General features: G+C 49.9%; 3 protein-coding genes across 5 annotated transcripts; all 3 read left to right on the forward strand.

The window, feature by feature from the left end:
* The first annotated feature begins 2,134 nt into the window (after positions 1-2,134).
* On the forward strand, positions 2,135-14,836 carry C14H19orf85 (chromosome 14 C19orf85 homolog). The gene is made up of 4 exons (XM_045133328.1): positions 2,135-2,307; positions 9,791-10,090; positions 10,176-10,243; positions 14,787-14,836. Exons 1-4 carry the CDS (start codon positions 2,135-2,137, stop codon positions 14,834-14,836), a joined length of 591 nt encoding a protein of 196 aa, XP_044989263.1.
* A 134-nt stretch (positions 14,837-14,970) lies between these two features.
* Isoc2 (isochorismatase domain containing 2) lies at positions 14,971-33,161 on the forward strand. Its single transcript, XM_045134090.1, has 6 exons — positions 14,971-15,089; positions 26,802-26,942; positions 27,335-27,544; positions 28,720-28,790; positions 28,892-29,009; positions 32,769-33,161. The coding sequence occupies exons 2-6, from the start codon at positions 26,805-26,807 to the stop codon at positions 32,859-32,861; spliced, it is 630 nt and encodes a 209-aa protein (XP_044990025.1). The 5' UTR covers positions 14,971-15,089; positions 26,802-26,804; the 3' UTR covers positions 32,862-33,161.
* Positions 33,162-33,423: 262 nt separating this feature from the next.
* Positions 33,424-59,729, forward strand: Shisa7 (shisa family member 7). Of its 3 annotated transcripts, none has more exons than XM_045134246.1 (7): positions 33,424-33,538; positions 41,009-41,099; positions 45,306-46,054; positions 47,247-47,401; positions 50,272-50,322; positions 51,482-51,631; positions 54,348-59,729. In XM_045134246.1, exons 3-7 carry the CDS (start codon positions 45,348-45,350, stop codon positions 54,986-54,988), a joined length of 1,704 nt encoding a protein of 567 aa, XP_044990181.1. In that variant the 5' UTR covers positions 33,424-33,538; positions 41,009-41,099; positions 45,306-45,347; the 3' UTR covers positions 54,989-59,729. The 3 variants fall into 3 exon arrangements, with proteins under 3 accessions (XP_044990181.1, XP_044990183.1, XP_044990182.1); XM_045134247.1 differs by lacking the exon at positions 33,424-33,538 and adding an exon at positions 35,235-35,358; XM_045134248.1 differs by lacking the exon at positions 50,272-50,322.
* The last annotated feature ends 9,637 nt before the right edge of the window (positions 59,730-69,366 follow it).

Consider the following 69,366-nt stretch of genomic DNA (forward strand, 5'->3'; position numbering starts at 1 on the left):
TGGATGCCTATCATGGTCGGTCCATTAGCTATCTTCCACCAACACTAGGGTCCAGGGCCCTCTGTGGGAGCTGGTGGTGTAGCTCAGTAGGTAGAGTGCTTATCCAGCATGCACAAAGCCCTGGGTTTGATATCCATCCAGCACCGCATGAAACAGGCATGAATCCAGTTGTGGTGGCGCACACCTTTAATCACAGCACTCGGGAGGCAGAGGCAGGTGGATCGCTATGAGTTCGAGGCCACCTGAGACTACATAGCGAATCCCAGGTCAGCATGGACTAGAGTGAAAACCCTACCTCGAAACAAACAAACAAAAACAACAACAACAACAAAAATAAATAAATAAAAGGAAGGAAGAAAGAAAAGAGGACTGGAGAGATAGCTAAGTGGTTAAAGTACTTTCCTGAAAAGCCGAAGGACACCAGTTCAATTACCCAGGACCCACATAAGCCAGATTCACAAGGTGGAGCACGTGTCTGGAGTTCTCTGCTGAGGCTAGAGGCCCAGGTGCGCCCAATTCTTTCTTTCTATCTGCCTCTTTCTCTCTCTCACTCTTGTTTGTTTGTTTGTTTGAGAATGACAGATACAGAGAGAAAGGCAGAGAGAGAGGGAGAAAATGGGCATGCTGCAAATGAACTCCAGACACATGCGCCCCTTGTGCATCTGGCTAATGTGGGTCCTGGGGAACCCAGCCTCAAACCAGGGTCCTTAGGCTTCACAGGCAAGTGCTTAACTGCAAAGCCATCTCTCCAGCCCTCTCTCTCACTCTTAATAAATAAATAAATTAATTAATTTTAAAAAAAGAAAATGCAAGCAAGCCATGCATGGAGGCACACTCCTTTAATCCCAGCACTTGGGAGGCCAAGGTAGGAGGATCGCCCTGAGTTCAAGGCCACCCTGAGACTACATAGTGAATTCCAGGTCAGCCTGAGATAGTGAGACTTTACCTTAAAAAAAGAAAAAAGAAAAAGAAAAAAAAAGAGAAATTGCATACATGTGCTATATATATGCAAAAATAAATATTTTAAGAAAGAAAACATACACTTGACTTCAGTGGCACTCAACAAATCAAACAAACAAAAACAGGCATGGTGGCACATACCTGCAATCCCAGGAGGATTAAAATTCAAGGTCATCCTCAGCTACACAGCAAGTTCAAGGCCAGACTGGGCTACACAAGACCCTGTCCCAAAACGATTTTAGAGGGCTGGAGAGACGGCTTAGCCGTTAAGGAGCATACCTGTGAAGCATAAGGATCCAGGTTTGATTCTCTAGGTCCCACTTAAGCCAGACACACACGGTGGCGCCTGTGTCTGGTGTCCATTTACAGTGGCTGGAAGCCCTGGCATGCCCATTCTCTCTCTCCCTCCCTCTCTCTCTTTCTCGCTAATAAATAAATAAGAATTTTAAAATATCTTAGAAAGAAAAGGATAAGCAACCAAAACTACTTTGGAGGAAAAGCCCAGCTAGTATTTTCTCCTCCTTGCCTCCCCAAACCCTTAACCTTTTCTCTAGCCCCTGCTCATTCCCGTGTATGAACCTCAGGATCCCACGGCTGGCCTCAGTTTCCCCTAAGATGCTGGACCTAGAACAGAAAGAAAGAGACACAGGAGAGGGGTGTTAGCCCCGGGGATGAGTGCGCTTATGTGGACTGCTTTCGCCACACCCCAAGCGCTGGCACCCCTCATGAGAGCTGGACCCCTCTTCTCCCAGACACCACGGGCCGCCCCCCTCCCCACGACTCCAGTTAAAGGCCCTTAACACTAATCGCTGCTGGTTGACTCCGTGCCTGGCCTCGCTTCCCTAAAGAGGCTTTTGTCCCCTTAATTGGCTATCTCCAGGCGCTTTTCTCGGTCCCCCCACCCACGCGCCCCGGCTCTATATCCCAGGTCCAACTATGTGCTAATTGGGCCCGCAGGAGTCGTTCAGAATGCCCCTCCCCTCTCTGCCCTTTGCGTTCCTATATCAGCCCCTCACCTGCCGTCCCTCAAGCCCCAAGATCCAGCAGCCCTGAGACAGAAGGGAGGCTGCATCCTAATTCCCAGGTAGCTCCCATCTAGCCCTCTGGTCAAACGGCCTCCCCACGGATTTAGAGGTCCTTCCGGATCAATACTGGAACTCCAGAGCACCTAGCTATGCACCCTGGGGCCCCTGCAACCCCTGGGGTCCCTGAACCTGGACCCCGAGAGCTGTGTGCCTTTGTGAGTGGGGCTGCTGCTCACATGCTGCGGGCCCTGCAGCCCAGGCGCACCCGGCCCCCCAAGAGGAGGCCGAACCACCGGAGGTTCCTGCATAACCAGATCTGCAGGTGAGAGGTGGGGGAGGGGATGCACGCGTGGAACAGGAAGTTCAGCTCAGCGCGCATGTGTTACACACCTACTGTGTGCTGGGGCTGTGTCAAAACCCATTACGGAGCAAAACCAGTGACATCCTCTACTTTCAGGGAGTGTGGCTCCCCGTGGGGTGGCAGAAGGGAAGGGATGGTTTTAAGTAAATACAGCAGAGCATGATGATGCACAATTGTAATCCAAGCTGAGGCAGGAGAATTGTTAACTCGAGGTCAGCTTGTACTGCATAGCAAGATAAGGTTTAAAAAAAAAAAGGAAGCTGGGCGTTGGTGGTGCACACCTTTAATCCCCAGTACTTGGGAGGTAGAGGTAGGAGAATTACCATGAGTTCAAGGCCACCCTGAGACTTCATAGTGAATTCTAAATTAGCCTGGACTAGATGGAGACCCTACCTCGAAAAACATAAAACAAACAAACAAACAAGAAAGGCTAATAATAGGGCTGGGCTCAGGTTGTAGCTCAGCAGGAGAGCACTTAGCATTCAAGATGATCTAGGTTCTGGGAAAGAGCTAAATAGGGGTTAAATCACTTGCCTCTGAAGACTAAGGACCCAGGTTCAATAGACACCCTGTAAGCCAGAGGCACAAGATGGCACACGCATCTGGAGTTCATTTACAGTGGCTGAAGTCTCTTTCTCTCTCTCTAAAATAAATAAAATAACAGGGCACACACACACACCTTTAATCCCAGGACACAGGAGGCAGAGGTAGGAGAATCACCATGAGTTCGAGGCCACCTTGAGACTACATAGTGAATTCCAAGTCAGCTTGGGCCAGAATGAAACCCTACCTCAGAAAAAACAATACCAAAACTAAAAACCAAAAATTCTCCATGGATGTATGGTTAAGGAAGGCTCTTGCCTGCAAAGCTTAGGGACCCATGTTTGACTCTCCAGGTCCCACATAAGCCATACACATAAGGTTGTACATGCGCACAAAGGGGGTGCATGCATCTGGAGTTTGAGGGTAGTGGTGAGTTCTACTGCGGTGGCTAGAGGTCCTGGTGTACCCATTCTCTCTTTTTCTCTCATAAAAGACATTTAAGAACAACCTCTCCATGGTAAGTTCTGTCTCTCCCTTTATCAAAGACAATGAGGCTCACAGAGGTTCAATGACTTGGCCAAGGCTACATGACTAGTTAGTGAATACAAGCCCTGGCCCATTCTCTTTTACCACCCAGTTCTGAACCAGGCTTCCCCAGCACCTTGATAATGTTGCGGATAATGATGGTGATGAAGGTGAATGATGATGATGGTGGTACTGCTGGTGATGGTGGTGGTGGTAAGAGTGAAGGTGATGGTGAGGGTGATAATGACATGATCGTGGCAGTGCTGTTGCTGCTGATGGTGGTGGTGATGACCGTGATGATCTGGGGGTGGTGATTGTTATCGTGATGAAGGTGATGGTGATGAAGGTGATGGTGATGATCTGATGATGGAGGTGGGATTTTTATTTATTTAGGGTTTTTTGAGGTAAGGTCTCACTCATGGCAATCTTAACCACTAAGCCATCTCTCCAGCCCTTTTTTTTAATTTTTACTTTTTTTGGTTTTTCGAGGTAGTGTCTCACTCTAGCCCAGGTTGACCTGGAATTCACTATGGAGTCTCAGGGTGGCCTCGAACTCACAGCGATCCTCCTACCTCAGCCTCCCAACTTCTGGGATTAAAGGCGTGCGCCACCACACTCATGGCAATCTTTCTACCTCTGCCTCCCAAGTGCTGGGATTAAAGTCCTGTGTCACCACGCCCAGCTATTATTATTATTGAGAGAGAGAGGCAGAAAGAGAGCATGGGTGTGCCAGGGCCTTCAGCCTCTGCAAACGAACTCTAGACGCATGCGCCCCCTTGTGGTGCATGTGCAACATCGCACACTTGCATCACTGTGTGGCTGACTACATGGGACCTGAAGATTTGAGCATGGGTTCTTAGGCTTTGCAAATAAGCACCTTAACTGCTAAGCCATCTCTCCAGCCTGAGGGTGGTTTTCTTTGAGGCAGGTTCTCATTCTAGCCCAGGCTGACCTGAAATTCACTCTGTAGTTCTACACTGGTCTTGAACTCACAGTGATCCTCCTACCCTCTGCCAACCAAGTGCTGGGACTATAGGCATGCACCACCATGCCCAGCGTGGGTGTTTGTTTTTTTGATATAGAGTCTCATGTATCCTAAGTGGTCCAGGAGCTCACTATGAAGCTGAGAATAGCTGTTCACTCCTCCTGGTCCTTGGTTTATCTGGTGCTGGGAATCAAATCCAGGCCTTCATGCATGCCAGCAAAGCACTCTACCAACTGCAGAGTGCTTAAGGAATAGATATTCCTCCCATTTACATTATTGGAGGAAAGTGATTGGAGGGGGCTGCCACAGAGTCTCACACAGCCTGGCTGTATACAGGCTGGCCTTCAACTCATGGCAATACTCCAGCTTCTGCTGCTGGAGGACTGGGATTACAGGGGTGAGTCACCAGGCCTAGATCCTCCATTCTTATCATGTTTTTAGGTGTGCCATAGTTCTTTTCACTTTCCAGCTTCTCTAGGTTGCAAAACGAAATTTTCTCCTTATGGCAGAGGTTTCTGACATTGTCTAGGGAGTGGGAACCTCTGCTGACTACATAGTGCTCTCAGAGGTTGTGGATGTGGCTCAGTGGGTAGTATGCTTGCCTAGCATGTGCAGAGCCCTGGGTTCAATCCCAGTACTGTATCACAAAGCAGGCACAATGGATGCACACCTGTAACTTCAGCAGTTGGGAGGTGGAGGCAGGGGGATCAGGAGTTCAAGGTCAGCCTTGCCTATATAGTGAGTTTGAAGACAGCCTGGGATACCTGAGACCTTGTTTCAATAGAAAGAAAGAAAGAAAGAAAGAAAGAAAGAAAGAGAGAGAGAGAGAGAGAGAGAGAGAGAGAGAGAGAGAGGGAGGGAGAAAGAAAGAGAGAGAGAGAGAGAGAGAGAGAGAGGGAGGGAGAAAGAAAGAAAGAGAGAGAGAGAGAAAGAGAGAGAGAGAGAAAGATAGATGGGAGATATGGCTTAGTGGTTAAGGCATTTGCCTGCAAAGCCAAAGGAGCCAGGTTTGATTCCCCAGGACCCACGTTAGCCAGATGCACAAGGGGGTGCATGCGTCTGGAGTTCATTTGCACTGCGTCCACTCTCTCTCTCTTCCCACACCTTTCATTGTCAAATAAATAAAAATAATTTTAAAAAGAAAGAAGGAAAGAGAGGGAGGTAAGGAGGGAAATAAATAAGTGAAAGAAGGAAAAAGGGGGCTGGAGAGATGGTTTAATGGCTAAGACACATACCTGCGAAGCCTAAGGACCCAGGTTTGATTCTCCAGATCCCACGTAAGCAAGCTACAGATGGTGGGCCCTGGCATGCCCATTCTCTCTCTCTCTCTCCCTTTCTCTGTCTGTAATAAATAAATAAAAATAAAATCTTTTAAAAAAAAAAAAAAAGAAGGAAAAAGGAAGAAAGTGAGCCTGGAGGGATGGCATAGCTTTTAAAATGTACTGTCTGGCAAAGCCTGCTAGCTTAGGTTCAATTCCCCAGCCACCCACATAAAATTGGAGGGACATTTATTCTCAGTGGCAAGAAACACTGGCACATCTATGCACACGCATGTGTGCACAAATAAATACTTTTTTTTGAAATTTTTATTTATTTATCTGCAAGCAAAGAGAAAGAGAGCTATGTGTGTATAGGAGAGAGAGAGAGAAAGTATGGGCACACCTGGGCTTCTTGCTGCTGCCAATGAACTCCAATGCCTGCACCACCTTATGCATCTAGCTTTATATGGGTACCAGGGAATTGAACCTGGGCCATCAGGCTTTGCAGGCAAGCACGTTCAACCACTGAGCCTACTTTATTGTTCTTATAAAAATAAATATTAGGCCCAGGTTCAATTCCCCAGAACCCATATAAAGCCAGATGCACAAAATGGCACAGACATCTGGAATTCGTTTGCAGTGGCAAGAGGTCCTGGTGTGCCAATAATCTCTCTCTCTCCAAAATAAATGAACAAAATATGTTTAAAAAGAGTGGTAAAAAAAGAAAAATAGACGGGTGTGGCAGCACACACCTTTAATCCCAGTGCTTGGGAGGCAGAGGTAGGAAGATCACCATGAGTTCAAGGCCACTCTGAGACTCCATAGTGAATTCCAGGTCAGCCTGGAGTAGAGTGAAACCCTACCTCAAAAAAAAGAAAAGAAAGGAAGGAAGGAAAGAAAAAAAGAAAGAGGCTGGAGAGATGGCTTAGCAGTTAAGGCATTTGCCTGCAAAGTTAAAGGACCTCAGTTTGATTCCCCAGCACCCACATAAGCCAGATGCACAAGATGGTGCATGCATCTTGAGTTCATCTGTAGTGGTTGGAGGACATAGCTCTCTCTCTACCTCTTTCTCACTCTCAAATAAATAAAAAATATTTTTTAAAAAAGAAGGAAAAGAAAAATAAAAGAAAGGAGCTGAGGAGCTGTTTCGGTGGGTAAAGGGCTTCTTGTGTAAGCATGAGGACCTGAGTTTGGATCCCCAGCTCCCGTGTAAAAGCCAAGCATGAAGCATGGCATCACTCACCTTTCATCCCAGAGCTGGGGAGGCAGGGACAGAAGGAGCCTTGAAACTTGCTGGCCAGTTAATTTAGCCTATTTTTTTTTTTTTTTCCTGAGGTGGGGTCTCACTCTGGCCCAGGCTGACCTGGAATTCACTATGGAGTCTCAGGGTGGCCTCAAACTCATGGCGATCCTCCTACCTCTGCCTCTCAAGTGCTGGGATTAAAGGCATGCGCCACCACACCTGGCTCAATTTAGCTTAATTGATGAGTTCTAGGCTCAATAAGAAACTATCTCAAAAAAAATAAAGGTGGAGAATGATTAAGATGACATCATATGTCAAACTCTGGTCTCCACATGCACATGTGTGCACCATAAACATATAAACACACAGGCATGCATACCACACACCCAACACATGCCCCCCCAAAAAAACAGATTTTATAGCTGGGTGTGGTGGCGAACACCTTTAATCCTAGAATTTGTGAGGTAGAGGTGGGAGGATGGACGTAAGTTCAAGGCCATCCTGAGAAATTAAATTCCAGGTCAGCCTGGACTACAGTGAAACCTTACCTCAAAAAGCAAAAAAAAAAAGTTATCAGCAGGCCATTTATCAAGATGTGACTGACCATCAACCATGTTATTTGTGTCAGAGAATGTCAGCATGTTGGTATCCATATGTCAAAACAGCAGGTAACTGCTATGTCAGAAAGGGCGTTAACAGTCAGAGGACGCTGACATAGGGATATTTAAGTTTCCAGTGAGTTGAGCCAGGCGTGGAGGCAGAGGCAAAAGGATCTCTGTGAGTTCCAGGCCAGCCTGAAACTACATAGTGTATTTTAGGTCAGCCTGGGCTATAGAGAGACCCTACCTCAAAAAAAAAAGTCTCGCCAGGCGTGGTGGCGCACGCCTTTAATCCCAGCACTGGGGAGGCAGAGGTAGGAAGATAATCCTGAGCTAGAGGCCACCCTGAGACTACATACTGAATTCCAGGTCAGCCTGGGCTAGAGTGAGACCCTACCTAGAAAAAAATAAAAGTCTCCAATAGTGTTTGGGAGCAGCTGGCTATGGAAGGCCCTTTTTATTCCCCTTCTCCCTCTCTGCCCTAAGATCCCAAGATTGCCCACCCCATGCAGGGTCTGCCCCCTAATTCTCCAGGGCCCCAGGCCGCCCACAACAAGAGCCTCAAGGCAGCCCAAGTAGCCCAAAACACTTTCTCCTGGGCTCAGCCTGACAAAATCCAGGTCAGATAGCTGTAGCCAGCATCTCCTCACCCACTCTTTTCTCCTTCCCTGGAGGTTCCCGTAGGCCCTGGTCCCCTAGGGATCTCCCCCCACCTGTGCTGTGGATTGTTGACATTTTGCTGGAAAAATTTCAAAGGAGGCTGGAGAGATGGCTTAGCAGTTAAGGTGCTTGCCTGTGAAGCTTAAGGACCCAAGTTCCATCTCTCTCCCAGTCCCACATAAGACAGATGCACAGAGGTGAGGCAAGCACAAGGTCACACATGTCCACTGGATGGCACAAGCGTCTGCAGTTCCAATGCACTGGCTGAGGCCCTGGTGTGCCAATTCTCTTTCTCCTCTCCCTCTGTCTCTAAAATAAAATTTAAAAAAAGAAATTAAAAAAACTTTCAAACTTACAGAAAGGGAAAAATCATTGTGTGTTTCAGTGCGTCTCAAAATAAGGTCTGAGAATTAGATATGATGGATCCTGCCCATTCCCCACACTCAGGAGGGAGAGGCAGAAACAGGAGGATTGAGTAAGTTGTAAGTGTTCCTCAGCTACATAGTGAGTTAAAAGGCAATCTCAACTACATGTGACCCTGTCTAGGAAAAAAAGATCATCCCAGACCATCAGCAGTAACTCCATCTTGGCCTCATCTGGAAACTTGTCAGGAATGCAAGTTCTCAAACCCTATCCCAAACCTGCAGAGAAACGGGGGTGTCAGTTAGGAACCCATATATTTTAAAATATTTTTATTTATTTATCTGAGAGAGGGAAAGAAGCAGAGAGAGAGAGAGAGAATAGGTGTGCCAGGGCTCCCAGCCATTGCAAACAAACTCCAGATGCATGCGCCACCTTGTGCATGTGGCTTACGTGGGTCCTGGGAAATCAAACCGAGGTTCTTTGGCTTTGCAAGCAAGTGCCTTAACCACAAAGCCATCTCTCCAACCCAGAATCCATATATCTTTTTTCTTCTTTGAGGTAGGGTCTTCTCTAGTCCAGGAGTGGTGGGGCACACCTTTAATCCAAAGTTAGGAAGATTGCTGTGAATTCAAGGCCAGTATTGGACTACGGAGTGAATTCCCAATCAGCCTGGTCTAGAGTGAGACCCTGCCTTGAAAAGAACAAAAATAAATAAATAAACAAATGAAAAAAATGGTGCTGGGGCAGGGGGACTGGAGAGATGGCTTAGTGGTTAAGGTGTTTGCCTGAAAAGCCAAAGGACCCAGGTTCAGTTCCCCAGTAACCATGTAAAGCAGGATGCACAAGGTGGTACATGTGTCTGCAGTTTGTTTATAGTGGCTAGAGACCATGGTGCGCTCAATTCTATCTCTATCTGCCAATCTCTCTCTCTCATAATAATAATAAATAAATGGGGGAAAGGCACATGTTTGCAAAACGGCTAGTTGGGGCTTTGATTCCCCAGTATCCAAGTAAAGCCAGATACACAAAATGGCACATGCATCTGGACTCATTTTCAGTGGCAAGAAGCCCTGACATGACCTTCTCTTTCTCTGTTTCTCTCCCTCTCTCCTTCTCTCCCTCTTTCTCTCTCTGCTTGCAAATAAATACATTAGAACTAAAAAGGAAAAAGAAAAGTGCGGTGAGATGAAAGGACATATCCCTTGAGGTGCGCGTCAGAAAGGGGATCTTTTTCAGCCACCTGCCTAACACCTGTTTCTGTCTACAGGCAGTTTGCCAAGATAGAAGCTGCCACTCAGCGCCTGGCTCTATCCATTTTATCCCAAGAGGCACCTCCCCACAGACCTGCACCCCGAAGGCCGCCCCCACCACCTCCATCTCCCTTCCTGGGGGTGGCCTGTGCTGAGGCCCCCAGGGAGGAGCCCCACGCCGGCCCCAGCCTGAGCCTTGCTGCGCTGGACACCTCCACCCCTGACCTCTTCGATGACATCGTACTCACTCCAGAGTGTCCCTCCGTGACTTCTGAACCATTCCCGCAGACTCTGACCACGGACATCCCCCAGCTGACGTGGGATCACCCCTGTACTGCTCTGGGACAGGGCGAGCTGAGGCAGCCCAGCCTGGCGCTGGCTCCATGTTTCTCTGATTCTCAGCTCCCTTCCCAACATGTCCCGGAGGCAGCGGCTGAACCAGGGGCTCTCAGATGGGCTTGGGTGGACAGGTGGGAGGCATCTTGTGCTTGGGGTTCTCAAGGGATTCTTGACTGGGGGATCCTGTGAAACCTAATCACAACCCAGGCTGGGCTCCAGAACAAACCAAAAGCCTCTCCCCAGAGACCCCCAACCCATCCGCTCCCCTCCTCACTGACCCTGGGAAAATAAACCAAGCCCAAACTCACACCTTTCACCACAGCTCTAGAGCATTCTCTCCAGGGTTCACCTTCACCCTTCAAGCTGCCCATTGGCACCCCTCCTTTCTTCTTCCTTCCTCCCTCTTTCCCTTCAGCCGCCTTTCCTTCCTTTTAAAATATTTTTACATATTTATTTGCAGAAGGGGAGCGAAAAAGAGAATGGGCTCCACTGCAAATGAACTCCAGACCCATATGCTATTTTGTGCATTTGCATTTTAAAAATATTTTTATTTTACATTTCATTTTATTTATTTATTTGACAGAGAAAGAGGGAGAGAGAGTGAGAGAACGGGCACACCAGGGCCTCCAGCCACTGCAAACAAACTCCAGATGCATGAGCCCCCTTGTGCATCTGGCTTATGTGGGTCCTGGGGAATCGAACATGGGTCCCTTGGCTCTGCAGGTCTTTAGTGCTAAACCATCCCTCCAGCCCCTGCATTTGGATTTTATTTTATTTTATTTTATTTATTTTATTTTTTTTTGGTGTTTCAAGGTAGGGTCTCATTCTAGTTCAGGCTGACCTGGAATTCTCTATGGAATCTCAGGGTGGCCTCAAACTCATGGCGATCCTCCTACCTCTGCCTCTCAAGTGCTGGGATTAAACGTGTGTGCCCCCACACCCGGCCTTGCATTTGGATTTTTATGGGTACTGGGGAATGGAACCTGGGCCATCAAGCTTTGCAAGCTAGAGCCTTTAACTACCGAGCTGCCTCTCCAGTTCCTTTCTTTTTAAATATATTATTTCATTATTGGAGAGAGAGAGAGAGAGAGAGAGAAAGAGAGGGAAGGAGAGAATGGGCACACCAGGGCCTCCAGCCACTGCAAACAAACCCCAGATGCACGGGCCACCTTGTGCATCTGGCTTATGTGGGTATGGGGAATGGAACCTGGAAGCACCGTAACCACTAAGCCATCTCTTCAGCCCCCTTTCTGTCTTGATATAGGGTCTCATGTAGTCCAGGCTGGCTTGGAGCTAACTAAACAGCCGAAGATAACCTTGAACTTCTGACTGTGCTGTCTCCACCTCCTGAATGCTGGGTTCCAGGCATTAGCTGCCACCATGATTTAGGGGTGCTGCCGCTTTGGGTGTGCAAGGCCAGCACTCTACCACCTGAGCTGCATTCCCAGCCCGACCCCAGGCTTTCTCCCTTCTTTCCCATAATCATCTCAACAGCCCTTTCTCCCTCTCACCTTATTTTCTGGCTAATGACTGCTCTGTCCTTACTGTTCCGCCAAATTCACTGGGCCCAGGGCTAGCTGTTACGACTCACTGCTGTACAAACAGACAAGCTCCCACCTCATGGAGCTCCTGCCTGTGTGTGTGTGTCTGTGTGCGTGTGCGTGTGTGCATGTGTGTGTGTGCGTGTGTGCGTGCGCTTGGGCAGGGCAGGGGTGGGTCTGCCAGTATGTGAATACCTGGAGAGAACTGCAACAAGCAAGATACATTTCCAATTTCAGATTGGAATTAATAACATGATGACCTCGGTTTGTGGACCCCCACTCTCTCTTATATTCCTCAATAAAATGTAACATTTAAAAAATAATAAGGTCCCACGTTAGCCAGATGCACAAGGGGGCGCACGCGTCTGGAGTTCGTTTGCAGAGGCTGGAAGCCCTGGCGCGCCCATTCTCTCTCTCTCCCTCTATCTGTCTTTCTCTCTGTGTCTGTCGCTCTCAAATAAATACATTAAAAAAAATAATAATAATAATGTGAGCAAAATAAATGATCTGATTTGAGTGCCTACTTGACATCATGTGGTCAGAGAAGGCCTTGAATATCAAGCAGCAGCAGCCCCATGAGGAAGTTCAGGAATAAGAACAGCACTTAGCCAAGGCCCTGAGGGGGGGTGCTGGGGACTGCAAGGAAGGCCAGAGGGGATGCAGGGCAGTGAGCGCGGGCTGGTGGTAAGAGCCCAACATGAACTGGAAAGAAACTGGATTGTTTTTGCTTTGTTTTTGTTTTTCAAGGTAGGGACTCACTCTAGCCCAGGATGACCTGGAATTCACCATGTAGTCTCAGGCTGGCCTCAAACTCATGGCAATCCTCCTACCTCTGCCTCCCGAGTGCTGGGATTAAAGGTGTGTGCCACCATGCCTGGCTGGATTTTTTAAAATTTAATTTTGTGTTTTCTTGTTTTATTTTGAAACAGGCTCCAATATAGCCCAGGCTAGCCTCCAACTCTAGCCTCCTGTGTCCACCTCTCAAGTGCTGGGATTATAGGTATGCACCACCACACTGGTCTATGTAGCGTTGACTGAACCAGGATACATGATAGGCAAGCCTCTACCACCTGGGCTACATTATGAGCATGACTGTGTGCGTGCGTGCGTGCGTGCATGTGGTTTCTTTTGAGTCAGGGTCTTGAACTGCCCATGATTTTTTTTACCTCAGCCTCCTGAATGCCAGATTACAGGTGTGAGTCACCACACGTGGTTTGGGTGTTTGGATTTTGTTCCAAGAAAGGTAAGAAATTCAGCCAGAAGAGGATTGCCCTCAGTTTGAGGCAGCCTGGATTACATGTACTTAATGGCAGGTCAGCCTGGGCTACAGTGAGACCCTGCCTTGAACAAAATGAAGAGGGCCAGGTGTGGTGATGCCCAACTTTAATCCCAGCACTCGGGAGGCAGAGATAGAAGGACTGCTGTCAGTTCAAGGCCAGCCTAAGACTACAAAGTGAATTCCAAGTCAGCCAGCCTGAGCTACAGTGAGACCCTACCTCTGAGAAAAAGGAAGAAGAATGTTCAACTTTCATCAGCCCTTAGTGAATTTCAGGTTACCCTGGACTGGAGTGAAACTTTACCTCAAAAAAAAAAAAAAAAAAAGGTGGGGGAAGGAAGGGCTGGAAAGATGGCTTAGCAGTTAAGGCGCTTGCCTGTGAAGCCTAAAGACCCAGGTTCAATTCTCCAGGTCCCACATAAGCCAGATGCATATGGTGGTGCATGCATCTGGAGTTAGTTTGCAGTGGCTAGAGGCCCTGGATTGGAGGGCCCATTCTCACTCACTCTCTCTGTCTCAAATAAGTAAATAAATAAATAAATAAATTTGTAAAAAGGAAGAGGAGGAGAGGAAGGAAGGAAGGAAGAAAGGAAAGAAGAAGAGAGAGAGGAGAGAGAAAGGAAGGAAGGAGAAACAGAGAAATGGGATGTTTGGGGCTGGAGAGATGGCTTAGCAGTTAAGGTGCTTGCCTGCAAAGTCTAAGGAGCCAGGTTTGATCCCCCAGAACCCATGTAAGCCAGCTGCACAAGGTGGTGCATGTGTCTAGAGCCCATTTGCAGTGGATAAAGGCCCTGGCACATCTATTCTCTCACTGTCTATATTCCTCTTTCTCTCTCTTGTGCGTGCTCTCTAGTAAATTAATACATAAATAAAATATCTTAAAAAATAAAATAAAAGCTGGGTGTGGTGGCACATGCCTTTAATCCCAGCACTTGGGAGGCTTGCCGTGAGTTCGAGGCCACTCTGAGACTCCATAGTGAATTCCAGGTCAGCCTGGGCTGGAGTAAGACCCTACCTCGAAAAACCAAAAAAAAAATTAAAAATAAAATAAAATGGGATGTTTCTTGCTTCTTCAAACTTCCATTTCCACATGCAGAATCTAAATATTCCAAAGACTACCCAAGGAGGCAGGTGTTGTTCAGATGTAAGAAAAAAAAAAAAGAGAGAGAGATTGCCAGGTGTGGTGGCACACACCTTTAATCCCAGCACCCGTTGGCATAGGTAGGAGAATCACTGTGAGTTTGAGGCCACGCTGAGACTACATAGTGAATTCCAGGTCAACCTGGGCTACAGTGAGACCCTACCTCGAACCCGCCCCCCCCCCCGCAAAAAGAGAGAGAGAGAGAGAGCGAAAACAAAAAGGGTAATAAACAAAGGTTCAAATTCTTCATTTCATAACACCCCTGTTTCCTGGAAAATCCTTGGGTGTCTTTGCAGGTCTGGTTTTCATTTTATTATTTTATTTTAAAATACTTTATTTATTTGTTTGAGGGGGGGGCATATAGAGAGAAAATGGGCGCACTAGGGTCTCCAGCCACTGCAAAAGAATTCCAGACGCATGCGTCACCTTGTGCAGCTGGCTAACGTGGGACCTGGGGAGTCAAACCTGGGTCCTTAGGCTTTGCAGGCAAGCGCCTTAACCGCTAAGCCATCTCTCCAGTCCCCTGGTTTCATTTTGTTTTATGACAGGGTCTGAATATGTAACCCAGACGGCCCTTGAATCCGCAATCCTCCTGCCTCAGCCTCGGGGGCGCAGGGTTTACACGCTGAGCACCATCTGTCAGCCACCAACTCAGCTGGTCCGAAACTGATCCGGTGCCCGCCACTCAAGCCCTTTCACGGCTTACTATTGGTCAGATCCTTCACCCCGCCCCTCCGCGCGCCTCTACCGTCCAGTCAAAATCTAGAGACTGCCGCTCGCCCCGCCCCGCAGATGGGCGGTGCACTGCAAGGCGAGAGCCGATTGGATATCTCGGCCTTGGGGGGCGGGCACCAGACGCCAGGGGCGTGGACCACGTGTCCGGACAGGTTAAGGAAAAAAAAAAAAAACAAGCAAAAAAGCAGTGACCGACCCCTGAACCGGGGCGGAGTCCTGTGGTGGAAATCCTTCGGCTTCAACTGTTGGAGGGGCCGGTCGGGCTCGAACCTGGCATCTTCCGGGTAAGTCCCCCTGGCTGCGCGCACTGCTCCGACACTGACCTTCCCAGAGGCTTGCTGATGGGGAAACGAACGCGTCCTAGCCAGGGTGGGACTTCAGCTAGTCCTCAGGCCAGGGCGGGACTTCACTCTCTCCAGAGCCAAGTTTTGCATCAGCACCCCCTGTGCGTAGGTAGTTTTTTCATCTTCCTGTCGCCCAAACGGGTAACTGAGGCCTAGGTAGAGAGTGACTTGTCCCCCAGTTCACACACCTTGGAAGTCCGGGCTTCAGGACTGGGTAACATCGCACCTGGAGAAGCAAACACAGCCCCATCTCCAGTTCCCGCCTGGCCAAAGCTGCCTCTCATTTCAGGCTCTGAAAGCTCCACCCCACCTGGGTCTTGTCCCTGAACCTTCTCAAGACGCACCAGCACCCCCAAATCTGTCTCCAGCCTAGACCTGTACCTCCTGTCTCACTTTTTTCCTGTTTTGAGGCAGGGTCTTTCTGGAGCCCACGTTGACCTGGAACTCACTCTGTACCCCAGACTGGTCTTGGAACGCAACCTCTAGTCATGAACCACTATGCCCGGTGCCTCACCTTTTATTTCCAATACACACAGTCCCCCAAATTGGTCATTTTCTCGCCCAAACAAGTTCCTCTCACCTCAGGTCCCAATTAATGTTTTAGGTTGTACCCCACACTAATCTGGCTTTATGTGGGTACTGGGGAATTGAACCCAGTAGTTAGGCTTTGCAGGCAAGCTCCTCAAAACCACTGAGCCATCTCTGTAGCCCTGTGCACTTTTTTCTTATTTTGAAAACCTAGAAAAATAAAATAATGGGGAGGGGATATGATGGAGAATGGAATTTCAAAGGGGAACGTTGGGGGGGGGAGGGTATTACCATGGGCTACTTTTTATAATCATGGAAAATGTTATTAAAAATTGAGAAAAAAAGAAAAATTAAATAAATGAAAACCTTTAATGGAAGTATGCAATAATTGGCAATGAGGCACAAATGCGAAGCTGGGCTAGCGTTTCACCAGGTGAACACTCAGGTGCAGATAGGTCTCAATCAAGAAGTGGAGTCGAGGGCTGGAGACATGGCTCAGCTGTTAAAAGGTGCTTGCTTGCAAAGCCCGATGTCTGGGTTCAGTTCCCCACTACCCACCTAAAGCCACATGTACAATGTGGCACGTGCATTTGGAGTTCAGTAGCAGTTGGCAGGATGTCCTAGCATTCCTATACACACTCACACAGTCAGTGTCTGTCTCTCTCTCGTTCTCAAATATCTTTTCAAAAAGTGGATTCTTAGGCTGGAGAGATGGCTTAGAGGTTAAGACAGATGGCTGCAGAGCTTAATGACCCTGGTTTGATTCCCCAGTACCCACATAAAGCCAGGTGCATGAAGAGGTGCATGCGTCTAGAGTTTATTTGCAGAGGCTAAAGGCCTCAGTGCACCTATTCTCTCTGTATGTCATCTCTTGGTCTGTCTGTCTCTGCTTGCAAATAAACTTTTTTTTAAAAATTTTATTTATTTATTTATTTATTTTATTTATTTATTTGAGAGTGACAGACACAGAGAGAAAGACAGATAGAGGGAGAGAGAGAGAGAATGGGCGCGCCAGGGCCTCCAGCCTCTGCAAACGAACTCCAGACGCGTGTGCCCCCTTGTGCATCTGGCTAACGTGGGACCTGGGGAACCGAGCCTCGAACCGGGGTCCTTAGGCTTCACAGGCAAGCGCTTAACCGCTAAGCCATCTCTCCAGCCCTAAGCTTTTTTTTTTTTTTAAGTGGGGCTGGAGAGATAGCTTAGCCGTTAAGGCACTTGCCTACAAAGCCAAAGAACTCAGGTTTGATTTCCCAGGATCCACGTAAGCCAGATGCACAGGTGGCACATGCATCTGGAGGTCATTTGCAGTGGCTGGAGGCCCTGGTGTGCCTATTCTCTCTGTCTGCCTGCCTCCCTCTCCCCATCCCTCTCTCATAAATAAGTAATTTGTAAAAAGAGGAGTCTCAACCCAGTTGAGGTGATCCCAGCACTTGGCGGGAGGAGGTGGAAGAATCAGGAGTTAAGCTTCAGCTGGGCGTGGTGGTGCACACCTTTAATCCCAGCACTAAAGATGCAGGGGTAGGACAGTGGTGAGTTCAAGGCCAGCCTAAGCTACTTGAGACCTTGCCTCAAAATAGAACTCCAGCAGAATAGGACACAGCCAAGGTCACGTCTCCTTCACAGTGTGTTTCCCAGAGACCAGTTTCTCAGCTAAGTGTAAGTCCTTCAGGTCTAAGCAGTGTGGACACAATCTCCGTGCTGTCTTGGCACAAGTGGGAGCATTCCGTATGTGATGTTGCCTTTTTAAAATTATTTATTTATTTATTTGACAGCAACAGAGAAAGAGGCAGATATATAGAGAGAATGGGCTGTGCCAGGGCCTCTAGCCACAGCAAAACAAACGCCAGATGTGCCCCCTTGTGCATCTGGCTAACATGGGGCCTGGGGAACTGAGCCTCAAACTAGGGTCCATAGGCTTCATAGGCAAGCGCTTAACTGCTAAACCATCTCTCCAGCCCTGTTTTTTATTTTATTTTTTATTTGAGAAAGAGAAGCAGATGAAATAGGCACACCAGGGCCTCTGGCCACTGCATACAAACTGCAGACACATGGACCACCTTGTGCATCTGGCTTACATGGGTACTGGGGAATCAAACCTGGGTCCTTAGCCTGCACAGGCAAGTGCCTTGACTGCTAAGCCGTCTCTCCAACTTAACCATTTTACTTCTCTTGAACACTTGCCCTCATTGCTGTGACCTTCTCTGTCGTTGTTTCCACCTTCAAAGAATTAGTGTCTGTCAGGCTTGTGTATCACAGCCATTCTGGAAGCAGAAGCAGGAAGATTGCAAATCCAAAGCCAGCCTAAGCAATTGAACAAGACTGGCTCAAAATTAAAAGTATTAAAGCCAGGCATAGTGGCTCACATCTATAATCCCAGCCCTTCGGAGGCAGAGGCAGTAATGGGAGGATCCAGAGTTCAGGATCAAGGGCTGGAGAAATGGCTTAGCGGTTAAGCGCTTGACTGTGAAGCCTAAGGACCCCAGTTCGAGGCTCAATTCCCCAGGACCCACGTCAGACAGATGCACAAGGAGACGCATACATCTGGAGTTTGTTTGCAGTGGCTGGAGGCCCTGGCACACCCATTCTCTCTCTCCCTATTTGACTCTTTCTCTGTCTGCCAGTCTCAAATAAATAAAAATAAAAAAGAGTTCAGGGTCAGTTTGGGCTATATGAAGCTATCTCAAAAATATAGATGTTGGGTGGGGGGAGGCTGGAGGATTGCCATGAGTTTTAGGCCACTCTGAGACTATGTAGTGAATTCCAGGTCAGCCTGAGCCACAGCAAGACCATACCTTAAAAAAAAAAAAACAAAAAAAAAAAAAAACACCAAACCAAAAGGGCAGCTGGAGAGATGGCTTAGCAGTTAAGGCACTTGCCTGCAAAGCCCAAGGACCCAAGTTTGATTCTCCAGTGTCCGCATAAGCACAAGGTGGCACATACATCTAGAGTTTGCAGGGCTAGAGGCCCTGTTCACCTATTCATTCTCTCTATAGCTGCCTCTTTCTCTCTGTCTCTCAAATAAATATTTTTTTAAATGTACATATGGGGGCTGGAGAGATGGCTCAGTGGTTAAAGGTAATTGCTTGCAAAAAAAAATGCTTGGGGCTGGAGAGATGGCTTAGTGATTATAGCTGTTGCCTGCAAAGCCAAAGGACCCAGCTTCTATTTTCCAGTACCTAGGTATCTGGTAAGTAAGATTGCACAAGGTGGTGCAGGCATCTGGAGTTCATTTGCAGTGGCTGGAGGCCCTGATGTGCCCATTCTCTCTGTGTGTCTGCCTCCTTCTCTCTTTCTGTCTCTCTCTCTGTCAAATAAATAAAATAAAAAATATATTTAAGAAAAGCTTGCTTGCAAAGCCAGCCAGTGAATGGGTTCAATTCTCAAGTACCTACATAAAGCGAGAGGCACAAAGTGTCACATCCATCTGGAGTTCCTGTGTAGTGGCAAGAGGACCCGGCATTCTCATCCTCCTCCCCTTCCTTGCGGGCGTGGTGGCCTATAATCCCAGCACTGGGGAGGCAGAGGTAGGAGGATTGCAGTGAGTTCAAGGCCACCCTGAGACTACATAGTGAATTCCAGGTCAGCCTGGGCTAGAGTGAAACCCTACCTTGAAAAGCCAAAAATTAAAAAGAAAAAGAAAAACTCATAATAATAATAAAATAGAAGCATTAGCTAGCCATGGGGACTCATACCTGTAATCCCAACACTTGAGAGGCTGTGGCTGGTGGATTGAATCCAAGGCCAGACAGGGCTTGTTTTTTTGGAGACCAGGTCTCCATGAAGACATGAAAACACTGTAGTATAGCCACAGCAAACCCACTTCCTAATTGAGGGTAAGGCATCCTGGATTATTAGGAGTTAAACTAGGCTCTTGTTAATGCTTATGTAAGCGATTGTGGGCTACCAAGGGACCAGGTGCTACGTTTTTTTCAGGATCCCATTGTTAAAGATTAGAAAGTTTTATTTGTGTGTGGGAGTGAGCCAGTGCATGTGGCTCAGCATGTCGAGGTCAAAGGTCAGAGTGTCTGAACTCCACCTTTTGTTTTTGTTTTGTTTTGTTTTCCAAATTTCGCTTATTTGAGAGAGAGAGAAAGAAAGCATGGGCATGCCAGGGCCTTTCTGCCACTGCAAACAAATTCTAAATGCATGCACCACCTTGTGCATCTGGCGTTTATGGAGGTACTAAGAAATTGAATCTGGGCCAGCAAGCTTTGCAAGCAAGTGCCTTTAACCACTGAACTATCTTCTTCCCAACCCTGCGGCACCTTCTTTGAGATAGGGTCTCTTGCTGCTGCAAACTACCAGACTACAAAAGAGCGTCATACCAGGGCTGGAGAGGTGGCTCAGCGGTTAAGGCACTTGCCTTCAAATCCTAGCAACCGGGGTTCAATCCCCCCAGGATCCACATAAAGCCAGATACACAAGGTGGTGCATGCATCTGGAGTTTGTTTGCAGTTGCTGGAGGCCCTGACTGTACCCATTCATTCTCTTTCTCTCCCTCTCCTTCCCTTCCCCCCCTCTATCTCCTGAAAATATTTAAATAAAATTAAAAAATAAGGGCTGGAGAGATGGCTTAGCGGTTAAGCGCTTGCCTGTGAAGCCTAAGGACCCCGGTTCGAGGCTCGGTTCCCCAGGTCCCACGTTAGCCAGATGCACAAGGGGGCGCACGCGTCTGGAGTTCGTTTGCAGTGGCTGGAAGCCCTGGCGCGCCCATTCTCTCTCTCTCCCTCTATCTGTCTTTCTCTCTGTGTCTGTTGCTGTTAAATAAATAATTAATTAAAAAGTAAATGTCAGACTAACTGGCCCACAAGCCACATATTCTCCTGGCTCTGCCTCCCATTGTCCTAGGTCACATGCCACTTTTTTTCCAGCTTTTTATGTAGATTCTGGGAAATTGAATCCTGGCCTACAGTCTTTGCAAGCAAGTGCCTTTAACCACTGAGCTGTTTCCTCAGCACAAAATTAAACAATTTTTGCTTTTTTAAAAGTTTGTTTTAGGCTGGAATGGTTTAAGTTTAGTGGTTAAGGCGCTTGCCTGAGAAGCCTAAGAACTCATGCTCAGATCTCCAGGTCCCACGTAAACTAGATGCACAGTGACGCCAGCTTGCATGTTGTACATGCACACAAGGGGTGCACGTGTCTGGAGTTTGCTTGCAGTGCATGAAGGCCCTGGTACACCCATTATCTCTCTGTCTCTCAAATAATTTGATTTGTGTGTATGTGTGTGGGTGTTTATAGATATAGGCATGCCAAGATCTCTTATTGCTGTAAATGAATGGCCCATCCAGCTTTACATGGATAGCTGGGGCATTGAACCCCAGCCCAGCAGACTTTGCAAGCAGGTGCCTTTAACCACTGAGCACTAGCCATCTTCCGGGCCTCTTTACTTTAATTTTTAATTTCTTTTTATATTTATTTATTTATTTATTTGACAGAGAGAGAGAGAATGAGAATATGGGCATCCCAGGGCTTCCGGCCACTGTAAATGAACTCCAGACTCATGTGCCCCCTTGTGCGTCTGGCTAACATGGGTCCTAGGGAATTGAACCTGGGTCCTTTAGCTTTGCAGGCAAATGCCTTAACCACTAAGCAATCCTTCCAGCCCTATTTTTAATTTTGTTGTTGTTGTTTTTTGAGATAGGGTCTCACTGTGGCCCAGGCTGCCCAGGAAGTCACTATGTAGTCTCAGGGTGGCCACAAACACTCTGGAATCCTCCTACTTCTGCCTCCTGAGTGCTGGGATTAAAGGCATGTGCAGCTGTATTTTTTGACCTTTTGCCTCTAGAGTCTATTCAGAGTCCTGTGCTGAGTATCCTGGCTGCTGCCAAATAAATACTTAGGAGCAAATTTCTGGGTCAAAGGGTGAGTGTCTTTTATCATTTTGAGGACTGTGGCATGTGACTCTCCCTTGGCTTGGTTACACTCCAGTCCACTCTCCTGCCAGCTTAATAGAGAACCCTGCCAGACACTTGTCAGGTTTTCTGATACTCCTTCCCTCTAGTCCTAACCCTCAGGGATTCCCTACTCTCCTCATCAGGCTTCCAGGGACTGGGTCTCCCCACCATTTAGCTCCCTAGTTTAGACATTCCCTCAGAAAATATGTCTCTTATTGTCCGCTGAGAGTGCTTGTCCTCAAAGTGGGAGTCAGAAGGATCTTCTGGGCTGGAGAGATGGCTTAGCATTTAAGGCACTTACCTGCGAAGCCGAAGGATCCAGGTTTGATTCTCCAGGTCCCATGTAAGCCAGATGCACAAGATGGCACATGCATCTGGAGTTCGTTTGCAGTGGCTACAGGCCCTGGCATGCTCATTTTCATTTTCTCCCTCCCTTCCTCCTTCCTTCTCTGTCTCTCTAATAAATAAAATAAATCTTTAAAAAAAAAAAAAAGAGTGTCTTCCAGCCTCACCAGGGCTCCATCTGAAACCACAGAGGAACTGGGGAAATGAGCAAGAGTGCTGCTTTCTTAGTGAACCTGGTATCAGCACAAGGATAGAGGAGATAGACATTGAGGACACTCAACTCCTACCAAACCAGAGATCCTGAGGCTCCTAAGAGCCCATCACTGAAGTGGGCTTAAAATGTACCCAACATGACTCAGAGAATTTTCTGGAAAAGAGGGCAGAAAGATTTTTTTAGAGCCCCAAGTTGGGACATTATGCACAAAGACATTGTCTCTTCTCCACAACTGATGGCTACCCCCACAATGTACGACCCACAATCCCCATGGGATTAACCGGCATCCCAAATGAGGAGGGTCCCTTTGGAGGGGGGACAGGGATGAGGCTGAGGATGGTACCAACATGTACTGTTTATATACTGAGTATGTCCATAACTAATAAAAAAAAATCTGAAAGCCAGGTGTGGCGGCACATGCCTTTAATCCCAGCACTCGGGAGGCAGCGGTAGGAGGATCACCGTGCTTTCAAGGCCACCCTGAGACTCCATAGTGAATCCCAGGTCAGCCTGGGCTACAGTGAGACCCTACCTCGAAAAAAAAAAAATCTGAAAACAAAGAGAAGGGTCTTCCAGGGCTGAGAGGACTACTCAATGTTTAGAGGTACTTGCTTGCAAAGCCTAATGTCCCAGATTCAATTCCCCAAGACCCACGTAATGCTAGATGCATAATGTGTGGTGCATGCATCTGGAGTTTGTTTGCCGTGGCAGGGTGCTCTAGCACACCCACACATGCTCTCTCTGCGTGTCTCTCTCTCTCTCCCAAATAAAATATTCTAAAAGGGGGGAGTTGGAGAAAAGGCCCAGCAGTTAAGGTGCTTGCCTATAAAGCCTAACAACCTGGGTTTGATTCCCTAGTACCCATGTAAAGCGAGATGCACAAAGTGGCACGTGCATCTGGAATCCATTTGCATCAGCTGGAGGCCCTGACGCCCCCATTCTCTCTCTGTCTTCTCTTCTCTCCCTCTGCTTGAAAAATAAATAAGCTGGGTGTAGTGATGTATGTCTTTAATCCCAGCACTCTGGAGGCAGAGGGAGGAGGATCACTGTGAGTTCAAGGCCAGCCTGTGACTACATAGTGAATCCCAGGAAAGCCTGGGCTGGAGTGAAACCCTACCTCAGAAAACAAGGAACAACAACAACAATAATAAAAGGGTCTTCCAGAAAAAGAGAACAGAGCCCTGGAGATGGAACTTAGCTGGGCTGAGGCTGGAGCCTTGTGTGGGTAGGGTTCCATATCTGACCTCAAGATGGAAAAGCCATGAGGCCAGGCTTTTTATGGCTGGGGAATAACTGCCAGGTGTATGTTTAGCAAAATCTGGTCACTTTGCTTGGTATAGTGGTGCATGCCTTGAATCCCAGTACTTAGGAGGCAGAGGTAAGAAGATCTCCATGAGTTCAAGGTCACCCTGAGACTACATAGTGAATTCCAGGTCAACCTGGGCTAGAGCAACACCCTACCTCAAAAAAAAAAAAAAAGTTTGGGCTGGAGAGATGGCTTAGCAGTTAAGCGCTTGCCTCTGAAGCCTAAGGACCCCAGTTCAAGGCTTGGTTCCCCAGGTCCCACGTTAGCCAGATGCACAAGGGGGCGCATGCGTCTGGAGTTCGTTTGCAGTGGCTGGAAGCCCTGGCGCGCCCATTCTCTCTCTCTCCCTCTATCTGTCTTTCTCCCTGTGTCTGTCGCTCTCAAATAAATAAATAAAAAATGAACAACAACAACAACAAAAAGTTCACTTTGAGGGCTGGTACAGTGCTTGCTTAGCATGCATGAAGCTCTGGATTTGATTCCCAGCACCTCATAAACCAGTGTGGTGGTGCACACGTGTAATCCCATCATGCACAGCTACATTTTAAAGTCAAAACCAGCATCTAGCATTCATTTGCAGAGACAAGAGACCCTGGCACACCCATACATATACACACATGTAAATAAATTTAAATATGTGTGTGTGTGTATGTGTATACGTCTCTCCACACACACACACATAGCTAAGTAGCCCAGGCTAGTATCCAACTAGCTTTGTAGCCAAGGAAGGTCTTCAACTCCTGAGCATCCTGTGTCCGCCTCCCAGCTGCTCAGCTTAGAGGCTGTGCTCCTCCTTGTACATACCACATAGCTTAAGAAAATAGTGTTTCTGGGCCAGAGAAATAGCAGCTAAGACACTTGCCTGCAAAGCGAAAGGACCTAGGTTCAATTCCCCCAGGCCCACGTAAGCCAGATGCACAAGGTGGCGCATGTTTCTGCAGTTCATTTGCAGTGGCTGAAGGCCATGGCATGCCCATTCTCATTCTCTCTCTCCCTCCCCCCACTCTCCCCCCTCTGTCTGTCTGTCTGTCTCTGAAGTGAATAAGAGAAAGACAGAGAGACAGCCAGGCTAATCACAGCACACAGAGGCAGAGGGAGAAGGATCGCCGTAAGTTTGAGGCCACCCTGAGACTACATAGTGACTTCTAGGTCAGCCTGGGCTAGAGCAAGACCCTACCTCGAAAAGCCAAATAAAAAAAAAAAAGAAAAGAAAAAGGGAGGGGAGAGGAGAGAGGGGAGGAAATACTGGTTCATTGCTTAATGCCACCGGCCACCTCCTTCAGCAAAGTGCCTTCTCCATTTCCTAAGTGAGTAATGAATGAGGACAAACAAGCCTGTGCACAATGGGGGAGAGGCCTACAGAGAAAAGCCCAGCCGGAACCTCCAGTTGTGCAGCCACTTGGGGATCCAGAAACAACACAAGCTTCCCAGGGACATGCCATGGCCAGTCCTGGGTATATAGAAGTCAGGCACATGGAAAATGTTAATAAAAATTGTGAAAAGAAAAAAAAAAAGAAGTCAGGCACCCTGTGGGGTCACACCAGGCTTTGAGCGGGTCAGCAACAGCATGCTGGGGTTATATAGATGCCCTTCACAGGCCCAGTTGTGTCCCCCACCCCTCATGGGGTCTGGGGATGGAACTCACGTTCCAGCTGGAGTGGCAAACACTTTATCCCATCTGTCCATTTGTTGTTGGTTTTTTACATTTTTTAATATATTTAAGAGAGAGGCAGAATGGGTGCACCAGGGCCTCCAGCTGCTACAAAAAAAAACTCCAGACACATGCGCTCCTCTCTGGCTTATGTGGGTCCTGGGGAATTGAACCTGGGTCCTTTGGTCTTTTAGGCAAGTGCCTTAACTGCTAAGCCATCTCCCCAGCCCCTGGTTTTGCTTTAACTTTATTTGCAAGCAGAGGGGGAGGGGATGTGGAATGGGTGCACCAGGCCACTGCAAATGAACTCCAGATGCATGTGCCACTTTGTGCATCTAGCTTTTACATGGGTACTGAGGAATCGAACCTGGGTCTTCAAGCTTTGTAAGCAAGCACCCTAACTACTGAGCCATCTCTCCAGCCCCATATACTCGTATGCCATTGGCCTAAACCTCACCAGTTAGACTAGACTAACTGGACAGCATTAGGATTACTGGTCAGGTGCATGCCACCACACATGGCATCTACATGGGTTCTGGGGGAGCGACTTGGGTCTTTATGCTTGGTAGACAAACACTTTATTAACTGAGCTCTCTCCCCAGCCCAGGTTTCATCAGTTTCTTTTTTTAAAAAAATATATATTTTTTGAGAGAGACAGAAAGAGGCAGATACAGAAAATGGCTGGGCCAGGGTCTCCAGGCACTGCAGATAAACTCTAGACACACGCACCACTTTGTACAACTGGTTTACCAGGGTCCTAGGAAATCGAACCTGAGTCGTTAGGCTTTGCAGGCAAGCACCTTAACCACTAACCCATCTCTCCAGCCCATTTCATTACTTTCTCTCTCCTTTTTTTTTTTTCCAAGGTAGGGTCATGCTCTAGCTCAGGCTAACCTGGAATTCACTGGGTAGTCTCAGGGTGGACTCGAACTCATAGTGATCCTCCTACTTCTGTCTCCCGAGTCCTGGGACTAAAAGCGAGCGCCACCATGCCTGGTCATCCATTTCATTACTTTCTATGACTGAGTGATATCCCATTGTGTGGATATTCCACCTCTAATATCTGAGACTTGAAAGGGAGTTCAGTAATAATGTTTTCCACGTATGTAAACTGAGGGTTGGAAAGAAGCCGTTCATTGGCCATGCTGGGGAAGCCAGACTTCAAGGATCCCAAAGAGCCCAGCATGGTGGATGTCATGCATCTGTAATCTCCGAACTCAAGAGGCTGAGACAGGGAGGATTGTTAAATTTGAGGCCAGTGTGAGTGACAGAGCAAGATCCTGTTTCTGTCAGAGAGAATGTGGCTCTTTTATACTCAGAGGTAATGTTCTAGCTCTGTATACCCTGGGCAGGTCACTTTACAGCTTATGACTCAGTTTCCCCCCAGGGGAGGCCTAACAGAGCTCCCTGTTAGAGGCAGGTGGAAACTGAGGTCACAGAACTGCTTGTTGAACTTGTATCGTCTTGGGGAGAGACACTGGAGCCAGGGTAAACGTGGCCCAAGAAGGCTTTCTGGGGAGGTACTCTCACAAAGGATCAGAAGAGGAACGGAACATAGTCCCGACCAAGCGACAGCAGGTGCCAAGGCCTAGAGGTGGGAGGCAAATACATAAGTTACATGAGCTGCAAACTTGAGGTTCCTGGACTGTGGACAAGGTCCTGAACCCACCTTATTCTCACCTGACCCTTCCCACCACCCTCTGCCCACCCACAGGAAATGGCAGCAGCCAGGACTAGCCTGGGCCGGGTTCACCCAGAATCCTCTATCCTGTTCCTGTGTGACATGCAGGAGAAGTTCCGCACCACCATCTCCTACTTCCCCCAGATCGTGTCCGTCGCTGCTCGAATGCTTAAGGTATGTGCCCGCTTCTCCTTCCCAAGACCCATGACCCAGGGTCCATATCTCATCCTTCCATCAGATCTAGGAGCCCAGGCCCCAGCCCTCCTCCCTCAGATCCAAGAGCCAGGCCCCAGCACTTCTCCCTCAGACACAAGAGTTCAAGCCCGAGCCTTCCTCTGTCAGACCCAGGAATCCAGGTTCTAGCCCACGTCCCTCAAACACTGGGGTCCAGACAATAATCCTTCTCTCTTATACCCCGTGGTCTAGCCTTCCTCTTTGATTCAGGGATCCACACCCCAGCCCTTCAGACTCAGGGGTTCAGGCCCTAATCTTCCTCCCTTAGGCCCTGGAATCCTGCCCCAGCCCTCTGTCCTCTCATTTAGGCTTTTGTTCCCCGCCCCATGCAGGTGGCCAGGCTGCTGAATGTCCCAGCTGTGCTGACAGAGCAGTACCCACAGGGCCTGGGCCCCACAGTGCCAGAGCTGGGGGCGGCAGGCCTTAAGCCACTGAGCAAGACCTGCTTCAGCATGGTGCCTGCTTTGCAGCAGGAATTGGACCGCCTGCCTCAGCTGCAGTCTGTGCTGCTCTGTGGCATTGAGACCCAAGCCTGCATCTTGGTGAGACCCTGTCTGGCTCCTGGGTCCCCTGGGCTCATCTGTTCACCCTCCACCCTGACCTCAGCTCTTTATCCTACTCTGGGACCCTGGCTGGGACCTGAGCCTTTCTTATCCCCATCTGAAGATCCAAGTTCTTTCTTTTTAAGATACTTTATATATTTCTTTGAAAGCAGAAAGAATGGGCACACCACGGCTCACTGCAAACAAACTCCAGCTAACGTGCCATCTTGTGCATCTCGCTTTATGTGGGTACCGGGGAATTGAACTTGAGTCCTTAGACTTTTTTTTTTTTTTTTTTTTGTAATTTAAAAAAAAATATTTATTTGAGAAAGAGAGAACGAGGCAGACATAGAGAGAATGGGTGCACCAGGGCCTTTAGCCGCCGCAAATGAACTCCAGATGTGTGCACCACCTTGTTTGTTTTTTTTTGTTGTTGTTTGAGGTAGGGTCTCACTCTAGCCCAGGCTGACCTGGAATTCACTCTGTAGTCTCATGGTGGCCTGGAATTCAAGGTGATCCTCCTACCTTGGCCTCACATGTACTGAGGTTAAAGGTGTGCACCACCACGGCTGGCTACACCTTGTACATCTGGCATATGTGGGTCCTGAGGTATCGAACCTGGGTCCTTTGGCTTTGCAAACAAGCACTTTAACCACTAAGCCATCCCTTTGGCCCTGTAATTTATATATATATTTTTTTTTAAAAGAGAGAGGGTGAGAATTGCCGTGCCAGGGCTTCCAGCCACTGCAATTGAATTAAAGATGTATGTGTCGCCTTGTACATATGTGTGACTTTGTGCATGTCACCTTGTGCATCTAGCTTACGTGGGACCTGGAGAGTTGAACATGGGACCTTAGGCTTCACAGGCAGGTATCTTTATTCAGCCCTTTAAAAAATTATTTATTGTTTGAGAGAGAGAGAGAATGGGCATGCCAGGGCCTCTGCCACTGAAGACGAACTCCAGATGCACGTGCCACTTTGTGCATCTGGTTTACATGGGTTCTGAGGGATTCTTAGGCTTTGTAGGCAAGCACCTTAACCCCTGAGATGTCTCTCCAGCCCTCAAGTTCCCAGTTCTGACCTGGGGTCCCCAATCCCTCACAGGAACCTCCTTTTCCTATTCTGGGTCTGGTTCTGATCTTCCCTCCTCCCCCTCCCCCCGCCCCCGCGTCTAGAACACGGCCCTGGACCTCCTGGACCGAGGGCTGCAGGTCCACGTGGTGGTGGATGCCTGCTCTTCTCGCAGGTGAGTGAGAAGGTCCCTGCGGTGGTGGGCGTGTGGGGGCAGCTGGGAGTCAGGCATGCTGCAGTGTGGACACTTGCCTTCCCTCTCTCCCTCTCCTGCAGCCAGGTGGACCGTCTTGTGGCTTTGGCCCGCATGCGCCAGAGTGGGGTCTTCCTCTCCACCAGCGAAGGACTCATTCTGCAGCTTGTGAGGGATGCCGCCCACCCGCAGTTCAAGGAGGTAAGTCAGGGGCCACTGGGTCCCACCATCTGGCCTCCCCTGCCTCCATGCATAGGAGAACTATCTTCCTCCTTTCTTCCTTCCTTTTCTCCCTTTCCCTCCCTTCTTCCTTCTCCCCCCTCCCTCGACCCCCCCTTTCTTTTTCTTCGAGGTGAGGTGTTGCTCTCGTCTAGGCTGACCTAGAATTCACTATGTAATCTCAGAGTAGTCTGGAACTCATGGCGATCCTCCTACTTCTGCCTCCTCAGTGCTGGGATTAAAGGAGTGCTACACCACTCCCGGCCTCTCCCTCTTCCCTTGACAGGGTTTCCTATAGCCTAAGCTGGCCTCAAACTTGCTTTGTAGCCAAGGATGGCCTTGAGCATCTGATCCCCTTCCCATTGTGTGTGGTGCTGGGGTCGGAACCCAGGGCTTAGCGCACGCTAGGCAAGCTCTCCACCTGGCTTCATCCCCAGCCTTGAGGGCTTTTTATCCCACATGCCATGCAAACTCCAGGGAGGTTGAGCCTGCCACTGTCCTGGATGTACCTCAGTGGCCAGCACAGAGCAGATGCCCAGTAAATGTTCAACAGCACTGAGTGAGGAGGAGGGGAGAGGATTAGGGACTGTAGTCCTGCTGTTTCTCCATCTCAAGGGCCAAGGGTTTGAGCAGGGTATACGTGGGATCTAGTCAGACCCTGGAACTAGAAAGACCACTCCAGAAATGGGCCTGGCGTCCGAAAGACGGCAGGAGCAGGCACCAGGACCTGATGGGGTAGAGGTCAGGTGGGCAGAGAGTTGCATAGAAGGAGTGTGAGAAGCCTTCAGCTTACTTTGTCTCCACTGGACTCTCCTCCCTTGCCTGTCTTGTTCTTCCTCCTTCACTTGGCTCTAAAGCTATCTTCTCCAGGAAGTCACTGAAACCATCCTAGGCAACCCCTCCTCTGCCTCCTGATGCCAGATCACCCCCACCCCAGGTCCATGGTCCTCTTCCCTCCTCTTCATTCAGTTCTGATGAGCATTACTGACCATCTACTCTGTACTAACCACTGTGGTACACCCGGGACAGTGCTCAGCCAGACCAGCCTCCCTGGGGTTTGCATCGCACTGTGGGGATAAAAATGTCAATACAGGGCTGGAGAGATGGCTTAGTGGTTAAGTGCTTGCCTGTGAAGCCTAAGGACCCCGGTTCGAGGCTCAATTCCCCAGGGCCTACGTTAGCCAGATGCACAAGGGGGCGCACACATCTGGAGTTCGTTTGCAGTGGCTGGAGGCCCTGGCGCACCCATTCTCTCTCTCTTTCTCTCTATCTGCCTCTTTCTCTCTCTGTCACTCTCAAATAAATAAAATAAACAAAAAAAAATTTTAAATGTCAATACAGACCAGAGTATGCATCTCAGTTGGCACAGTGCCTGCCTAACATGCACAGAGCCCTGAGTTTATTCCCAGCACCCACAAACAAGGCATGGTGGTACACACCAGTAATCAAAGCACTTGGTAAGTGGAGGCGGGAGGATTAGAAATTCAAGGTCATCCTCAGCTACAAAGAGAATTTGAGGCCAGCTTGAGCTATATAAGATCCTTTCTCAAAAAATAAAAATAAAAACAGAAGTGGGCATGATGGTACACACCTTTAATTCCAGCACTCAGGAGGCAGGATGATTGCTGTGAGTTGAAAGCCATCCTGAGACTAGAGAGTGAATTTCAGGTCAGCCAGGGCTAAAAAAGAAAAAAAGAAAAGAAAAGGAGAAAGAGAAAAAGAAAAAGAAAAAGGAAAAAAGAGGAGAAGAGATAAGAGAAAAGAAGGAAGAAAAAGCCAGCCCATGTCCAGTAAAACGCATGGGCCTGGAAAGGGAATGTGCACAGGGCGGTGACAAAAGTGACAAAAGTGAGGTAACGTTGAACCGGGACCTGGAGAGGACGGAACAGTCTTGTGCACAAAAGGGCCTGGCAGAAGGGACAGCTGGGGCAAAAACCAAGATCTTGGACTGAGCCTGCCTTATTCCAAGAGCTCTATGTAGCCAGGTGTGGTCAGTGCTAAGCAGGCTGAGGAGAAGAAGAGGCAAGCAGGAGCCAGAGCCACCTCTTAATAAAGATTTGGGGTTTTAGCAATGGGTCACCCACTGGGGTGCCCCAGGGCAGTGGCAGGCTCAGCTCTCCTGATGTTTGGGGGATGAAAAGCCACATGAGGAACATGAGCTACTGGGTAGAGCAAACAAGCACTTTCGACTGCTGAGCCATTTCCCCAGCCCAAGAGGCTTCTCAGAGAGGGGAGGGGACATATGCAATGTGAAATGAAGGGAAGATGAGCACCTGTGACCAAGCCTACTGCTATGTGACCCACCTGCTAAACTGCGTTGGTGAAGTGTGCCCTGGAATACCATCTCTCCACTCAGGGCTACAGGTGGTAGCTGGGCCTCATCCAAGGCCTAGGGCAGGAGGACTTATGTCACTTGAGGGAAGGGGAAGGGGAGGGACTGTCACAGGTGTGGAGAAAGACAAAGAGAGGCAGTTTGTATTTTATTTTATATAATAACAGGTTATACTTGTCTCCTTACTGTTGCCGTGGGGGGTTCATCCTAAGTGGAGTTATGGTATTTACTTTGGGGTCATGACAGTCTCACTCAGTCCCAATGGGATGGGGATACCATGAGAGGCAGCTTTAAAAATATATTTTTTTTAATTTGAGAGATAATGGGTGTGCCAAAGCCTCTTGCTGCTGCTGCTGCTATAAACTCCAGATCCATGTGCCACTTTGTGTATCTGGCCTAACGTGGGTCCTCAGGAATCAAACCTCAGGCCAGCAGACTTTGCTAGCAAGCTCCTTAAACCCTGTGCCATCTCTGCAGCCCCCCTTATTTAAAAAAAAATACATGTATGAACATGCATGATGCCATGATATACCTCAGTTTTACACGGATGCTATGGAATTGAACCTGGGTGCAGGCTTTGCAAACAAGTATCTGCAACTGCCAACCCCAAGAGGCAGCTTTCTTAAAATCTAACAGTTAACACGGGCATAGTGGCACACTCCTTTAATCCCAGCATTTGAGAGGCAGAGGTAGGAGGATCACCGTGAGTTGGAGGCCAGCCTGGGCTAGAGTGAGACCCTCTCTCAAAAAAAACAAAACAAATGGGCTGGAGACATGGCTTAGTGGTTAAGGCATTTGCCTGGAAAGCTAAAGGTTCAATTCCCCAAGGACCCCCCCGTTAGGCAGATATACAAGGGGGCTCTCCTCCTCTTTCTCTTGTCAAATAAACTGTTTTAAAAAGTTAAGTGGCATGTGGTGAGGATGCCACTTTCAGCTTCCAGGCTATCAGGACTTAGCCAGGGTAGAGGTAGGGAAGCTTCGGGCCCTGATTTTGTTTAGTTTTCTGGAGATAAATTTGGTGTGACTTTCTAATGGAGGAACTGTGGTTTGTTACCCCTGTTCAGCAAAGTGCACAAGGGAGTCGGGAGTTCAGAGACCAGTTCAGGCCAGGTCTGGGGAGCTGGGGGCCAAAAGGCGTGGTGGGAAAGATGAGTCTACTGAGGAGGAAGGTGGTAGGCGAAATAGCCCTTCTTCCCTAGTGGTCCAAGGCACCAAGAGCAAGATGGCGGCCCCGGAGCTAAGCCGACAGGTGTGCTGAGAGGCAGGCAGGCCCCGGGAAAGCTCTGGAAAGTGGATAGCCTGGAGAGAACCGCTGCCGCGAGGATCAGGGAAATGATTTATTCCTCAACTTTCTCATCATGGGGAATCTTGACTTTTCCTGACCCAGCACCCACCCCCTCCACCTACAGATCCAGAAGATCATTAAGGACCCCGTTCCAGACAGCGGGCTGCTGGGCCTCTTCCAAGGCCAGAACCCTCTCTTGCTGAACTCCACACCCTGATTTGATAGACCCTCCCTTCTCATCCCCACGTTGGTGGCTTGAAGCACTTTCCCTGGATCCCAAGAGTGGTGCGGTCCACCAGGAGTACCGCCCCCGTGGGAGGAGAGGCATGGTTCTGTTCTCCCATTGGGCAGATGCTCCCGGAAATGCAAATGAGGCTCCTGGGTGCTGGGCGGGAATTGGCTGAGGGTGAGGTGGAGGCGGGGTTCGGCCCCGGGCCACTTTACAGGGCGGGCTGGGGAGGGGGAAGAAGTGTCACCAACAGACCCTCCCCCTCAAGAGAATAAACACTGATGTGGCTGTGGAGCGAACCATTATTGGGTTTGGAGGGCAGGGTATTCTGGGGGGCTACTGGGGCCCGCGGGGCTGGAGAAACGGGGGTCTCCTGCAGGTGGGGAGGGGGAGGTGCCGCCGCCTCCTACCAGCTCCAAGGCAGCGGGAGACACGAGCGAAGGCTGGCCGCGGGCACATCTGCATCGGAGCCGGTGCGCAGCTGCACGAGAGAGCTGCCGGCCGGGGTCGCTGCCACGCCGCCCCCCCTTTCTCTCCCTCCCCCCCCATCGGCGCGCGCACGCCCAGCCCCGCCGGCTTTCGCAGACGCGCTGGCGCTGCCTCCCCCGGCTGGCCCCCACGCCGCCACCCCCGATTCCCCGAGGGTCCCGCATCCGGAAAGCGAGGTGAGCGCATCTGCACCCACTGTGGAGAGGGAAACTGAGTCACGGGTCAAACCGATGAAGGGGATGGATGGGAAGGAAAGGACAGGTATGTGGATGGATGGATGGACGGACGGATGGATGGATGGACAGACGGAAGGAAGAACCGACGGTTACAGCTCAGTGGTCCATACTCCCCTTTAAACGCAGTAGTCTAAGGACCCACGCTGGGAGGTCCTCGAATTCCGCAGCCCCTTTGGAGGTCCAAGGATTGGAACTCTACAGGCGACCCCTGCTCCACCCCGGCCTTGCGGGGAGGGCGGGATGAGAAGAAGGCATCCTCTGAATCCCCTGAGGATGCAGGCACCAGCCCGCCCCTCCATGAGGCAATCAAAGCCCCCTCCCCACCCATTCTGGCAGCCCAGACCCCTCCCAGAAGGCGCGGCTCTCCCGTGTCACACAGCTCCGCACACCCTCTCCAGGGACCTAGGAGTCCCAGCAGTCCTCCGGAGCCCCCCGGGGACACAGGCGACGGCGCCCCAGCCCCCGCCTTCCGGATCCAGGTGTCCCCTCCGCACACCCAACCCGAAGCCTGCGTCTCGAGTCCGCGCTCGCGTCACCATGGCAACGGGAATCTATTTTGCGCTGGGAACACACCGCTCCCGCCGCAGCAACCCCCCCCCCCGCAATCACCACCACCCCACCTGCTTGAGGGGAGTGAGGGGCCGGAGGGACGGGGGTCCAGTGGAGTGGGGGGGAGAAGGCAGACCCTCAGAGGAGGCAGAGCCCTGGGACAGATGAGCAGGCACTGGGACCCCGAGGTAGAGGAGAGCGCACAGCAGCAGCAAGGCGGGGAAGGCCAGAGATGAAAACTGGTGCCCGGACAGACCAAGCAGGCGCAGAGATGCGAAGAAACAGACCGAGACCCTTCAGCCAATCCCGTTAGAGACACGGAGCAGGCTGTGCGGGGTGGGATGCAGGCGGGGGTCCCCGCAGGAGAATGGATGGGTTGTTCTGCGGGAGATGCGGAGGTCCCAGCCACGGAAGAGTGTCTGCTGCGCGTTGGTGCTTGAGAGTGCCGACTCCGATCCCGGCATCAGCCCCGGGGACCTCCCGACCCCAGCCCCTCCTTCTCATACCGGTCCCCACTTCAAACCGCCCCTCCAACCCCAGAAGTTCTGGGAGCCTCCACTCTGCCCTCCAAACCCCCGCCCTGCTCTATTCACTCCCAGCCACCACCCCCAGCCCCCCAATAGTCCACTCCGGCTGTTTAGGAGGCCCTAACCCAGCCTATTGTCTGGGCTCCTGTCCCTCCCTCACCCCCCATAATACTCCTCCTCCTCACTGTCCCCCTCTAAGAGGCCCCTCTGTTCCTCTCTCTAGATCTCCCACTCTCTCTGTCTGTCTACCTCCCACCACTCACCCACCCCTTCCTGTTCCACCTTCTGCGGGTTTCTGTCTCTTCCCTGGGTGTCTCTCTGTCTCTCACTCCTCCCTCCCCTTCTCCGGATCTCGCTGTATCTCTGTCTCTCTAGACCCCAGAGCACCCTCACTGTGCCTCCAGCAGGATCTTCTTCTGAAGGCAGCTTGCCCTGACCCTGCCAATCCTGGAGAAGATCTTCCCCCTCCGCCCCAAAGCTGGCACAGTTGCAACAGCTCCCTCCTCCACCCCCGGGGAGGGGGTTCCTCTCCCCAGCATGCCCCCCGCCCCCGCCATGCACCCTGTGTCTCTCAAGTCCTGAGCTGGGTTGAGGAGCTGACAGGGTGCAGGGAACGAAGAACCGAGGTTCTGGGTCTTCCCTCACCCTCCCCCCAGCTGTGGAGGAGGACATCATCTCGCCTGTGTGCGTGAGAGTGAGAGGTCGGGGGAGGTGTGGGGGCGGGGCGGGGCAGGGGCGTCACATGCCTGTTGCAGATTCTGGGCTCTATGAAGAATCTGAGGTGTTGCGGGGAGGGAGGTAGATGGTTGCTCCTCTGAGTGGAGTGCGCTGGGTCTTGAGACTTGTGATAGTCCCTCTGTGCCTTAGCATCTCCGTCTTGGGCACTAAGAGTCAAAATATATGGAAATGCACACGTTTGTGCGCAGAGCTACAAGTGTTTCCCCAGACCAACTCTGGGTGTCCGCGTGGCTGCGCCTGGGTACTGTCTAGGCGTCCGGTGGTCTGTGTCAGCGTGTACCAGTTCTGTTGTCGTCTAAGCAGAGTCCCCCGGGAAGACAAGCCCCCTGTCTCCCACGACTGCAAGTGGTGTCCTTGGTCCGCTCGCCTGTAGATGCTGCCCTCGCCGACAGGTCTAGAGGGAGGCGGTGACTATGGGGATGCTGGGTGTGAGCGGAACGTGCCGCTGGTTCTCCATGTTCCTTGCTGAAGTTGGCCCTGGTGTGCAATTGTGTCTCCCTGTAGCCCCTACCCCAGCCCCTCACTCTCATACTGGTGCCCGCTTCAAACCCCCTGTGAGGAGTGGGAGAGGCGGAAACCAGAGATGTGTCTGTATGGGTGAGGTAGGAGGTGTGTCTACAGGGTCCCTCCAGGGGCCTGGTACCCATCGGGAAGTGAGCAGTCCACTGTCAGCCTTTGCACGGGAAGCAGAGGTGCTTGCGTCCCGCCAGCCTCTGTAGAGACCAGCTGGATTTCAGCCTCTCAGAGCCCTTCTTGCATTGCACAGCCTGCTCAGTTGTACATAGCAGTCCTAGATGAATGAATTCATAAGACCGTGTGTGTGTGTGTGTGTGTGTGTGTGTGTGTCCGTGTGCGCGTGCTACTTCCAGAATAGGAGGCTCTGTATGTCTCATTGTGCACCGTGGGGCTCTGGCAACTGAAAGAACTCACCTCTTATACTTGCTTCAACATTTTCCAGGCGATAAATATTTACCGAGCATCTGCCAGGCACTGGTTCTCAGTGCGGCGGAGAGACAGTGGAGAGGTAGACAAAACCATCTGCCTTCAAGGCAACTCTAGTCTGGAGAAGGAAGACACAAGGCAAAATGTGCATCATGGCAAGTGCCTACCGGGTAGGGGACAGGAGGGACCTGGGGCTGCTGCCGAGACTGGCGGAGATGATAGGTGAACTAACTGAACAGAGCTGTAGGGAAGGGGGTCCCAGATGAAAGGAACAGCAAATGCAAAGGGTAGGAAAGGGGACCTCATGGACATGACCCTGGAAAAGGGTGGCTCAGTGCACAGTGGGGATTTACCGTGAGAAAGGAAGCCAAGCTCAGACTGGACAGAAATGTTGATGTCATCTGCTCACTTTGTTGCTGCCTTGTGGGTTTTATTAAATTTATTTAATTTATTTATTTGAGGGGGAGGGGAGAAAAAATAGGCAGGTAGAGAGGGAGAGAATGGGCACTGCCAGGGCCTCCAACTACTGCAAATGAACTCCAGATGCATGTGCCCCCTTGTGCATCTGGCTTACGTGGGTCCTGGCGAACTGAACCTGAGTCCTTTGGCTTTTCAGGCAAGCGCCTTAACTGTTAACCCATCTCTCCAGCCCTGCTTTTAGTTTTTTATTTATTCATTTAAGAGAGAGGAGAGATGAGAGAGAGAGAGAGAGGAGCGTATGCATGCATCTGCATGCCAGGGCGACTTGCTACTGCCAACAAACTCCAGATGCATGAGCCACCTTGTGCATCTGGCTTTACGTGGGTACTGGGGAACCAAACTCAAGCTGTCAGGCTTTGCAAGCAAGCCTTTAACTGCTGAGTCCTCTTCGCAGCCCCTTGTATTTTGGGGCTGGTGTGCCCATTCTCTCTCCCCTCCAAATAAATAACTAAAATATACAAGTGTATGTTTGCAAGGGTGTGCATGTGTGGTGTGACTGTGTGTGCACGTTTGTATGTTTGGGGGCACACCGTGTGCTGAGGCATGTGCACATGTGTGTGTGTGTGTGCATCTGGAGGCCAGAAGTCAACATCCATGTCTTCCTCAGTCACTCTCCATTTAATTATTTATTTTGTTTATTTTTTGTTGTTTTCAAGGTAGGGTTTCACTCTGGCTCAGGCTGACCTGGAATTCACCATGTAGTCTCAGGGTGGCCTCAAACTCATGGCGATCCTCCTACTTCTGCCTCACGAGTGCTGGAATTTAAAGGCGTGCGTCACCATGCCCGGCTCCATTTATTTTTTTTTTAATATTTTTATGGGCTGGAGAGTTGACTTAGCAGTTAAGGCACTTGCCTGCGAAGCCTAGGACCCAGGTTGTACCAATCTGGATTTCGTTTGGAGTGGCTAGAGACCCTGGCATACCCATTCTATCTCTCTCTGCCTCTTTCTCTCAAATAAATAAAATAAATTTTAAAATATTTTCATTTATTTATGTGTAGAGAGAGATAGAAGAGAGACAGAATGGGCACAGCAGGACGAATAGGATCCAGATGCATGTGCCACTTTATGCATCTGGCTTTACATGGGTACTGGGGAATTGAACTCAGGTCTTTAGGCTTTGCAAGCAGTTGCCTTAACCACTAAGCCATTTCTCCAACCCTCCATTTATTTATTATTTTTTTCTTTGGTTTTTCAAGGTAGAGTCTCACTCTAGCCCAGGCTGACCTAGAATTCACTGTGTAGTCTCAGTGTGGCCTCAAACTCACTGTGATCCTCCTACCTCTGCCTTCCAAGTGCTGGGATTAAAGGCATGCACAACCACATCAGGTTCCTTCATTTATTTATTTATTTTAATGTTTTTATTTATGAGAGAATGGACATGCCAGGGCCTCTAGCCATTGCAAATGGATTCCAGACATATGTGCCACCTTGTGCATCTGGCTTATGTGGGACCTGTAGAATTGAAACCTGGGTCCTTTGGCTTCGCAGGCAAAGCCTTAACCACTAAGCCCTTTCTCCAGCCCTCCTCCATATATTTTTTGAGACAAGGTCTCTCTCTGAACCTGGAGCTCAGCAGTTCAGCCAGACTAGCTGTATACTGAGTCCCAGGGATTCCATCTCTGTCACCCAACTCTAGGATTACAGGAGCAAGCATACCACCATGCCTTGTGGGTGTTGAGGATCTGCATGTTTTGTGGGGTTTTTAAAGATTTATTTTTATTTATTTTTCAAGTGCTAGAAACACAAGCATGTGCCACCACACCTAGCTCCATTTTTTGAAATTGTAGTAAAATAAAAGATTTCTATTTTAGCCATTATAAGATGTACAATTCACTGATGTCTGCATATTCATTAGGTTGTATGACCATGTCTACTGTCTACTATCAGGACATTGTTGTCACCTCAAAAGGAAGCTGTGGTCTGGAGAGAGGGGTCAGCAGTTAAGGAGCTTGCTTGAAAAGCTTGACAGCCCCAATACTCATGTAAAACCTAGCATACATCTGGGGTTCATTTGCAGTGGCAGGAAGTTCTAGCATGCCCATTCTCTCTCCCTCTCTCTCTCCTTTTCTCCCTCCTTGCAAATAAATAAATTTTTTTTTTCAAAAAAGTAAGCCCAGGCTGGAGTGAGGGCTTAGTGCTTAAAGTGCTTGCCTGCAAAGCCAAAGGACCAGGTTCGATTCCTCAGTACCCACATAAGCCAGATGCACAGAGTGGCACATGCATCTGGAGTTTGTTGCCGTGGCTGGAGACCCTGGAGTGCCCATTACCTATTTCTCATAAATAAATAAATAAAACCACCTGGTGTGATGTTGCACGCCTTTAATCCCAGCACTTGGGAGGCAGAGGTAGGAGGATCGCCAAGAGTTCAAGGCCACCCTGAGGCTATATAGTGAATTCCAGGTCAGCCTGAGCCAGAGTGAGACACTACCTTGAAAAATCACCAAAAAAAAAAAAAAAAAAATTAAAAAGGGGGCCTGGAGAGATGGCTGAGCAGTTAAGGCATTTGCCTGCGAAGCCTAATGACCCAGATTTGGTTCTCCAGTACCCACATAAAGCCAGATGCATAAAGTGGTCATTTGTAGTGGCTGGAGGCCCTGGTGTGCCCATTCTCTCTGTCTGTTCTATCTCTCTTTGCTTGTAAATCAATTTAAAAATTTTGGGCCAGGCGTGATGGCACACGCCTTTAATCCCAGCACTTGGGAGGCAGAGGTAGGAGGATCGCCAAGAGTTCAAGACCACCCTGAGACTATATAGTGAATTCCAGCCAGAGTGAGACTGTATCTTGAAAACAAAATTAATTTTCCCCCGAGGTAGGGTCTCACTCTGGCTCTCACTCTGGAATTCACTATGTAGTCTCAGGGTGGCCTCGAATTTATGGCGATCCTCCTACCTCCAACTCCTGAGTGCTGGGATTAAAGGTGTTCACCACCATGCCTGGCAGTTTAAAAAAATTTTTAAAGGAAGCCCTACACCCGTGAAGCAATCAGTCCCTTCCAGCTCTAAGCTATTAAACTATTACTAATGAAGAGAGCATCTGTCTTCTGCATAGGTTTGACTCTTGTGGGCATTTTATACAAATGAAATAATACAGTGGGCAACCTTTTCTGTCTGGCTGCCTTTACTTAACAGTTCTCTCAAGGTTCATCCATGTTGTAGCATGTCTCAGTAACTGTCCCTTTTTTAGGTTGGATGGACATTTTGTTTATCCATTCATCATTCCTGGACACAAGTAATTTTCACTGTTTGGCTAATATGCAAAGTGCTACTGTGAATATTCATGCAGACATTTTTTTTTTTTTCTATGTAGGGTTTCACTCTGACTCAGGCTGATCTGGAAATTCACTATGTAGTCTCAGGGTGGCCTTGAACTCATGGCAATGCTCCTACCTCTGCCTCCCAAGTGCTGGGATTAAGGGCATGCGTCATCACGCCCTGCTTCTCAGCCACTGCAGTCAAACTCCAGACACATGTGCCATCTTGTGCACACGTGTGACTTTGCATGCTTGTGTCACCTTGTGCATCTGGTTTATATGGGACCTGGAGAGGCATACATGGGTCCTCAGGCTTGGCAGGCAAGTGATTTAAGTACTAAGATATTCCTCTAGCCCCAGACTTTTATTTTATTTTTTTATTTATTAGTTTATTTATTTGACGGAGAAAGAGGGAGAGAGAGAGAGAGAGAGAGAGAATGGGCACACCAGGGCCTTCAGCCACCGCAAATGAACTCCAGATGCATGTGCACCCTTGTGCATCTGGCTAATGTGGGTCCGGGGGAATCAAACCTGGGTCCTTTGGCTTTGCAGGCAAATGCCTTAACCACTAAGCCATCCCTCCAGCCCTTTATTTTATTATTTATTTACTCCCAGACTTCAAAAAAATATTGTATTTATTTATTTGCAAGCAGAGAGAGAGAAAGAATGGGCATGCCAGGGCCTCCAGCCACTGCAATCGAACTAAAGATACATGTGCCAGTTTATGCATCTTGCTTTACATGGATACTCCAGCCCCATGCATGCATTTTTTGTTCATGTGTACGTGTGCATGGGATGCATTCCGTGCATGTGTGTTTGTAGGTGTGTGGGTACAAGTGTAAGGACACGTACACGTGCACAGGTGTGGAGGTCAGTGTTGGTGTTTTACTCATTTCGACTCCGTGTCATTTATTGAGACAGGGTCTCACACTGAACCAAGAGCTCACCAGTCCAGCTAGCCAGCCGGCCCAGAAACCTGCCTGTGTCCACCTCACGAGCACTGGGATTACAGGTGTGTGCTGTCATGTTCTGCATTTATGTGGGTTCTGGGGACCTAAGCTCAGGCCCTGACCCTTGTGTTGCAAGTGCTTTGCCATCTCAATAGTCTTTTTGATAAAAAAGTATTAATTTAGGGCTGGAGAGATGGCTTAGCGGTTAAGGCACTTGCCTGCAAAGCCAAAGGACCTCGGTTCAATTTGCCAGGACCCATGTAAGCCAGATGCACAAGGGGCACATGCATCTGGAGTTCATTAACAGTGGCTGGAGGCCCTGGCGCACTCATTCTCTCCCTCTTTCTCTCTCTCAAAACAAAATAAGGTTTTAAAAAATATTAATTCATTTGACAGGGAGAGAAAGAAGCAGAGTGGGGGAGAGAGAATAGGCACAGAGCCTCTAGCTACTGCAAGTGAACTCCAGACACATGCATCACTTTGTGTGTCCAGCTTACATGGGTCCCGGGGAATCAAATCCGGGTTCTTAGACTTTGCAGGCAAATGCCCTAACTGCTGAACCATCTCTCCAGCTTTTTGTTTGTTTGTTTGTTTGCTTTTGACTTTTCCAGATAGGGTCTCGCTGAAGCTCAGGGTGACCTGGAATTCACTATGTAGTCTCAGGGTGACCTCGAACTCACTGTGATCCTTCTACCTCTGCCTCATGAGTGCTGGGATTAAAGGCATGTGCCACTTTACCCAGCCCCTCATACTTTTTTAAAAATAGTATTTATTGCCAGTCATGATGGTGCACGCCTTTAATCCCAGCACTTGGGAGGCAGACGTAGAAGGATTGCTATGAGTTTGAGGCCACCCTGAAACTACATAGTGAATTCCAGGTCAGCCTGAGCTACAGCGAGACCCTACCTCAGAAAACCAAAATATAAAAAATAAAAATACTATTTATTTAGTTACTTATTGAAGAGAAATAGTCAGAGAGAGGAAGGGAGAGAATGGGTGCACTAGGGCCTTCAGCTGCTGCAAACGAACTCCAGACGCATGTGTCACCTTGTGCAGCTGCTTATGTGGGTCCTGAGGAACTGAACCTGGGACCTTTGGCTTTGCAGGCAAGTGCCTCAACTGCTAAGCCATCTCTCCAGTCCATGCATACTCTTTGTATGGCCATTTGTTCAGTTCTTTGGGTAGATACTTAGAAGCAGAATTACTGATTCCTATGGTAACCTAAATTTGTGTGTGTGTGTAACTAAAGCAACCACTCTACCACTGAGCTACATCCCCAGCCTCTCTTACTTTTTTTTTTTTTTTTTTTTTTTTGGTTTTTCGAGGTAGGGTCTCACTCTAGCCCAGGCTGACCTGGAATTCACTATGGAGTCTCAGGGTGGCCTTGAACTCACGGCGATCCTCCTACCTCTGCCTCCCGAGTGCTGGGATTAAAGGCGTGCGCCACCACGCCCGGCTCTCCCTCTTACTTTTGACACAAGTTCTTGCTAAGCTGGGAACTCACTATGCACTCCAGGCAGACCTCGAGCTTTCAATCCTCCTGCCTCAGCACCCACAGTAGCTGACGTGGTGGTCCTGTGCCACCACATCTAGCTCTGTCATTTTTTGTTTTTTTTTTTTTTATTTGCAAACAGAGAGAGAGAGAATGAATGTATGTGTGGTGGAGAGAGAAAGAAAATATGAGAATGGGCCCACCAGGGCCTCCTGCCACAACAAACTCCAGATGCATACACCACCTTGTGCATCTAGCTCTATATAAGCGCTGAGTAGTGGGGGAATCAAACCCGGGCTGGAAGCCTTGCAAGCCAGTGCCTTCAACCGCTGAGCCATCTCTCCAGCCCTCTGTTAAATTTTTGATGAGCTGCCAACTCTTCTTCCATGATTCTACCATGTGAGACAATCAATTTCTTAGACACCCATTAAATATCCAGCTGAGGCACTCAGAAGGCATTGGAGTATTCTAGGCTGGAGTTCACAAAAAGGGCACACTATGGAGTTGAAAAGGAAAATTGAAGGCCTGGTATGGTGGCTTATGCCTGCAGTCCCAGTAGGCACAGGATCAAGGTCATCCTCAGCTACACACACACACACAAGGGATAAATAGTAACACTATAAATCAATCTCTCCCTCTCTCTCTCTCCATACACACACACACACACACACACACACACACACACACAGTTTTTTTGTTTATTTTTCGAGGTAGGGTCTTGCTCTAGCCCAAGCTGACCTGGAATTCACTATGTAGTCTCAGGGTGGCCTCGAACTCACAGCCATCCTCCTACCTCTGCCTCCTGAGTGCTGGGATTAAACGTGTGCGCCATTGCACCCAGCTCCTGCTGCCATTTTCAATCTTCAAGGCTTCCTTCACTGTTTCTTCTTTCTTTCTTCTTTAAGGTAGGGTCTCACTCCAGCCCAAGCTGACCTGGAACTCACTCTGGAGTCCAAGGCTGGCCTCAAACTTATGGTATTCCTCCTACTTCTGCCTCTTGAGTGCTGGGATTAAAGGTGTTCACCACCTTCATTGTTTGTTGACATTTCTTCTCAACAGTCTGCAACAGGTGTGACATTTATTTGCATCTGGCGACCCCAGACTGACTGGAACCCAGCTTGATGCTCACAACAGCATACAGCTCAGGGAGGGTGCTTGGTACCCTCAGACGTGGGTGAGTGGGCCACTTGCAGAATGGGTTCCTGTCACATGAACTGTGCCCAACCCCCTACCGCCAGGGAGACCTTTGGACACTTGGCTCCAGTAGGGTTGTGAGGTTCTCATTTTGTACAAGGGAAGGTGGAGGTGCCAAGGGGAGTAACCCCAGCTCTGAACCATCCCATGGAAGGTTCTCTTTGCCCTGTGCTCTCCCAGGTGATTCTCCAACTCTTCTATAATGGCTCCTGCCCATTCAAGTGGGCCTGCCCAGGACCTGCCCAGATGATTGCCATAGAGACAACAGAAGATCTGCCCTTCTGGCCCCCAAGTCTCAAACCACATCTTCCTTTTCATCAGTCCCCCCTCACATGTTTCTGGAATTATAAACAGTTGTGGCAAACACTTTGGTCTATAAATCGTGTGTGTGTGTGTGTGTGTGTGTGTGTGTCCTGGAGGAGGAAGAGGAAAGAGGCAGAAATAGTTGGGGAACTGAGGACTATATAAGCCAATCTCAAGAGCATCTGTGTACTTACTACCAGGGGAATTTGTTTGTTTGCTTTGAGACAGGGTCTGCTAAGTAGCCCAGGCTGGCCTCAAACTTGGGATGATCCCCATGCCTCAGCCTCCCCAGTGCTGGGATTACAGATGTGAACCACCATGCAGCGCTTTTAAACAGAAGAGCTTTTTTTTTTTTTTTGAGATAGGGTCTCGCTGCAGCCCAGGCTGACCTGGAATTCACTATGTAATCTTAGACTGGCCTCGAACTCACAGCAATCCTCCTACCTCTGCCTCCAGAGTGCAGGAGAGCATTTTTTGACAGAACCTGGAGGCATCTTGGGTTGTCAGACTTAAGAAAATGGGGCCTGGCTCCATCTCCAACACTCATTCTCTTTCTGCTCTGTCTCCTTTCTCCCTTTTCCTATCTCCTCACTTCTATCCTGCCCCACATCTTCCTTCCTTCCTTCCCACTTTCCCTCTTTCTCCTGTCCTTAATGCCCTCCCCATCACTCCCCTCCTGCCTGCCTGCCTACTTCCTTTCCTTTCGCATTCTCCCCATTCCCTCCTTACTTTTACTTCCCTCCTTTCCTTCTCTTCTTCCTTCTCACCTTCCCCTTCCCTTCCCTCTCACCCTTCTTCCTTCTCTCCCTCCCTCGCTTACCTTTCCTTCCTCCATTCTTTCTTCCCACGCTCCCTCCTTCTCCTCTCCTCAACGCCCTTCCCATCACCCTCCCCCCTCCTACTTCGTTCCTAACTTTCTTTCCTCTCCCATCCTCCCCCTTCCCTTCTCTCCATACTTCCCACTCATTTCCCTCTTTCCTTCTCTCCCTCCCTCTCTTACTTCTCTCCTTCCTTTTCCCTTTCTTTCCTCCCTTCTTCCTTTTTTTTTTTTTTTCTTTCTTTCCTTCCCTCTTTTGCCCGGTGATCCCTGGCCCCTCACCTCCTGGTCGCACCCTCACTATTCCCTCTGCTTTCTTTCTCCCCCGCCCACCCCCATCCCCATTTCTTCCTTCACATCTTCCGCGCCCCCTCCCCTTCCCCGCCGGTCCTCCATCCATCCCTCTCCCCGCCTCCCTCGGCGCTCCCCGCGCCCCCACCCCGCCCCATCCCGCCCCAGCAGCTCGGCTCCGGGATCCGCAGCCCCGGCGACTCCGCGCGCGCCATGCCGTCCCTGCTGCTCCTCGGGACCGTCGCGCTGCTGGCGTCCGCCGCGGGCTCGGCTGGGGAGCGCCCCAACAACGGCTCGAGCGCCGGGGGCCCGGGCCCGCTGCCGGCGCTGCTCGCGCACCTGCGGCGCCTGACCGGGGCCCTGGCGGGCGGCGGGGGCGCGGCGGGCACGGGCGGCACCGCCACCGCCAACAACGCGTCCCGGAGCGGCCCCGGCGCGGGCGCGGGCGCGGGCGCGGGCGCGGCGGCGAGAGCGCCCCCTCCGGCCGAGCTGTGCCACGGCTACTACGATGTCATGGGCCAGTACGACGCCACGTTCAACTGCAGCACCGGCTCCTACCGCTTCTGCTGCGGCACCTGCCACTACCGCTTCTGCTGCGAGCACCGCCACATGCGCCTGGCGCAGGCGTCCTGCTCCAACTACGACACGCCGCGCTGGGCCACCACGCCACCGCCGCTGGCCGGGGGCGCCGGGGGCGCAGGGGGGGCGGGCGGGGGACCAGGACCTGGCCAAGCCGGGTGGCTGGAAGGGGGCCGGGCCGGGGGTGCTGGGGGACGTGGGGGTGAAGGCCCGGGGGGCAGCACGGCCTACGTGGTGTGCGGAGTCATCAGCTTCGCCCTGGCCGTGGGCGTCGGCGCTAAGGTGGCCTTCAGCAAGGCGTCGCGTGCGCCCAGGGCGCATCGAGAGATCAACGTGCCTAGGTGCGGGTGCGTAGTGGCTGGAAGGAGGGAGAGACTCTGGGGACGGGTCCTGGGCGCTGGGAAGTGTGGTCACCTGTTGGGATGAGGCTGAACATGCCACCGTCTGGGAGGGCAGATGAGCGGGGCCTGAGATACCACCCAAAGGACTTGGCTAAGGAAAATAATTGGGATAGGGGAATTCGGACTCTTACTCATTCAGCTTTTTTTTTTTTTTTTCCCCCAAGGTAAGGTCGCATTCTAGCCCAGGCAGGCTGATCTGGAATTCACTATGTAGTCTCAGGGTGTCCTCAAACTCATGGTGATCCTCCTACCTCTGCCTCCCAAGTGCTAGGATTAAAGACGTGACCCACCACGCCCAGACCAACTATTTTTTTTAATATTTATTTATTTATCTGGGAGAAATAAAGAGGAAGAGAGGGAGGAAAGGAGACAGAGAGAAAGAGAGAGAATGGGCCCATCAGGGTCTCTAGCCATTGCAATGAATTCCAGTTGCATGTGCTACCATTTGCATCTGACTTACATGGCTCCTAGGGAAGCGAACCTGGGTCCTTTGGCTTTGCAAGCAAGCGTCTTAACTGCTAAACTATCTCTCCAACTCTCATTCAACTGTTTCTTGAGCACCTTTTGTGAGCCAGAAACTTGGAATAGAGTTCAATAATGCAATAAGCCTAAACTTCTAAGATAGCTCATGGGAGATGCCCTGGGGCGGTGTGTGAGAGCCAGAGCCAACTGCAGAAGCCAGAGTGGCATTGGGAGGCCAGGAAGAAAGAGGCTCATTTCCAGGTGGGAGGGGCAGTGATAAGTGCCAAGCAGTGGACTGATGGGGAGATGCATTTTGGAAGTCGAACCTTCAGGATTGCAAAGTGGAAATTTTATTTTAAGTCAGATGGTTCTAAAGCTTGAGATCTGCCTAAGTGAGTGAACCGACACATTTTATTTACCCAAGGAGCAGGAATAAAATCCCAGGCTCACGATGGTGGGGGACACCGAGGAGAAAGTGGTGGTACATCAAACACGAAATGTGACCCAGAGGATGGCATTGGAAAGGGCATGGCCAAAAATGGACATGTTGTGCAGCTAGCGAGTGATAGAGTCCCTAAAGAAGAGAACAGGGAGGGAGGAAAAGATCTAGGCCCTTCCTCACCTTTCTCCCACCTCCGTCCCTGATCACCCATCCCTCTGCTACCTTCAGGGCCCTGGTGGACATTCTGAGGCATCAAGCAGGCCCTACAACCCGCCCAGACCGGGCCCGAAGCAGCTCCCTCACCCCAGGGATCGGAGGCCCGGAGAGTATGGCCCCCAGAACGCCCAAGAACCTCTACAACACGGTGAAGCCCTCCAACCTCGGTGAGTGTGAACGGCAGCTGATGCCTGGTCTATGGCCACGCCCCGATCCATTGGCACCGCCCTCCACCACATGGCCCCGCCTTCCATTGCCCAAGCCCCGCCCTAGTGTTTCTGCACGGTCAGGGCTCTGAAGCCTTCCATCTCTCCGCTCTCCAACACCTGTCTAGTTCGTCCCCTTCCGTGACTCGTTCTGAGTGTTCGCATGGAGAAGTCCGATGGGGCGTTAGGGAGCCGAGACCGCGCTCTGGTTGGAGCGGGAGGAGAATCGCTGATGCTCTGAGTGGCTAGCACAGCGCTTGTGAGATGGCCAGGCCAGAAGCCAAGGAGAGCGTGGACTTTTCAGGCTACCTAGAATGTTCTAGGCCAGCTTGGACTAAATAGCGATACCCTGTCTAAAAAAAAAAAAAAAAAAAAAAAAAAAAAAAAAAAAAAAAAAAAACGCCGAGCATGGTGGCGCACGCCTTTAATCCCAGCATTCGGGAGGCAGAGGTAGGAGGATCACCGTGAGTTCGAGGCCACCCTGAGACTATATAGTTAATTCCAGGTCAGCCTGGACCAGAGTGAGATCCTACCTCAAAATAAAAATAAAAATAAAAAAGCCGGGTATGATAGCACACACCTTTAATCCCAGCACTCAGGAAGCAGAGGTAAGAGGAGCGCCATGAGTTCAGGGCCACCCTGAGACTACATAGTGAATTCCAGGTCAGCCTGGGCTAGTGTGAGACCCTACCTTGAAAAAACAAAATAATTAATAATAATAGAAACTGGGGATGCGTTGAGGATGCAGCTCAGAGGTAGAGCACCTGCCTGGAATCCACAGTGAGAGGTTGTGGATGTGACTGCTCAGATGTAGATCCTAGAATCCACAAGTGGGGAGGTAAGAGCATGATTCGGCATAGGTTCATGACTAGCATGCTCAAGGCGCTGGGTTCCATTCCCTGCGTGGCAGAAGGTAAATGGGTGGAAGCACTATGCTCCTGAGACCCACGTGAAGAGTAGCATTAGGGGGTAGGATCAGGAGGCGGGGTGACAGTTCAGGGAGTAAGAAAGAAGAACTAGGCTGGGGATCATTCAAGTGTTTGTTTGTTTTTTTTTTTTTTTTTTGGTTTTTCGTGGTAGGGTCTCGCTGTAGCCCAGGCTGACCCAGAATTCACTATGGAGTCTCAGGGTGGCTCCAAACTCATGGAAATCCTCCTACCTCTGCCTCCGGAGCACTGGGATTACAGACATGCATCACCACGCACGGCTTTTTTTTTTTTTTTTCTTTTTTGCCAGCAGAGAGAGAGAGAGAATAGGCATGCCATGGCCTCCACCCACTGCATTCAAACTGCAGATGTATGCACCATTTTGTGCATCTGTCTTTCCATGGGTACTGGGGTGTCAGTCATGCCTGGGTCCCTAGGCATTGCAGGCAAGCAAGCACCTTCACTGCTGAGCAATCTCTCCAGCCCTAGAATGGATGATTTTTTTTAAGATTTTATTTTTATTTATTTATTAGAGTTAGAAAGGTGGAGAGAGAGAGAAAGAGAGAATGGTCACTCCAGGACCTCTAGCCACTACAAACAAATTCCAGATGCATGTGCCACCATGTGCATTTGACTTATGTGGGACCTGGAGAATTGAACCTGGGTCCTTAGGCTTTGCAGGCATGCGCCTTAGCCACTAAGCCATCTCTCCAGCCCTAGAGGAAATGGTTTTGTTTAAATTTATTTATTTATTGGCTTTTCGAGGTAGAGTCTCACTCTAGCTCAGGCTAATCTGGGATTCACTATGTAGTCTCAGGGTAGCCTTGAACTCATGGTAATCCTCCTACCTCTGCCTCCTGAGTGCTGAGATTAAAGGTATGTGTCACCACATCTGTCTATGATTTTATGCTGTTGTTGTTTTTCTAGGTACAGTCTCACTCTAGCTCAGGCTGACCTGGAATTCACTCTGCATTTTCAGGGTGGCCTAGAACTCACGGTGATCCTCCTACCTCTGCCTCCCCAGTGCTGGGATTAAAGGCGTGCACCACCACGCCAGGCTCTGGCTATGATTTTCAATAATGATAATGAATGAATGTATGCTCAAGCTGGATCTTTTTGTTTTGGCTTCTGGTTGGTCGGTTGGTTTTGAGACAAGGTGTCACATTCAACCCCAATCTGGCCTGGAACTCAATATGTAGCCTGGGTAGGCCTCAAACTCAAGCAATCCTCCTGCTTCAACCTCCTGAGTGCCAATTTTCAGGCGGTAAGCCACCATGCCCAGCGTCAAGATGGATCATGAAGGAGGTGTAGTTTTTCATTGCAAAAGGCAAGGACAGGGATTTCTAGCATAGCATATGCAAAGGCCCTGTGGCAGGACACAGCTGAGTTTACACAGGCCTGTGAGAGAAGAATGGTGGAGGCAGGTGTGTGAAAGCTGAGGCTGTAGATGCCAGCTAGTGCCAGGTTTCAGAGGCCTCACTTCTCCCTTGCGGGCAGTGGTGAAACATTTGAGAGGAGGAAGGACAACTATTGTGTGGCTCGGACCTTAGCAATTGACTGGCAGCATGGCGGAGGGGGTAGTCTAATGATGGAGAGAGAGATCGCCGGGGAGGGCAGAGAGGTGGCGTCACCAAACTTTGGCCTGGTTTTGGGATAGGTTTGGAACCTGGATACAGCCCGCACCCCAGCCATTAGCTTGTTGCCTAGTTGCTCAGGTCCCCAGCCTCAGTTTTCCAAATGGAGCCAATGGCGTAGGTCAGCCTGTGGGCCTTCCTTGATGATGTCAAGGGTGTGGGGCGGGTGGGTTGGTACTGAGCTCAGAATCAGAAGCGACACACTCCCGGGCAGCATGGTCAGGTAGGGCGGCGATGACAAGTGACGTCATCTCCCTTCTCGGTCCCTCAGATAACCTGCACCTCAACGTCAACAGTCCCAAGTACCACGCTGCCACACTGGGTACGCACGCACGCAGAGGGAGGAGGCAGCCCCGGGAGCGGGGAATCTTCCCGCCCCGCTGTGGCAGGCCCAGCCTGGTGCTGGGCGGAGTCTGAATAAGGCCCTGTGAGCTGGCCCTCAAGGTGCTCGCGTCAGGCCGGCCACCAAGGGAGCTGCAGTGTCCTCAAGAGGACACCGGAAGTGGTCATCTCCCTCCAGCCCCCATTGGGGGAAGATACACGGAATGTACCCCAAGCTGGTGCCAGGACTCCGTGGGTGCTGACGAATGCCAGCAGTCCACGTCCTGAGATGTGCTCACGATCCTATCCAGATCTCTCATAAGCCCTGGGTGTGAGGGCGGAGGGCGGGGCCTGGGACCCTGATGTGAGGGAGGGGGCGGGGCCTGGGTGTGAGGGGGGAGGAGGGCGGGGCCTGGGTGTGAGGGCGGAGGGCGGGGCCTGGGTGTGAGGGGAGGAGGGCGGGGCCTGGGTGTGAGGGAGGGGGCGGGGCCTGGGTGTGAGGGGAGGAGGGCGGGGCCTAGGTGTGATGGAGGAGGGCGGGGCCTGGGTGTGAGGGAGGGGGCGGGGCCTGGGTGTGAGGGGAGGAGGGCGGGGCCTAGGTGTGATGGAGGAGGGCGGGGCCTGGGTGCGAGGGAGGGGGCGGGGCCTGGGTGTGAGGGGAGGAGGGCGGGGCCTAGGTGTGATGGAGGAGGGCGGGGCCTGGGTGTGAGGGAGGGGGCGGGGCCTGGGTGTGAGGGGAGGAGGGCGGGGCCTGGGTGTGAGGGCGGGGCCTGGGACCCTGGGTGAGGGCAGAGGGTATGGGGTCTGGATCCCGGGCTGATGGAAGTAGGCTAGAGTCTGGACTTTGAGGTCTAAGGAAATAGGGATGGGGCTTGGGATCCTGGATCTGAGAGGGGAAGAAAGGGAGCCGAGACCTCCAAGATGTGAGGGCTGGAGTCTGCACTTCCAGGTCTTAAGAAAGTGGGCTGGACTCCTGGGTCTGAGGGAGAAGGGATGGGGCCTGGGTCCCTGGGTCAGAGAAGGGCTGGAGCCCGCACTTCCAGGTCTTAAGAAAGTGGGCTGGACGCCTAGGTCTGAGGGAGGAGGGCCGGGCGGGGGCTGGGACACTGGGTCTGACAGTGGAGGGGCTGCGCTGACCACGCCTTCCCCATGTGCCGCAGACTGGCGGGCCATGCCTCCCCCCAGCCCCTCCTTGCGCTACTCCACGCTGTCCTGTTCTCGGTCCTTCCACAACCTCTCGCATCTGCCCCCCTCCTACGAGGCTGCTGTGAAATCCGAGTTGAACCGCTACTCCTCCCTCAAGAGACTAGGTGAGTCCCGCGGGGAAGGGACGCGTGGTGGGCGGGCCCGGGACCGGAGTCAGGACCATGGAAAGTTGCATGATGGTCTTCCAAAGGTTAAACCTTCCTCAGACTCTTCTCCAAATTTATTCCCTAATTACCAGATTTCCCCTCCTCTCCCAGCCCTCAGTTGGTTTAGTTTCTGTGGGTTTTTCGTTTGGTTGTTTGTTTTTTGAGGTAGGATCTCGCTCTGGCCCAGACTGACCTATAATTAACTATGTAGTCTCAGGGTGGCCTCGACCTCTGCCTTCCGAGTGCTGGGATTAAAGGTGTGCACCACCACACCTGTCTAGTTTGTGTTTTATTAAATATTTATTTATTTAAGAATGAGAGAAAGAGGCAGTTAGAGGGAGAGAGGATAGGAGCGCCAGGGCCAACAGCTGCTGCAAACAAATATGCACCACCTTGTGCAGCTGGTTTACATGGATCCCGAGGAATCAAACCAGGGTCCTTTGATTTTGCAGGTAAGCACCTTAATTGCTAAGCCATCTCTCCAATCCATGTTTTGTTTTTTAAATTTATTTATTTGACAGAAAGAGCGGGGGGGAGAGAGAATGGGCATGCCAGGGCTTCCAGCCACTGCAAACAAACTCCAGACGCATGTGCCACCTTGTGCATCTGGCTAACGTGGGGCCTGGGGAATCAAACCTGTGTCCTTTGGCTTTGCAGGCAAACGCCTTAACCACTAAACCATCCCTCCAGCCCTCCAATCCATGTTTTGTTTGTGTGTTTGTTTTGGTTTTTCGAGGTAGGCTCTCACTGTAGCCCAGGCTATAGTCTCAGGGTGGCCTCAAACTCAGGAATCCTTCTACCTCCACCTCCCAAGTGCTGGGATTAAAGGCATGCACCACCATGCCCAGCTTTGGTTTTTGAGATAGGGTCTCTCTCTTTTTCTCTTTCTCTTTCTCGTTCCCTTTCTCTCTCTCTCTTCAGGGTCTCACTTCAGCCTAGGTTGGTTTCAACTCCTTATGTAGCTGAGGCTGGCTTTGAACTCCTGATCCTCCTGCCTCCACCACCTGCGTGGTGGGATTACAGGCAAGTACTGCCACACCCAGTTTAATGTTGTGCTGAGGACCAAACCGAGGGCTTTGTGTATGCTAGACAAGCACTCTACCAACTCAGTCACATCCCCAACCCCGCCCACCCTCTCTCTCCTTTTTTTTTTTTTTTTTTTTTTTTTGAGGTAGGGTCTCATTCTGGCTCATGCTGACCTGGAATTCACTATGTAGTCTCAGGGTGGCCTCGAACTCATAGTGATCCTCCTACCTCTGCCTCCCGAGTGCTGAGATTAAAGGTATGTGCTACTACACCCGGCTCATCTTTTTCTTTTCTTTTCTTTTCTTTTCTTTTCTTTTCTTTTCTTTTCTTTCTTTCTTTTTCTTTTTTTCTTTCTTTCTTTTTTTTTTTTTTGACACAGGGTCTAGATACAGGACTTCCTAGAATTTACTATGTACCTCAGGCTAGCCTCAAACCCACAGTGAACCTCCTGCCTCAGCATGAACGAGAAGAGTTGGGGTCTAGACTCCTGGGTGTCAGAGAGGAGAGATGGTATCTGGACTACCAGAGCTGACTTTGGGGACTGGGGTTTGGATTCCCAGGCTGGAAAAAGAAGGGGCTGAGATTATAGGCATGAGCCACCATGTCCATCTTAGCCTGGTGCTTCTTGGGCAAATTGTGCTCACTTTGGCAGCACATATACTAAAATTGTGGACCAAATTTCAGGAGCTTCTGGTCACATCCTGGTGTGGGGTATATAAAAGGCTAAAAGACAGCTGGAGAAATGACTTAGCAGTTAAGGCACTTGCCTGCAAAGCCAAAGGATGCAGGTTCGATTCCCCAGGACCCACATAAGCCAGATGCATGAGGTGGTGCCTGCATCTGGAGTTTGTTTGCAGAGGCTAAAAGCCCTGGTGTGCCCAAATGCCCTCTTTCTCTCTCTCAAGTAAATAAAAATAAAATATTTAAAAAGGCTAGAAGGGGCTGAAGAGATGGCTTAGCGGTTAAGCACTTGCCTGTGAAGCCTAAGGACCCTGGTTCGAGGCTTGGTTCCCCAGGACCCACGTTAGCCAGATGCACAAGGGGGCGCACACATCTGGAGTTCGTTTGCAGCAGCTGGAAGCCCTGGCGCGACCGTTCTCAATCTCTCTCTCTCTCTCTGTCTGTCTCTTTCTCTCTCTGTCACTCTCAAATAAATAAATAAAAAATGAACAAAAAAATTTTAAAAAAAGGCTAGAAGGGCTGGAAAGATGGCTTAGAGGTAAAGCACTTGCTTTGCAAAGCCAAAGGACCTAGGTTCAATTCCCCAGGACCCACATAAGCCAGATGCACAAGGGGTGCATGAGTCTGGAGTTCATTGACCATGGCTAGAGGCCCTGGCATGCCCATCCTCTTCTCTCTGTCTATCTTTCTCTTTCTGCTTGCAAATAAGTAAAATAAAATAAAGTAAAAAATCTAAACAAAGCCAGGCATGGTAATGCATGCCTTTAATCCCAACACTCTGGAGGCAGAGGTTAGGAGGATCACCACCCTGAGACTACATAGTGAACTCCAGGTCAGCCTGGACTAGAGTGAAACATTGCCTCAAACAAACAAACAAACAAACAAATCTGAAAGGTGAGAGAAGGAAGGTTTTAGGTTTGCAAGGGATTCCTATCTATGGCTTTTGGCTTTTTTCTTTCTTCCCCAGCTGAGAAAGATCTGGATGAAGCCTACTTGAAGCGCAGGCACCTGGCAGAGATGCCCCGCGGGACACTGCCCCTGCATGCACTTCGGAGACCTGGCACTGGAGGCGGCTACCGCATGGATGGCTGGGGTGGTCCTGAGGAGCTGGGTCTGGCACCTGCACCCAACCCACGGCGGGTCATGTCCCAGGAGCACCTGCTGGGTGACAGCCGGGCCTCCCGCTATGAGTTCACACTACCTCGGGCTCGCCTAGTATCACAGGAGCACCTGCTGCTGTCCTCCCCCGAGGCCCTACGTCAGAGCCGGGAGCACCTGCTGTCACCCCCACGCAGTCCTGCACTGCCCCCAGAGCCCACCACGCGGGCCAGTCTAGCTGCCTCTCACTCTAACCTGCTGCTGGGGCCTGGGGGGCCCCCCACACCACTGCATGGGCTGCCTCCATCGGGCCTTCATGCCCATCATCACCACGCCCTTCATGGCTCTCCCCAGCCTGCCTGGATGTCCGATGCTGGTGGAGGTGGGGGCACACTGGCCCGCAGGCCACCCTTCCAGCGCCAGGGCACCCTAGAGCAGCTGCAGTTCATCCCTGGCCACCACCTCCCCCAGCACTTGCGTACTGCCAGCAAGAACGAGGTGACTGTCTGAGGCCCAGGCAGGGGTGTTGGGAGGTGCGCCTCCTAGGCCCCCTCCACCCAGCCAGGATCCCCAATACAGGCTCCCAACCCCCAGGGGTCTGAGACCAGATGAGCCCTCAGATGGGAGACAAAGCCTCCTTTCAGGATGTCACAACAGACAAGATCTCTCCTACTGTGTCACTGTTTCAACCAAGGCCTTTCCCATGATGTCATCACAGAGGAAAAGGCCCACCTATGAGGTCACTAGAGGCTTGTCTATGTTCCACAACATCGCCACAAAGACTTCCTTCTATGTTGTCACAATGCCTTGTCCCATGCCACCATCCCTTAGAGACAAAGATTCTTTCCTGCCATGTCACCGCTGAGACAAGTCTCTCCCGTCTGATGTCATCTTGAGCTACAAGACCTCTTGGAACATCATTACCGCAGGGGAAATAGTTTCTTCCTCTTGTCTTTTCTATGGAGAAGATGCCTCCACCCCATGACGCCATCACTCCAGACAAAGCCATTTTCCTGCGACACGTCACAGGGGACTATGCCCTGACGACTGTGTCCACAACTAAGATAAGGCCTCCTTTCCACAACACTGTCACATGGGACTCTGACTCCCTTCCATGATGCCATCACCAGAGTAGGTACCTTGCCCTGTGGCACTATCAGAAGGACCGTGCCTCTCCCTACAATATCATCACTAGAAATGACAATCTGCTCCTGGGACCTTCTCCAAGATGAGGCCATTCTGTCATGTCACCACTAAACACTACCCACTTGGAGATGACACCAGAAGACACCTCCACGTGTTGTGAGAAGGCAGACAATGCCACCCATGGAAGATGCAAGAGAAAGTGCCCTGTCCTGAAATATCATCTGAAGGGTATCAGCACTGTGGAGGCCAGGATGATGCTCTTTTTGTTGGTGGTGATGCCCACCCATACTGTGATGTTATCACCCGGAGCTTCCTTCTCAGAGGCTATGCCCACTCTGGAAGTAATGGCGTTGCCAATGTTCTGCCTCACCCCTCCCATAACTTGGCCTATTGGCTTCTTCCCCTGATCCCAGGGACATGACCAATGGCATGTTTGCCACACCCTCTAAAGGGAGGTTGGGCCTCAGGTCCTGGCCCTGTGTGCTGAGTCCTTGGGATGGTTCCCATGGATGGATTTCTGCTCTTATGAGGTCACTCTGACCCACTAGGCTCCCAGGGTCCTGGGACTTATGGGGGGGCCAAAGGCTGGCATCACTACTTTCTGCCATATCTAAAGACATCAACTCTGTCAACAAAGTCCTCACCTCCTATTGGAGGGGAAGGATGAGGGGGTGTGCTGTTCACCTTATCAGTGATGTCATCAGTACCACACACAGTAGAACATCTATTTCCTAGGATTTCCTAACACTCATGTCGTATTATCCCCTTCCAATATATACCACCACTAATAGTGCCATAATCATCTCCCAAGATTCCTCACAACCAGGCAGCCATCACCTCCCAGGATCCACCATTCCATGTTGCCATCATCATTTCCCAGGATCCACCAGACCGTGCTGTCGTCCTACCTTCCAGAATCCACCACTCCATGTTGTCATTATCACTTCCAAGGATCCACCACACCATGCTGTCATGACTTCCCAGGATTTACTACACCGTGCGGTCATCGCCTCCCAGGATCCACCATACCATGCTTCATCACCTCCCAGGGTCCACCACACTATTCTGTCATCACTTCCCAGGATTTACCACACCATGCTGTTATCACCTCCCAGGATCCACCACACCATGCTTCATCACCTCCCAGGATCCACCACACCATGCTTCATCACCTCCCAGGATTTACCACACCATTCTGTCATCACCTCCCAGGGTCTACCACACCATGCTGTCATCACCTCCTACCACACCATGCTGTATCAATTAATTTCCCGTTGCTAGGACAAAGTACCTGAGAAGTAGCTTAAGAAAAAAAAGGATTCCCAGGCGTGGTGGTGCACGCCTTTAATCCCAGCACTCGGGAGGCAGAGGTAGGAGGATTGCCATGAGTTTGAGGCCACCCTGAGACTACATAGTGAATTCCAGGTCAGTCTGAACTAGTGTGAGACCCTACCTTGGAAAAGAAGAAGAAGAAGAAGAAGAAGAAGAAAGGAAAGGAAAGGGTTTATTTTCTGCTTGCAATTTTGAGGGGAAGTCCGTCATGGCAGGGAAGCATGGCAAGAGGAGGAAGCTGGCACCATGTCCTCACACCAGCAAGGAGGAAGTAAGGAGAGATGAATGTCGACAGCTCAGCCAGCCCTCCTGTTTAATATAGTCCAGGACCCCAGCCCATGAAATGGTGCCACCCACCTTTAAGGTGGATATGCCCACCCCAAGTAACCCAATCTAGGTAATCCCTCACAGGTGATTCTAGGTCCTGTCAAGTTGACACTTAATATAAACCATCACACATGCTGTCCTTGTCACCTCCCAGGATCCACCACAATCATGGTGTCTTCATCTCCCAGGATTCAGCATGTCCAGCGATGTCCTTACCTTCCAGAATCTCTTATTCCTAATGGTGACACCCCTGCTACAACTGATGATGCCAGCATTTCTCATGATGCCCCACTGGAGTTCTGTCATCGCCTGCCAAGATCCACTTCAGCCATGGTGTCTTCATGCCCCAGAATCCATCACAGTATGGTCCTACCTATTAAGATTCACTGCAACCATAGTATGATCACCTCCCAGGACCCACTTCAATCATCCACCATCATTCATCAGGATTTAGTGTAATCATGACATCACATCCCAGGAACCATAAGAGCCAGTGTTGACTTCATATCCCAGGACCCCATTTCAAGCACAGTGTCTCCATGTCCCAGGATCCATGAGAGCCAATGATGTCATCATCGACTGAGGTCCACCATAACCATAGTGTCCTTGTTACCCAAGATCCATGACAACTAGTGTGTCCGTAGATTCCAGGATCTATGACAATCAACATGTCCTCATCTTCCAGGATCCACTGCAACGATGTGCCATCTGCCAGGACCCACCATCTTAGGGCCCAAATACTATGACAGGGTGTATTTCAATTATCCTCTGGGGTTTCAAGGCACTTAATCTTGTTTCCTTCAGAGGACCCAGCACAACATACCATTTTCCCATTTCCTGAAATGACCTAGGATGGAGCCAGCTGTCCCTCTCTGACAACATCAGCCCCAACTCTGACCCTTCGTAATTATGTCACTGCCTCATTCCTGACCTACTGGATGCCTGGATCAGCCTCACCTTGGACTTGGTCTTGGTCAGACTCCTTTCACCCTTTGGTGAGGGCATCCAGGCTCCTGCTGGTACTACCACTGCCCCTAACCCAGCCATCTGATCGGTGACAGGGTCAATCCAGTGACCTCTTGGCAGCAGCAGAGGTGGGTGTCACAGCCCTTGGATGGCATCAGTGCCCCCCCCACCCAGCCACCCATTCCCTGTTACCACCAAGATCAGAACTCACTGGCTTGGGCCAAACCCTTCTCAGAGACTCTTGGCCCTGTGGCAAGAGCCCACAGCTGATGACCCGTCTGCTGGCCTGGTCCTGGGACAAGGACGCCTGAGAGTAATGGCTCCTGCCACCTTCAACTGCAGGGTCCAAGGGTGCTCCTTCACTTCTCTCCCTGATGCACCAGGGAGTATCTAGGGGCTTCAGGGAGACACCCTCCCCCAACACCCAGTGCACAATCTGCCCCCAGATCTTTTTTTGTACATAGCCATGTTGCAGGAAGCGGCCACTCCCACACTTAAAGGGCTACACGCCCCCCTCCCAGGCCCTAAGGCGGGGAGGGGGGCTCTTCTCCCTCCTCTGGGCCGCCTCCTTCCTCTTAATGCCTCCCCCACTAAAATGCTGGCTCCTCTGCCCAACATTTCCCTTCTCAGGAGCCTGGAGCAGGTATTTGGCACTTGACTCCCACCAAGATGAAGAAACTGAGTTGACCTTCAGATCGTCTTTGACTTGGGTGCCAGGTTTTCAGTCTCATTGCCTATAGCTGCTCTTCTAGTGGGCTCCCCTATCCCTTCTAGCTCCCCCTCTGCCCCAGTGCCCTTAGACTGTGACTCCTGAAAGGAGCCAGCTGGGACAGCTGCCCAGGCCTGGGCTCCTGGTCCTGTCCGCTCAACAATCCCATAGGACTCCACTCAGCTTTCTCCAGCCCCTAGCATTTTGGGGTTCAGGACCTTTCAGCTTTTGTATACCCCCCCCCTTCTCTCTCTCTCTCTCTCTCTCTTTCTCAGCCTGATTCCTTTTGGGAATCTACCTCCTTCCCAGCTTCTGACCTCCATTCACCTGCCTAACCCTGGGGACCTTGACTTAGTGTCTCAATAAAGCCATAATGGAGAGAGAGGTCTCAAGGGCGAGCCAGCAAGTTGTGTTCTGCTCGCGCCCCCACCCCCCGCCTCCCCCATGCTTCTGGAGCTGGGACCTGGCCTTCTGAGTCTTCCCCTCGCTCCCCAGTATACGCACACAAACATGCGTGGGCACAGCACACACAGCTGTTCAGGCAAACATCTCCCCTTGTGGCTGGTGGCCATAGAGGGGATGTCCTAGAGAGAAGATCAACGGTGCAGGAGCAAAGAACCTGCCACACCTCTGCCCTCTTCCTTGCTCCCTACCCCATTCCTCCCTCCAGTGCTGCTTCTGCCCTCAGCTTCCTAGTGAGGACAGCTGGAGGAGCTGTGACTTGGTAATTTTTGTTTTGTTTTGTTTTTGGAATAAAAACCGGTTTCCTCATCTGCAGTCCCAAGGTTGCCTACTGGGAAAGAATGGGTCTCACGTGTTGTGGATCACAAATTGAGACAGGCCCTCTCACGTGTAGCTGAGTGACATTTGTCAGGGGAGACCCTTCAAAGAGTGTTTCCAAGACTGGGCAGGAGTGCAAGCAGGAGGGCCTGAGTTTGGGTCCCCAGCAACCACGGGAAAGCACGTGGTGGTACACTCCTGAGATCCAGGCACTGAGGAGGCAGAGGATACCCGGGGCTCGTTGGCTGCCTAGTCTCATAGTTCTAGGTTCAGTGACAGACCTTGTCACCAAATCATAAAAATAAAGCCGGGCATGGTCGCACACGCCTTTAATCCCAGCACTCAGGAGGCAGAGGTAGGATCGCCGTCAGTTCAAGGCCACCCTGAGACTACATATTGAATCCCAGGTCAGCCTGGGCTAGAGTGAGACCCTGCCTTGAAAAAAAAATTATATGACAAAGTGCCAACCTGCAGCACGATAGTCCAGCAGACCCTGAAGGAGGGAGTGGGGATGGATCTGAGACAAGAACACAGGAATGGAGCCAAGACAAGTTCTGATCAAGGTTCACATTTATTCAGGCAGACACAAGCTTATATACAGAAATAAAAACTTCCTCGACAATGCCTCTGTGTCTAAAGTCTAAAGACAAGAGGTCAAGGAGCAGTTACAGCTCCTGACCTGACAAGATTGAGCTGGGGAGATAGCTCAGTGGTAAAAGACACTTGTTAACAGTTCTTGCTTGCTGTGCAGTGGTGTTGCATGCCTTTAATCCCAACACTCAAGAGCCTGAGGTAGGAGGATTGCTGTGAGTTCAAGGCCAGCTTGAGAGGACATAGTGAATTCCAGCTCAGCTTGGAGTAGAGTGAGAACTTACCCTGAAAAAAAAAAAAAAAGAAAATCAAAAAAGAAAAACTCTTGCTTACAAAGCCTGCTGGCCCAGGTTCAATTCCCCAGTACCCACATCAAGCCAGATGCACAAAGTAGCCCATGGCCTGGGGTTCATTTGCAAGAGGGCCTGGGGTGCCTCAACTCTAGTGTTCTCTGCATGTAAAGAAAAAGACAAAAGGAGCGGGGTGTGGTGGCACACACTTTAATCCCAGCACTCCAGAGGCAGAGGTAGAAGAATCACTGTGAGTTCGAGGCCACCCTGAGAATACAGAGTGAATTCCAGGTTAGCCTGGGCTAGAGTGAAACCCTACCTAGAAAAATGACAAAAAAAAAAATTCTGTTTTTTGATTTGCACATGTGGAGGAGCATGCCAGGACATCTGTCCTTGCAAATAAACACCAGACTCTGGGCCCATTTTTTATGTCTGGCTCAAGTAGGTAGCTTGGGAATTGAATCCAGGCTGCAGACTTTGCAAGCAAGCACCTTTAACTGCTGAGCCATCACCTCAGCCCCATTCAGCATGGTGGCTTGGGGGGGGGGAGGTAGTTTGATTTTTTTTTTTTTTTTTTTGATATGTGATCTGTATACCAGTGTGAGTTCACGTGTATGGGTGTAGGCACACATGTGGTACAGTGCACTGTGGAAGTCAGAGGACAAGTCAGCTGTAGGTCTTCACTTCCACCTCATTTGAGGCAGGGTCTTGCACTGTTTACCACTGCGAGCCAGGCTGGATGGCCCATGAGCTTCTGGCAAGTCTCTGTACTCTACCTCTTTTCTTGCCCTAGATGTACTGGGATTACAGGAACCATAGTGTCTGGCTTTGTGTGGGCTCTGGAAATCTGAACTAAAGTTCTGGGATGACTCTAATACCAGGCTGGCTTCCAACTCACAGCAATCCTCCTACCTCTGTCTCCTGAGTGCCAGGATTAAAGGCGTGTGCCACCGTGCCTGGTCTGTTTTGTAATCTTTTTTCCTTTTTTCTTTTTTCTTTTTCTTTTTTTTGAGAGAGAGAACTGGCACACCAGAGCCTCAGCTACTGTAATTGAACTCCAGACACTTGTGCCACTTAGTGGGCATGTGTGACCTTTGTGCATCTGGCTTACATGGGATCTGGAGAGAGGAACATGGGTCCTTAGGCTTTACAGCTTAACCAGTAAGCCATCTCTCCAGCCCTGTTCTGTGATCTTTAGGGAATTTGGTTGCCTCTGTATTGCAGGCATTCACCTTGCATCAGTGTTCATTTACACATCACTCTTGAGAGACTATTGGAGAAAGGAAGATGAGAGATAGATGTAAGAAAGGTCAGGCAAGGTATTGCTCCTGTAATCCCAGTAATTGGGAGGAGGAGACTGGAGTATCAAGAGTTCAAGGTCATCCTTGGCTCCAGGAGACTTTATCTCTTAAAAAAAAGGTGGGGGGAGGATGGCTGGAGAGATGGCTTAGTGGTTAAGACATTTGCCTGCAAAGCCAAAGGACTGCAGTTCAGTTCCCCAGGACTCACATAAGCCAGATGCACAAGGGGTGCATGCATCTGGAGCTCGTTTGCAGTAGCTGGAAGCTCTGGCACACCCATTCTCTCTCTGTCTCTCATAAATAAATAAAATATTTTTATAAAAAAGAGAGAGGCAGGCGAGATGGCCCATGCCTTTAATTCCAGCACTTGGGGTGGCGCGGGGGCTGAGATAGGAGGATTGTCATGAGTTTGAGGCTAGCCTGGGCTACAGAGTGACTATCAGGCCAGCCAGAGCTATATAACAAGGCCCAGTCACAAGTGCTGCCCTCCCTCGAAATAGAGAGAGAGGAAGACTGAAGCAGGGAGGAGTGAAGGGAGAGAGGCAGGGAAAGAGGAAACATAAAATGCTGGGAAGGGAATATACAACCAAGGGTCCTGGGTGACAAAAGAGCACTGATGACCTCACCATAGCTGGGGACTCCAAGGACTAGGTTGTATTTTATTTTCCCTTATTTTCTTTCTCCCTTTCTTTCTTCCTGTCTTTCTTTTTTTTTTTCTGATTTATTTTTTATTTATTTATTTGAGACAGAGAGAGAGAGAATGACATGCCAGGGCCTCCAGCCGCTGCAAACAAACTCCAGACGCGGGTCCCCCCTTGTGCACCTGGCGAACCGGGGTCCTCAGGCTTCACAGGCAAGCGCTTAACCACTAAGCCATCTCTCCAGCCCTTGTTTTGTTTTTCGAGGTAGGGTCTCGCTCTAGCCCAGGCTGACCTGGAGTTCACTATGTAGTCTCAGGGTGGCCTCGAACTCATGGCAATCTTCCTACCTCAGCCTTCTGAGTGTTGGGATTGTATTTTATTTTCTATCATGCCAGTTCCTTGATTTATTTGACAAAAATTGAGCAAAGGGTGCAAATGAGTTCCTATTCTGGAGGAGCAAATGGCCCATGGAAGTCCCTGAGTCCTCCCACAGGTCTCTCTTGATTGGGCCCCTGTTCCTGGCAGCCAAATGCACCCTGACAATGACAGTGATTGTTAGGGCGAAATGAGATAATCCAGAGAAGCAAGGAAAAGACCAAGTGAACAACTCCTGCTCAGCCAAGTGCGATGTGCATCTTTATGCTTTCCTTCACAATTTTCCTCATGCAAATAATTTTTTTTCATGCAACAGTCTTCCTATATATAGGCTGCTCTGTCACCTGCTTTCCCCATCTAATAATACCAGGGTGTCATGTCATGCATATATTTAACTTATGTATACCCAGCCATATGTCCTTGGTGCAGAGTGAGAGAAAACGGAATTTGGTAACACAAGTCAACTATAGGGAAGAGAACGAGGATGCCCTTTTAGTTGTCCATATGCCTTGTATGGTATACTCCAAGATTTTTTTTTTCGTGTGTGTGTGTGTGTGTGTGTGTGTGTGTGTGTGTGTGTTGTAGTGCATGTGTCCCTGCAGCGCCCCATGTGGTGACCAGAGCAGAGGAACATCACTCTTCCACCATTCTCATTGAGTTGCTATTTTCATGAATCTGGACAATTCCCTGGCCAGTCAGCTCCCTTAGGCCCTACTGAGGTTATAGACATGTGTGACCACACCCAGCTGTCTATATGGGTGGGATCTGGAGATTCGAACTCAGGCAGTTTCAGGCCCCCTCAGATCCCCTCATGCTTGCAGGGGAGTACACTTAACTGCTGAGCCATCTATCGAGCCCCTCCAAGAATTTTTTATTTTTGGTTTTGCTAAGATAAGGTCTCACTCTAGCCCAGGCTGACCTGGAATTCACTCTCTTCCGGGTCACAGCACTCAGGAGGTTGAGGTAGAAGAATCTCCGTAAGTACTAGGCCAGCCTGAGACTACAGAGTGAACTCCAGGTCAGCCTGGGCTAGAGTGAGACCCTACTTTAAAAAAAAAAAAAAAAAAAAAAGCCGGGCATGGTGGAGCACACCTTTAATCCCAGCACTTGGAAGGCAAAGGTAGGAGGATTGTCATGAGTTCAAGGCCACCCTCAGAATGCAGAGTGAATTCCAGGTTAGCCTGGGGCTAGACTGAGACCCTTCCTCAAAAAGCCCCCCCAAAAAAGGGGGGGAGCCAGGCATGGTGGCACATGCCTTTAATCCCAGCACTCTGGAAGCAGAGGTCGGAGGATCTTCGTGAGTTGGAGGCTACCCTGAGACTCCATAGTGAATTCCAGGTCAGCCCGGGCTAGAGCAAAACCCTACCACAAAAAAAAAAAAAAAAAAAAGCCGGGCATGGTGGCACACGTCTTTAATCCCAGCACTTGGCAGGCAGAAGTAGGAGGATCACCATGAGTTCAAGGCTACGCTGAGACTACATAGTGAATTCCAGGTCAGCCTGAGCTAGAGTGAGACCCTACCTGGTAAAAAGGAGAGAGACAGAGAGAGAGAGAGAAAGAGAGAGAGAGAAAGAGTATTGTTAGATAGGACAGGAGTCTCAAAATGAAGAAAGAGAAGGACGACAGCCTGACTGATGCAACTTGAGATGTTTACATTGCCTAACCCTTACTCCCGAGACCTAACAATGCTCTCTGCCACAATTTCCTGCCCATGTTATTGTAGAGACAACATGACTCCTTTTCTGATGACAAACCATTCTCTGATCGATCTCCTCCTCAGCTTGGTCCCTGTCCCCCCTGATTAATTGGTTTCTTTGTTTGGTCCCCATTCTCCCCAGAATTCCTCAGTCTTTTTGTCTCTTGTACTCCCCTCCCAAAAAGAAAAACTATAAAAACCCAAACCATCTACACTCATGAAACAACCCAGCAACTCGGCTCCAATAACAGGCTCTTTTCCTGCCTCGGAGTGATCTGGCCATTCATGAACCTCACAGGCCTGAGGAGGAATTTTAAGACATTCAGGACGCTATGAAGAGACCACATTTGAGACTGGAGAGATGGTCCAGCAGTTAAAGGCACTGGCTTGCAAAAGCTGCTGTTATCTATGTGTTACCCATGTTGTAAGGATAAAGTTTAGAGGCAAGTTTGAAAGGAAAAGGTAGACAGCAGTAGCCAGGCACGGTGGTACACACCTTTAATCCCAGCACTCTGGAGGCAGAGGTAGGTGGATCGCTGTCAATTCAAGGCCAGCCCGAGACTACACAGTGAATTTTAGGTCTGCCTGGGTTAAATCAAGACCCTACCTTGAAAAAACAAACAAAAAGAGAGAGAGAGAGAGAAAGACCAAATTTAAGAATTCTAAGCATAGAAGGAGAAGAATTTCAACATAAAGTCATAGGAAGGGCTAGAGTGATGGCTCAGCAGTTAAAGTGCTTACCTGGGAAGCCTAGGGACCTAGGTTTGATTCCCTAGTACCCACATAAGCCAGATGCACACGGTGGCATATGCATCAGGAGTTCCTTTGCAGTGGCAAGAGGCCCTAGCATGCCAATTCTCTGTCTCTCTATCTGCCTATCTGTGTGTGTGTCAAATAAATAAATAAAAATATTTAAAAATAGGGGCTGGAGGGATGGCTTAGTGGTTAAGATGGTTGCCTGCAAAGCCAAAGGACCCAAGGTCAATTCCCCAGGACCCAGGTTAGCCAGATGCACAAGGGGGCACACACATCTGGAGTTCATTTACAGTGGCTAGAGGCCCTGGCATGCCCATTCTCTCTCTCTTCCACTTTCTCTGTCAAACAAATAAAAGTAAAATATTTTTAAAAATATTTAAAAATAGAGCCTGGTGGTGGTGGCACATGCCTTTAATCTCAGCACTCAGGAGGCAAAGGTAGAAGGATCACTGTGAGTTCAAGGCCAGCCTGAGACTACGTAGTGAATTCCAGGTCTGCCTGGGCTAGAGTGAGACCCTACCTTAAGAAACCAAGTAAATAAATAAATGCATAGTAAGTATGTTCAACAAAATCAAAGAAGAGGGCTGGAGAGATGGCTCAGCGGTTAAGCGCTTACCTGTGAAGCCTAAGGACCCAGGTTTGAGGCTCGATTTCCCAGGACCCACGTGAGCCAGATGCACAAGGGGGCGCACGCATCTGGAGTTCGTTTGCAGTGGCTGGAGGCCCTGGCATGCCCATTCTCTCTCTCTCTCTCTCTCTCTATCTGCCTCTTTCTTTCTCTCTCATTCTCAAATAACTAAATAAAAATGAACAAAAAAATTTAAAAAATCAAAGAAGAAAATTTTCTAAAATTTAGGGAAAGAGATGCCAATACAGATACAGGAGGAAAAAAATATACAAAGTTTAATTGCTGGGCCTGGTGGAGCATGCCTGTAATCCTAACAAAACTCAGGAAGCTGAAGTAATAGGAACACCGTGAACTCCAGATCAGCCTGGGCTACAGTAAGACCCTACCTCAAATTAGATTAAATTGTATGAAGAAGACAAATTAAAAAAGAAAACGAGCACTTCCTCCAGGACACTGTGCTCTGGAAGGCAGGTGGAGGAAAAGTCTACTGCAGCATTCTCTCCTGAATTTCTGCTTTTTGTTTGTTTGTTTTTCTGTTTTTTTTTTTTTAATTATTTATTTATTTATTTGAGAGCGACAGACACAGAGAGAAAGACAGATAGAGGGAGAGAGAGAGAATGGGCACACCAGGGCTTCCAGCCTCTGCAAATGAACTCCAGACGCGTGCGCCCCCTCGTGCATCTGACTAACGTGGGACCTGGGGAACCGAGCCTTGAACCGGGGTCCTTAGGCTTCACAGGCAAGCGCTTAACCATGAAGCCATCTCTCCAGCCCTGTTTTTCTGTTTTTTGAAGTAGAGTCTCACTCTAGCCCGGGGTTACCTGTAATTCACCCTGTAGTCTCAAGGTGACCTTGAACTCGTGGTGATCCTCCTACCTCTGCCTCCTGAGTGCTGGGATTAAAGGCATGCACCACCACGCCCAGCTATTTATTTTTTATTTTAAAGACAGACAGAGAGAGAGAGAGAGAGAGAGAATTGGCATGCCAGGGCTTCAGCCACTGAAATTGAACGCCAGATGCTTGCGCCACCTAGTGGGCATGTAGGACCTTGTGCTGGCCTCACCTTTTGTGCATCTGGCTTACATGGGATGTGGAGAGTCTAACAAGGGTCCTTAGGCTTTGTAGGCAAGCATCTTAACCACTAAGCCATCTCTCCAGCCCTGATCCTGACAGGTTGCTTGCGAACTTCTAAAATCTATGCCACATGTTGTGTGCATGTGCTTTCTTACTTTGCCTCTCTTTAGCTTTACATATTAGAAAGAAAAAAAAAAGGGGGGCTGGAGAGATGGTTTAGTGGTTAAGTGCTTGCCTGTGAAGCCTAAGGACCCCAGTTCGAGGCTCCATTCCCCAGGACCCACGTTAGCCAGATGCACAAGGGGGCACACACATCTGGAGTTCGTTTGCAGTGGCTGGAGGCCCTGGAGTGCCCATTCTCTCTCTCTTTCTCTCCATCTGCCTCTTTGTCACTCTATAACTCTCAAATAAATACAAATTTAAAAAGTTTAAAAAAAAAGACCTCAGGGCTGGAGAGATTGCTCAGTGGTTAAGATGCTTGCCTGCAAACCCTGAGGACCCAGGTTTGATTCCCCAGTACCCAGGTGGCACATGCATCTGGAGTTTATTTGCAGCAGCTTGAGGCCCTGGTGTACCCATTCTCTGTCTCTCTCTGTCTCTGTCTCTCTCTCTCTGTCTCTCCCTCAAATATATAAATTTTAAAAAGGGGGGAAAAAAAACCCTTCAGGCAGGCATGGCAACACACACTTTAATTCCCAGCAGTCAGGGGAAGATCAGGAAGATCACAATGAGTTCAAGGCCAGCCTGAAACTAACTACATAGTGAATTCCAGATCAGCCTGGGCTAGAGTGAGACCTTATCTTGAAACAAACAAATTATATATATATATGCCGGGAGTGATGTACACACCTTTAATCCTAGCACTTGGGAGGCAGAAATAGGAGGATCACTGTGAGTTCAAGGGCAACCTGGGTTATAGAGTGAGATCCTAAATTGAAAAAAAAAAAAGTGTATGTGTGTTTATTTGAGAGAAAGAGAGAGAGAATGGGCACGCCAGGGCCTCTTGCCACTGCAAACCAACTCCAGACACACGCCACTTTGTGCATCTGGCTTTACATGGGGAAATGAACCTAGGAGAGCAGGCTTTGCAAGCAAGCAGGGTTTTTTGTTTTGTTTTTGTTTTTGTTTTTCGAGGTAGGGTTTCACTGTAGTCCAAGCTGACCTGGAATTCACTCTGTATTCTCAGGGTGGCCTCCAATTCACGGTAATCCTTTTACCTCTGCCTCCCAAATGCTGGGATTAAAGGTGTGTGCCACCGTGCCTGGCTAGCAAGCAGTTTTGACTGCTAAGCCATCTCTCCAGCCCAACACTAAGAGGTTTAGTTGCTGGTGTTTTTTTTTTTCTTTTTCTTTTTTTTGTTGTTATTGTTTTAACTTTTTAAATATTTTTTAAATTTTTATTTGAGAGAAAGAATGGGCACTGCAGGGCCTCCGGCCACTGCAAACAAACTCCAGGCACATGTGCCACCCTGTGCATCTGGCTTAAGTGGGTTCTGGGGAATTGAACCTGAGTCCTTTGGCTTTGTAGGCAAGCGCATTAGCCTGCTTGCTGATCCATCTCCCAAATCTTTGTTTTGTTTTTCTCAAGGCAGGGTCCCACTCTAGCCCAGGGTAGACTTGAACTCACAGTGTTCTTCCTTAACTCAAAAATGCATATGTTTGCTACTGCTTGTTTTTTTTTTATTTTAAAAAATTTTATTTATTTATTTGAGAGCGACAGACACAGAGAGAAAGACAGATAGAGGGAGAGAGAGAGAATGGGCGCGCCAGGGCTTCCAGCCTCTGCAAACGAACTCCAGACGCGTGCGCCCCCTTGTGCATCTGGCTAACGTGGGACCTGGGGAAACGAGCCTCGAGCCGGGGTCCTTAGACTTCACAGGCAAGCGCTTAACCGCTAAGGCATCTCTCTCTTTTTTTTTTTAATTTTATTTATTTGTTTGTTTGTGAGAGCACGAGACAGAAAGAGGCACAGAGAAAGAGAGAAAGAATGGGTGTGCCAAGGCCTCCAGCCACTCCAGTGAACTCCAGATGCATGTGCCAACTTGTGCATATGGTTTACGAGGGTCCTGGGGAATAGAACCGAGGTCCTTTGGCTTTGCAGGCAAACACATTAACTGCTAAGCCAAACTCTACCTTGAAAAACAAGAACAACAACAAAAATGGGCTGGAGGGATGACTTAGCAGTTAAGGCATTTGCCTGCAAAGCCAAAGGACCCAGGTTCGATTCTCCAGGACCCACGTTAGCTAATTGCATAAGGGAGTTCGTTTGCAGTGGCT

The sequence above is a fragment of the Jaculus jaculus genome, chromosome 14, assembly GCF_020740685.1.
Source record: "Jaculus jaculus isolate mJacJac1 chromosome 14, mJacJac1.mat.Y.cur, whole genome shotgun sequence".
Classification (NCBI taxonomy): domain Eukaryota; kingdom Metazoa; phylum Chordata; class Mammalia; order Rodentia; family Dipodidae; genus Jaculus; species Jaculus jaculus.

Bases quoted from the DNA above. Each gene is read 5' to 3' on its own strand.
- C14H19orf85 (XM_045133328.1), top strand. From the start codon at position 2,135: ATGCACCCTGGGGCCCCTGCAACCCCTGGGGTCCCTGAACCTGGACCC. The intron at 10,091-10,175 runs GTGGGATCACCC...TCTGATTCTCAG, and splicing joins ACGGACATCCCCCAGCTGAC to CTCCCTTCCCAACATGTCCC. The intron at 10,244-14,786 runs GTGGGAGGCATC...ACTATTGGTCAG, and splicing joins AGATGGGCTTGGGTGGACAG to ATCCTTCACCCCGCCCCTCC.
- Isoc2 (XM_045134090.1), top strand. From the start codon at position 26,805: ATGGCAGCAGCCAGGACTAGCCTGGGCCGGGTTCACCCAGAATCCTCT. The intron at 28,791-28,891 runs GTGAGTGAGAAG...CCTCTCCTGCAG, and splicing joins GATGCCTGCTCTTCTCGCAG to CCAGGTGGACCGTCTTGTGG. The intron at 29,010-32,768 runs GTAAGTCAGGGG...CTCCACCTACAG, and splicing joins CCCACCCGCAGTTCAAGGAG to ATCCAGAAGATCATTAAGGA.
- Shisa7 (XM_045134246.1), top strand. From the start codon at position 45,348: ATGCCGTCCCTGCTGCTCCTCGGGACCGTCGCGCTGCTGGCGTCCGCC. The intron at 47,402-50,271 runs GTGAGTGTGAAC...TCGGTCCCTCAG, and splicing joins GGTGAAGCCCTCCAACCTCG to ATAACCTGCACCTCAACGTC. The intron at 50,323-51,481 runs GTACGCACGCAC...CATGTGCCGCAG, and splicing joins GTACCACGCTGCCACACTGG to ACTGGCGGGCCATGCCTCCC.